Raw genomic sequence first — 72089 nt, 5'->3', positions numbered from 1 at the left:
ATCTGTAAATCAGAATGAGTATCTAGTAGATCTTTGAACTCGGATTATGGAGATCTATTTACTTAATAGAATCATAGATAAATTCAAATGGAAACTAAAATAGACAAGATCCACTCAAGCATTCAGGTTTGCAACGGAAACCATTTTATAAAAAATTAAATACATAATAATAATAATAATAAAGGCGGTTAGCGGTTAACCGCCTTTGTAAGGATGTTACCGATTACAGGTTTTTAAGGCGGTTTTGTGGTTATTCGGTTAGCGGTTAGCGTGCGGTTATTTCACCCCTAAAAACCCCCGTGTATTAAAATGCAATGGACGTCCCACTGTCCCAGCATGATCATTAATATGATTTTTTATATTTTTATTTGAGAGTAACTTCACAAAAGGGTATCGAATTATACGTCGTTTTAAAATAAGGGTACTGAACTAGCATACGTCTCAATCTGGGGTATCCACGTTTCCAAATGTTTCACTCACTTAAGGGTATTCCGTTAGGATTTGCTGTTAAATCTTGACAAAATTTTCAAAATACCTTTGTGTTTTTTTTTAAAAAAAAAATAATAACAAAATTTTTCATAAATTTAGGCATGGGTATTTTTACAAATTTCGTTAAATTCTGACCAACACCTAAATCCTAGCATTTTTTTTTTCCTAAAAAAAAAAAATGGGTATTTTGGGTACTCTATTAAGATTTAACAGCAAATCCTAATGGAATACCTTCAAGTGCGACCTTTATAAATGTGGATGCCTCAGTTTGAGATGTTTGCTAGTTCAATACCCTTATCTCAAAACGATGTATAATTTGATACATTTTTGTAAAGTTATCCCTTTTTTTATAGTCAATTTAATCCTATAGTACCATCTTTTATTTTGGTAACATAATCTAAATCTGTTGCATTATTCTCTACTTTTAGTAATGAAACTAAATTTTTTAAAGTCCACTTATTCGGTAAGAGTATATCATCCCAACAAATTTGTTTTGGTGTACGTATTGTAAAATTTTGTGTGTTACATTGTAATAATAAAGTTTGTCATTTTGGGCTTTCTAATAATGCTTGAAATTCTAATGTTGTTTTCGTAAGTTTATAATAAATTCTATAAACAATAGTTAAAGGTTATGATCATTTCATCATATTATAACCATGTGTTTTAGTATTTAATTCTAAGGCATGTAGAAGAGTAGGGTCAAATAAGGATAATGAAAAATTTAAGTGATAATTAAAATATACAGGCCTTCATATAAAGATGATGCTATTGATTTTCTATTGTTCATGAATTATTGATATTTGTATTTTATCTCTTCCTTTAGCCTATATAAGGCCAATATGATGTATGAGGAGGATAGAGCGAATTCCACAGTGCGGTTTTAGAGTAAACCTGGGAGTGAAACACTTCTAGCCTTTCTACTAGCCTTGTAAAATTCCTGCAATTTCATTTCATTGTAATCTTCAGTTTTCTTGCATCCAGTCCTTGCATCTTGTAACTATTTCCGTTTTGCTTCAATAAACTCAAGTAAGAATGTTTATCAGTTCATCTCGATTTCCACTATATGATTCTCCTTTATTATATATTGAATTATAAGTATATTTATTTGTTTACCCTTCAAGAATTTCTACTCATGTTTCTAAATTATTTTATTATTGATTTAATTTCAGTTTTATTATTTTATTTTCTGCACTACATTCCCGCAAGGCAGATTACCGCCAGATTACCTTACCCCCTCATTCCATTATTATTTTGCATTACATTAATTTTCTTCATTATTTATCTGTCATTCTCTTTATTATCACCTGGGTTGGTTTATGGTATCAAAGCCCAACATCTTAGAGAGAGGGTTTAGTGTTTGCAACAATACTAAAAGTTCTAGGTAGTCAATCCAAACTGCTAGCGTTGGTGAGCTTGAGTCCGTTGGTCAGCCCGTTGTTGCCACGGAGCGTGGTCCTGGTAGTGGTCTAATTAGAGTTTGAACTTGATTATTGAAAACTTAGAGTCTTAAAGCAAACAATGAGTTCAATCTTTATAAACTTTTCCTCTAGATCTCACATGCCTTAGTCTTCTGATAATAGTGGCAATGTCATAAATAATGAAGAAATTAATATTATGAATCAAGAATGAAATCTTCAAGAATGGAATATATCTTTGGTCCCTACAGGAAATATTTATAAACAATCAACTTTTTCAAATTTATCTTTTCTTTCCGATTATACCATCAAAACAGTTGAAATAACATTTTATTTAAATAAATAATATAAAATTATTAAATTATTTTTGAAATATAATATTAAAAAGTATAAGCAAAAATATTCTTTTATACATATAGGACTTGTCCAAGTATAAAAGAATATTTAATTTTAATATATTGCATCTATCCCTCAAAGATGGAAAATCTGATTTAGGAAATTTTTTATTAGGTTGAGTATTATGTATTGGAATTTTGTACTCTATATTTAATTTTGAAGAAAAGAAAAAGAAAAAGAAATATGATTTTGGGAAATTTGTGTTTTTTTAGTGGAAGGTGCATTGAAGAGTGATGGATCGTAGAGCACCATATCCATATCGATCAGAGATGCTCTGTCTGTGAACTCCCCACCTTAAAATGATATATAGCTCCATCTTATTAAAACAACCCCAATTTTCTCTATGCTTTACCATATTTACTTAGGCTTCGGATGTAAAATGCTTTCCTTTATAATTTTTTTTTAATATTATTTCAAAAATAAAAAATAATATTTTTTAAAATATTTTTCAGCGTTTAATTCGTACATAAAATTAGTGATAGCGAAAATTGGTCAACGACTTACTGTGAACCTCCGTTGGTAGTCCAGCAAATTCTGTCGGCTTTCAGCGATGGACTAATGAACCCCAATGATTTGAGAAGGAGAAATTTAAACTCAAAATAACTTTAAAAAAGAAAACATTTTCTAGTCAACTAAAAATGTTTTCGGTCTCCATTTATGCACACACGTACTAGCAACGTGTATGGGTAGGGCATCGCCCTCTATTAGCAGAATGGGCATTAGGGCAAACTCACCTCCCTCCTCTATGGGTGGGTGGACTCATAGAGGGTGTGGATTGTGACCCACCCACACCACATCTAGCGGTGAGAGATTAGGTAGTTCCCCACCCACTAACAAAGGAGGGGGATGAGGTGGCAACCACATCCATCAACGAAGCACATGAGTTGCGACTCATGAGTAATGTTTTTTGCATAATTATTATATAATTTTTGCACAACTCTAACTATATTTTTTTTTAATGATAAACCATTGGATTTGTTTTCCTACATGTGAGACTGTAAATATTTAATGGTTGATCTTAAAAAAAAAATTGTTAGAGTTGTACAAAAATTATGTAAAAATTGTGCAAGAAACATTACTCCGCGACCCACCCACACCCTCTATGAGCTAGTGGGGTCCACTCACACACCTTTTTTTTCATTTTCATTTTCATTATTCTATTTCATTTTATTTAATTTTTTGGCTATGCGTCAATTTGATATGGCACTTTTATATATGTTGAGCTAGTTTATAGAGTCTGATGTGGTCTTATGTTACGTGTCACAATTTTTGTTAAAAATTATAACAAGAAGTGTATAGATGAACAATTTGATAACATAGCATACTTAGAAGTGATTTAATTAATTGTAAACCATAGGAGGGAACAATTTGATAACAATATTTATTTGATTTTTCTTCATTTTCCCATTCTCTTTTTTTTTTTTTTTTTTTGGGTTCTTGAATCCTATTATTGGTTTTCTAGATTTTAATTTCCTTTTTAAGCCTTAGTTCTCAATTTGGCCAATTTGCGACAGGAGTTGACAAAGATTTTAAATATAAGATATTAAATTATTTTCTCAAATAAATAATAAAAATGATATAAAACTATTATTGTAACGACCCAAGAAAAAACGGTAGTCACATTTGCGCTATCTCCTCAAAATGATTAGTCAATTTGAAATTTATCTATAATTCTTTATAAAATTGACTTAATATATAAGTAATGTGAGACTTAACACTTATAACTATTTTTATAAACTACCAACCTTATGTGAGCTACTCATTTTTCAAAATGGAGCCGAGGTCAACGGGGTGTGACAAACTCTCATTCATAAACTTTTGACGTCTTTATCAGGATCATGTTATACAGCGTTCCAGTATTACATGACTTGACATTACTAGGTAACTCTAATACCATTTGTAACGACTTAGAAAAAAGTGTTACAAGATGGCCGCAAGCCATCCCTTGTTAGGGGCCGCTGCCACCCCACATAGGGTGTGGGTTGTGAAACTATATATATATAGTTATAGTTATATTTGAAAAAAAAAAAAAAAAAAAGTCTGAAATTTAAAATTTTCTTCTATTCTTTTAATTGGGATAAAATAAAAAATGAAGTCTAAAAAGACAAAAATCCGAAAAAAGGAGGAGGAATTATAGAATATTTGTCCTAATTGAAAAAGGGGTGGTGGTCATTCATGAGGTGAGGACAAAAATGAGGGAGTTGTTTTTAATTGTTTAAATTGTGAGTCCAGGCTCCAGCCCAAAGACCGGGGGATATTTTCAGCAAACTTTGGTCAAACTTTGGAAACAGCGGTTGGAATTTGGAAGTACTTTCATCTCCATCTTTAATAAAATAAATGTTTATAATTATCCGACAAACCGCAATTATATCACACGACTGACACTGCTCCGTCATTTACCTAAGACTCTAACACTAATACTTGTTCAACATAATTATTTTTTATTTATTTATTTTTATTTTGATATGTCCATATAAGATGAAAAAGGGAATTCAAATTAGTGACATTCACTTCATGAGGCGTGGTTTAGAACCGATTAAACTCTCCCTTAAAAATATTTATTTGAAAAAACAAATTACTTGACACACACTTTGAATAAAGCAAGCATTACTCATAACGTAATTTCTTTTGTCATTTTCTTATAATATAACCTGACATAATCTTTTTTTTTCTTCTTTCTTTATATATATATCTAAACGTTTAGGAATGTGATTATTGGGAATATTAGATTTTTATGTTTGATTTATGGATAAAGAACTCCTACAATTTTTAAAGAGTTTGTAGATTCTAAAATTATATAATTGAGGCATTTTTTTTTTTTTTTTTTTTGCATCCAATGACTTAGAAAATGTTATCTATTAAAAGTTAACATGTTATCAATAAAAATTGATTATATTTTAGGGAAAAATTAGATTTAGTCCTTAAATTTTTATCTTATTTGAATTTAGTCTTTGAGTTTCTAATTTCAAGAATATGGTCATTTTTTATTAAAAAAAGAAAGAAAAAATATGGTCCTTAGGTTTTGCACAAATTTTAAATAGGACCATCTCTCACTTTTTTCTTCAAAATTAATAGTTTGTCATATTTCATGTGTCTCAATTGACATATCATCGTCCATATCAGCACCTAATATCAATGTCATATCATTAAGAACTAAGTCATCCATAGAAGGAAAAAAAAAAAAAAAAAAAATCAAACTCTAAAAACAAAAATCATCTCCTTCATCATCTTAATCTTCTAAATTTATAACATTAAATGGAAAACCATTAACTTTGATGCTGACATGGACGTTGACATTGTATTGGGTGCTAACATGAAACCTATAGTGTTAGATGAAACACTTGTGATAAATGAAAAATCGTTAACTTTAATGGTAAAGTAATAGAGTAATCAATTTAAAACTTAGGAAAAACCTAAAAACCTTATTTTTTAAATTGAAAACTTAAGAACTAAATCCAAATTAAATGAAAACTTAGGGGCTAAATATAATTTTTCCCTATATTTTATTAGGTTCTTGTTTTATATGTTGTAGAAAAGCTTTGAGCCAAAACTATCTTTTGGTTTTCTGACAAAGAAATGTCTCTTCAAAAGCTAAAAATAAGATTTCTAAAATTATGAAATTTCTTTTTAGCTGCCTTGAAATATGCCACATTTTTAATAAATGACATTTTTCAGGCCGTCCAATTAAAAAACATGTCTGAATTTTATAATTTTAGAATCTACAATTTTAAAAAAGGATCCTTGTCTTTAGTTTACTCTTAGACATCTTGTAGGAAATATTTGTTATTCTCAAAACATTTTATGTTTCTCACTTCAACTGCATAATAAGGTTATTTGATACAAAATATATATATATATATATATATATATATATATATATATATATATATGTTATTTATTTATTTATTATTTTGCATCTATAACCAAATAAAACTTATTCATTTCCACTTTTTATGTAATAAAATAATTCCTCAATTTTTTTTTTTATATATAAATTTTACAAATGATCACAACTAAACTCAAAAAATAGCCATAGTAAAATTATCACAAAGTCTAATTTTTCTTGTATATATAACTATAACAATATCAATAATAATAATAATAAAAACAGATAGTAGCATCAAAAAGTCAAAAATATTTGGCACTTTATTAATAAAAATATATTGGACATGGGCATTATTATCATTTAAAAAAAAAATCCCAATAAAAATGAAATGTTAAAGAAAATGTGAATTCTCACCTCAAGGAAATCTACATTCCCAAAAACAAATAATTGAGAGGGAATTCATATTTTCTCTTGAGTATTTAAATTCCTTCATTTAAATAAAACCAAAAAAAAAAAAAAAAAAAAAATTTTAGAAGCTCCCTCATCAAAAACTCCATTAGTGTGTACCTTACCATCTTCAGCTTTTGTGCCACATGAATCATGTGAGCAGTTTCCTTTTGCATTTTTTCTTTTTCTTTTTAATTATCAGCAATTTCTTTTTCCATTCATGCGTGGAAGACCAGACGCGTGTATAGGACTGTTCTATAAACAGACATGATGATCAAACACACTCCCAAAAAGCACAGTCTAAGCCATCGGCCCCCATTTTATTTGTTATTTGCTGTTAAAATTTCATTCTGTCCCTCTTTTTTTTTTTTTTTTCTTTTTTTTAACGAAGTTATAACTTTCATTAATAAAGAAGGGTACATAAGACACTGCCATAGAGGTGAATACTCACACTGAGCCATAAAAGACTCAGACCATTACAGACAATTACTATGAATAAAACCTAGCCAAACAAAATAATGCATCTGCATTGACATAAAACTTTCTTTGAGCAGGGAGTCGGTTATACATTTTAAACTAAAACCAATAACTAGGTTGATTACAACAGAGCAAACTGCCACATAAACAAACAAATAAAACAAAGCAGGAAGCACAACCACAAATCCACCTCGGGAAAAGTTGCTATCTCCTTAGGCACCCAACAGCAAGACGTACACCACCAAGCATCAGGCATCACCCACTATGGCAAAAATAGACGGTGCGTGACCGTCACAAGCAACGAAATAAAGACAAATAAAATCGGCGCGTGGTCATCGAAAAACACTATGGCCGTAGAAGGGGAAACTCGAACTAGAAGACAACGTCGAAAACAGCTGACGGGCACGTGCCTAGAAGAAGACGGCGAGACAACCTAGATTTGACTTCAAAATTAGAGGAAAATAATCACACAGCCAAATCTCACTCCATTGACACAATTGAAAACGGCCACTCCCCTTTAGCACATATGAAGAGATCATTCCTGCTAGTAAACCACAAAAACAACACAACACTCCATAGTCCTAAAAAAGACTAGGAGACTAAACACCCACTACCGGATCTTGTTCGACCGGACAAAAGCTTCATGGTTCTAATGAGTAAGAGACTCTAACTTCCAATTAAAACAACCCAAAGAGAAAACAAAACCTTCCCTAGCCTTTAAGATTAGGAGAAGAACCAAAACCAAGAGGAGGGAGGCGTGAAACCCTCCTCCCCCTGCCAACAAAAACCACAGCGGAGACTAGCGAAAAGAGAGCTCGAGAGACTTCTAGAGCAAGAGAGAGCCTAATTAACAATATCTTAAATTGTCTGCTCCATTCTGTCTTAAAATAAAAATCTTAATAAACAACCTAAAATAATAACAAAATAAAATAAATTTCAACACACATTTACTTTTTCTTAAAAGTTTACAAAATGTTTTATCTTTAATCGCCCTAAATCCATGAGCTCCAGACGGAATTAGAAGCTAGGGGCTTGTGGGCTGTGGGTCATGCCCCCCCCCCCCCCCCAGCAAAAAAAGTTGTAAAATGCTTCTTCTTCTTTTCTTTCTTCTTCTTTTTTTTATTATTATTTTTATTTTTTACTTTTAAATTTATTAAAAAAAACATATTTTATGTCTTATTTTTCAACTTTAGCCCCTTAAAAAAGATTTGCTACAACATGACCTCCTAAAATCAGCTTCCTAGTTTCATGCCCAAGGAGGAGGGAGAGGAGGGCCCCCGTATTGTCTTTGCCTTATTTTTTTTTTTATTAATATATAAATAGCTAATTTAATATGTTTGGACCAAAATAATTAAGCTTGGCCTCACCTAAAAAAAGTGCAAAGCCCTTGGCCCTATTATAACAAAATTTATGTCTTACCTAAACCCGAAATAGCTCAAATTTATCATGAGCAACGATCCAAATATATTATTAAAAAAAGTAGGCATGATCAATAGCCTCCAAGAACAACACAAAATAGTTTTTAACACAGCAATGACAACAATGTATGCTCATTCTTCTCGTTTTAACTGCAACTAGAGAACGAGCCTTTTCAGTTATTAATACTATCAAAACTAGGCTTCACAATAAAATTCAAGATGAGTTTCTGACTGATTTTTTTTTTTATATTGTACATTAAATGAGAAATTGCAGCAAAATTTAGTAAAATTCAATCATAGATAATTTTCGAGATCTAAAAGAACATCGAGTTCCATTTTAATAAGCGTTTGAGTTGAAAATTGAAGTATATTAAAAAATAATTATTTTGTTTCTTTTCTGTTGACATTGAATAAATATTAATTTAATCTCTAATATTAACATATTTCTCATTCATGCTTTAACCCTTTTTAATAAAAATTTATGAACTACAATTGAAATTAGTTCCATTAGTTTGTAATACTAATTAGCTTCAAGAAGAAAGAGTTAAACCTCAAATAAATAATAACAATAACAATAATAATAAAAATAAAAAAGAAGAATTTATTTTTCCTTGTTTCCTTTTTTTTTTTCTTTGACCAACACTTTCAAGATAAGGACAAAAACTAGCTACAAATTAGTTTCTATAACCAATTTTTACAAATTAGTTTAATAAAGTCACATGTGTTCCATAGCATGTAAAAATCACATATTTTTATAATAGCGTATGCTTCTCACATGTTTTTTTTAATAGTATTAATTAAAAAAAAAAACATATACTTCTCACATATTTTAAAAACACGTGTCAATTTATTAGGCAGATCTATAAAAATTAACTATAAACCAGTTTGTGGCTAATTTTTATCCATTAGATAACGAAGATTCCAAGCATAGTGTTTTCTTCTTATTATTATTATTTATTATTTTTTATAAATACATGAAAAGAACTACAGACAACAGAAAATAAAATTACAACAAATTAAAGCTGGACAACCGAATAAGAAATACCTGAAAAAGCAAGTACACGGAGGCAGTACATGATGACGCGGGCCTATTAATTTTTTGCACAAATACTAATAATCTAGGCCACCAATAAAGGTGGTTAAAGGTGCATAAAGAGTTTAGAGGATCCAAACACAATTACAACAAAAAAAACATGAAGAAGATTTAAAAAAAAAAACACAACACTACAGCACCGATCAGTTAGAAGTTGTCGGTACCGGCGCGTGAAGAGTGCTCGGTAGAGGAGTAAAAGCTCCATAGAGAGCCATAGAAGGGAGAGTAGAGTAGGGTAGGGTAGCTAGGTAGCTAATACTCAATAATTAGAAGCAAGAGAAGATGGTACAATGGGGTACAATGGCTTAATTTATTGTACCCTTTTTTTTATTCATTTATATATATATATATATATATATATATATATATCTATTTATAGAAATAGATATATATATATATATATATATATAAATGAATAAAAAAAAGGGTACAATAACTGGCGGTTGGCTGACCCAACCGTGCGCCTATCACAATTTCTTCTTTATTACCCAACACAGGACACACCCACATGCTTTGGCGTGTCCTGTGTTTCTCCGCAACCGCCGATGGTGCCCATCGAATCAAACCTTTTACCTTAACATAAAAGACGAATATATTCTTCACTCCCATTTGAACTAAAGTTTTAAGTGAATAGGGGGGGTAAAATTAAAATTTTTGAGGGTTTATTTTTTAAAAAAATAAAAAATATAAAGAATAGTTCCGCCCCGGACTCCTAACGTTCATTAATATGAAAAACGAGCATAGTAGTAATTAACATGTTGTTTAGGACACTATAACTTTTATTATAATTTTCTTATATACTGACGTAATAGATTATGATTAGTGAAATAATTAAGAGTGTATGATCGACAACAAATCATTTTTTTTTGTTTAATGATTTCGCCAATTTATTATAAACCCTTACATTATGAGCATTTTATTACACGTGAAATCTTATTGCTTTAAATCATCAAAAATCCTGGTTTGAATTAGAAGTGTTAACAAATTCACTGAGAAAAAACCCAATACCAGATTTGCATGCATTTAATTTTTTTCACCCTTACATAATAATAATAATAATAATAATAATAATAATATTTTACCTAAAAGTGAAAAATAAAAAAAAGGAGGCCTTGTTCATGAACCATTAAAATTTAAGATCCTCTACATTAAGAAAGGATCGATCCTCTAGATTTCTTTAAATCATAATCAATGTTTTCAAATAAAAGGGTACAGTGTATTTACTGCCATTAGAAGATCCTCAATTTGTTTTTAAAATTTTATTTAATTAATTTAATCTAGTAATTGAATGTTAAGAATAAAATCTAAATCATTTAGTTATTTTAATAACAATTAAGATTTTAAGAATCCTAAAAGACCTTTATCTAGATCAAGCCTCGAGTTATCCAAAATTTGATCGAGCACCATTTTGTCACACCTAATCGATCGGATTTAGCTTAAGTACTATATTTAAATATTTTTTAACGGTTCAAATTTAATTTTATTATTTATCTTTCTCATAAATATTAGAATTAAATTTAGACCATTTTTTAAAACTAAAAAATAAAAAATAAAAAATTATTACAACACCTTAGCAAAATCCTCCTTATCCGACCGATCACCTCCCCGTTACACGACTCCAAACCGAGATAGGCAGATACACAGAAGCTAAAACGGTCCCGACCACACAAGATCATCACCCCCGCCCACCCCCTCAATCTGCGTTTTCACTAGTTTAAAACATGTGTTAAAAGAATGACAATCACAAAGGGTGGAAGCACATCCCTTAAGTGGGACCCACTTTCCGACCGTGATGATGATTTTTACATCTCTCCGACCGTAATTTCCTCAAATTCCGAGGGGTAAAGAGTTAAAAAGCAACCAAAAGTGTTGATGGCATCTTCCTATAATTCTATAATTCCATGATATTATTATTACGTATAACAATTTACCTCCTAAAATATTAATTACCAAATAATTATATGTTAATTTCACTTTTAACCCTCGGGAGCCCAAGACTCTCGCTTTTATTTCGTTAATGATTTTGTTTATTTAATTATATACTTTTCCTTATTTTTTGCTCTTTCTTTACCTTCTCTTACACCACATCAGTTTCTTCGATTTGGTGATCTGCTTGTCGGACATGGTGGTCTCGATCTTTCCCTTTGATGGCCACTGAAAATCCGAGAGAGAGAGAGAGAGAGAGAGTGAGATAGCGAGAGAGAGAGAGAGTGATCTGGTTGAATTTCTGAGATGGGTTTTCGGTGTGAGAAAGATGGAAGAGTGATATGCAAAGAGTTTTTGAGTGTGTTTGTCTGTGTTATATGAGGTATCCTTTGTTGGGGTTGTGGGTGTGGCTTTGATTTGTTCGGATTTGATATGGGTGGGTGTTTTCCTTGTTTTGGATCATCCAACAAGGAGGGGAGTGGTGTGAAGGAAGTGGCCAAGAAGGATTCAGTTAAAGAAGGCTCAGCTGGTCAGTCGCACCATGTGATCAGAGTTAGTTCGGGTAAATTTCTGTCTTTGAATTTTTTTTTGGGGAGTAATTGTGTCTACTTTATTTTTCTTTTCTTTTTTTTTGGTTTGTTCGATTACTGGTATGCTTTGACTGTGTTGAATTTTTTGTTTTTTGGGTTTTGTTTGAATGTTTTGATGATGGGTTGTTTCTAGAATTCTTTGTCACTTTGATCTGATGCATCTGTGGTTGTTAAGTCTGGTTTTGCTGGCTTGGTAAATTTTGTGTTCTTATGGTTTCACTATTACAGTTAAATGATGAATTGCTCGTCATAGGGTTTGCCTTTTGTATTTATTGTTTGAATTTTATATTTATGGAGTAGTATCAAGAACACGTTTGGAGATCTTGTCTCAGTTCTGAGAGTTCCAATAATTTCGCTTTCTCTTTTAACAGTTTCTGCTGATTCATAATTGTCAAATGTAAGACAGACACTGAAGCTAGTAAGTGCTTCTCGACTTGAAGTTTTTAAATTTCCTGCAAAAAATTAAAATTTGAAAAGCTTTGACTGAAATGCTTTGTGATTCTGCAAAGAATGTATCAATGCAATATTAAATGGAATGCTAAGCTTCAATTTGACAAATTTATTGGGAATTCCACGGTTACAACCGCTTTTCTTTGACACTGTACAAGCATGGATTACTCAGCCTGAATAGAATATCCAACAATAGTGTGTAATGCTATGTGATTTGGCATTCATGAATCATGAGTGATATTAATAGTTTCCTGAAGTATTTGCAATTAAACTGCAATGTAGAAACATATAGGTCCCTCCAGATATTGTTTTCATGAATTCATGCCCTTTGGTTTTTTAAATTATGTTGCACAATTTTACCAACATGTCATCTGTGTATCTTTAATTTCCTTTTCTAGCTTAAATTTGGTTTTCTTCTCAATTCTTCCTACGCGCTGTATGGTATCTAATTCACTTATTCTTTAGAGAAATCAAAATCCCGGAGTGGTTCAGATCCTAAAAAGGAACCCGTCGTTCCAAAAGATGGACAAACAGCACATATTGCTGCACAAACATTTACATTTAAAGAACTTGCAGCAGCAACAAAAAACTTCAGGCCAGAATGTTTACTGGGTGAAGGAGGGTTTGGACGTGTTTATAAAGGTCGGTTGGAGAGCACAGGACAGGTAATTTTTTATCAATTAAAAAATTGATGCCATCTACCACATCTATAAGCATGTTCAATGCATGGCCTATAATAACATATCCAATATGTTAGATGCTGGATCTTATTTGACGTAGAAACTTCTACTACATTGTTCTATATTTTGTCCTTCTAGGTGCCATCTGCGGTATAATACTGTCAAAGAGCGTTAATCACTTACTCATGCCTCCAGTAAAACAAATTCATTCCTTAACAGCTAATTTGCTCAATCATGTCTCATAACGTCTTTGATAATCTCCTGTTTGATGTTAATTTACTTTTGCAGGTAGTTGCTGTGAAACAGCTTGATAGGAATGGTCTTCAAGGAAATCGAGAATTTTTAGTGGAGGTTCTCATGCTTAGCCTCTTACACCACCCAAACCTTGTCAATTTGATCGGTTATTGCGCCGACGGAGACCAACGCCTCCTTGTTTATGAGTTTATGCCATTGGGATCATTGGAGGATCATTTGCATGGTTAGATTCCATTCTTTTTGTGACCATAATATAACTTGCAGAACCTTTTGAACATAATGCAATTATAGTGTCTCGTTTTATACACCTACTTGTTTTAGCTTATACTTGGTTGTGGCATGTTATTTTTCCCAAACCAATCATATAGCCTTGCTATTATCTTTGGAGTTTCTTGTCATAGGAAGACTGTTGGGTAGAGTAGAACAAATATTAATTAGCGGTTTTGTTGAAACTCAGTATGTACAAGAGAAGTGAAAACCTCAGTATTTTTGTTATTTTGAAGTATTTGCTCCATATATGTTGCGTTTGTGCCTGTATTTTGTATGTATACATGGATGACTTGAAAGTGCAAAGAGGTAGTAGCTTTTCAAATGAATTATTCCTCGAGGCAAGTCAACAATTATTCATGAGCTGCTGGGATAAAGAACAGCTCATGAGCTTTATTTTTATCAGAGAATTAATTGTTATGTCAGTTGTAGGATGACTCGATTACTTATAAAAAAAAAAAAAAAAAAAAGTTGTAGGATGGACAGTACTCTAGTATTAACAGAACTGGTGGTCTTTTAGTGGATTGCTTGTCATTTATGCTTCAATAGGAGATAGGAATGTTGATAAAGGTTGGTTTAACTGAATTATATGTTTGACTGTTATTTATATATTTTTTGTGTCCGCTAAGCTAGATGTTGGATCACCAAATGGTTCATGATTAAAGTTATTGAAGTTATCTACCTTAACCATTTTAAAATGTTTGACTTATTATTTTTAGTTGAGAATCCCTCATTAACAGGTTCGTGAGTCAATTCAGTTTTGGTTGAACTGTTAGTGATAATTCTCTCCTCTCCTCTCCCTCCCCTCCCTCCCCCCCCCCCCCCCCCCCCCCAATTTTGCATGTATTTTGTGGTGGGATTATACCACAGAATCACCTAAAAAAAAAAATGGAATCGCAAGGTAATGATAATCGTGGTAGTCGGTATAACAGATGGCTATGATTCCAAACCTAAACCTCTACTCTAGTTTTTCGGTAGCATTAGACTGAACTACTTTTAAAATTCTGCGGTCACCATGTCACCTGCACTAAAATGATCTCTCTTCCCTTAATGATGTTTTCTCCTTTTGTTTCTCATCCCAACTCTACATAAGAGAGGGAAGGGGACTGCAGATGATTTTCCCCAGACAGTGTCTTGTGCCATTGGGAATGTTTTCTTCAGTCGTTTTGGGCTGTTTTGGGTTATGCCTAGATGAGTAATCGACTTGTATGCTTGTCGGTGGACTGCCAGTAGCACTCAGAGTGCTGCTGTGTGAAAGATAGTGCCTTCGTGCCATTTGTGATATCTATGGAGGAAAACAAATGATAGAAGTTTTGAAGACCGCGAGAGGACTTTGGAGGAGATTAAGTCTTTATTTTTTAACACCTTGTATTTTTGAACAACTGCTTTTGTTTCTCATTTGGTGATTAGTTATCATAATTTTCTTGTTCTTTTTGCTTCTACTAGCTAGGTGGCTTCTCTTGTATACTTTTTGTGTACCCAAGAACACCTTACTCTTTTAATGATATCTCGATTATTTATCAAAAAGATGTCAACTTTTTGGGGATGTATTGTGATGCATATATCTATTGTTCTTGGGAACAGTAGATTGAGACAGAACAGCCAAAAAAGAAGGGAATTCCTGCCCACACCAGGAAGGGAGATTTCAAAGATGGGAGAGGGCTACCTCCCCTTCTGTAGACTGCAGGCCCGTCAGCCTGCAATGGATCAAAAACATAAATTAATTAAAAAATATGAGTGTTGAGCACCGTTGTCTTATTGGAGAGAACACTAAGAGAGTCTCTTTCAGATATTCTTTGATTGAATAACAAAAGTGCCAATTGCTTTGAGTGCTCAAGTTTTTTTTCTGAAGAATATTCTAAAGGCCATGAAAGGAAATAAGATTGAATTTGGAATGATAAGAGTTGTTGAGGCATTGGAATTTAATATTCTGATTGAAAATTTATAGTAGTTGAAATTTCCATACAACTACAGACCTAATAGTGGCAATAGTAGTTGATTTTGACTTATACTGGCCTTGGGCTGGTATAATTTGGTAATCATTGTAGAAGCACTGATAGAAAGATTGTTAGTCGAATTTGTTAGCATAATCAGGAGATTTACTCTTACCTCTACTGTAGTTGTAGCAGCAGCAGTAGTTGAATCCGACATAGCAATGGTAGTACTGGGTTACTATTAACAGCAGCTGCAGTAGTTGATTTCGGTGCAGTGGTGATAGTAATCAAATTTGGCTACTACAAGTAGTGTGGTAGTGGTTAGCTCTGACTGACTAGTAGTAATTGTAGTTGAATCTCCAAAGCAAGAAGCTTACATGGTAACTTCCGTATGTTGTAGACTATTATTTTCCATCAAATATAGTAATTTGTCTGATTTCAACTTTGAGGTAGTAGAATTTGCACTGGATTTGTCTAAATATTTTGGTAAGTTCCACCCCCCCTACTCTTCCCCCCTCCCCCATGCTCTTAGCAGAATAAATATGGGGCACAGTTTTGTTAGTAGCATTAATTGGAGGGTTGAAAGCATGCAGGGAGTTTTTTCCACTATGTGTTAGGTTAACTTGGTAATTGATGTCAAAGCAATCAACTAGAAGTATAAGCAAGAAGCAGTGCAGAAGGTTTTTCTAAAAGAACCTTAAGTTATGGTTCATGTTGATGTGATTGACCAGAACTGGTGTGGCATTCAGATAGAAATAATAATATTGGGTTCAAGATTGTTGTTGATATCATTTATCAGAGGTGCAAAAGCAGCTTAATGTCAAGTTGAAGGGGATGCCACACAAAAACTTTGGTTAGATATTCTGAGCCTGTAAGTTGATAGCTCTTGTATGAGATCATTGTACTAGTAGATGCTTGGTTTCGGCTGCATCTAGTTTTCATCATTTTTAGATTTTATAGACCAGCTGAATTCAGTCTTGTGGTTGTTTATGGAACAATTCCTTATACATAGCATATGTTTTCTTCTTTATATTATTTGGATTCAGCTGCATATTTTTCATAAAGAACATAATTCTCCTGTTTGTAACAACTGCTTCAACTTGGCTGCTGTTACTAAGGACCTTCTTTTACTCAATTGATGGTGTTATGGCCTCTTTGCACGTATTGTTTCAGAAGAAGCTGAACAAAACTTGCACTTCTGTTGCATATTTGCTGTCCTCTCAAGGAAAGCTCTTCTTCTAGTTTCCATTTTGGAAAGTATGGAATATTTATCTATTCATTTATTCCTCTGTAAACTAACTTTCTTAGTTCTCCTAGAAAAGGTAGTATCTTCCAGCTGTTTTGGGTATTACTCAATATCTGATTTGTAACCTGGTCTTTGGAACTTCTTTTCCAAGTACTTGTGCTTTAAAAACCTGAGTTTTGATTCTTCTGTTTAATTTTAATACGAAGCTACATGACTTCCTTTGTGCATTCTTTGACTAGTTTGTCGTGGGGCTAGGTTCCCAAACACTCATCATATTCAGCTACTGTAGTATAAAAGACAGTATCTCATATTTATATCAGTCATCCATCCCGGTTTGCCTGGAGATTGCTAACCTAACCATCACATCATCAAAATGAAAGAGGAGATACTTTGACTTGGATTTCAGGGCTATATTGCCAGTGATTTGTTATGGTATGGGATCTTGGATAGTGAGTAATCGTCCAGAAATATTGTAGCCAAAACAAGATAATAAACTGATGAGTGAAATTCTAGGGAAAGGGAACGGTAGTATTAGAAATGAAAGCATTTGTGAGAAGTTCTAAGGTGCTACCATGTAAGGAAGGTATCAGGGGTTCACAGTGAAAAGAGATTGGATTTACATTGGTGTCAGAAGGACAAGAGCTAGGCTAAAAAATCCCAGAAAAGGACATGCTTGCCAAGGATTCAATTATAAATGGTTGTAGTTGGAGCTTTAAGACAAAAGGCTTCATGTCAACACCTAGTAGTTGTGTATAAGACGCCTCATAAAACAAAAAGGGGATAAAATAGTTGCTTTTACTTTTCTTCTTTTTTAAAAGCTTGGAGTTAATTTTTGTTCATCTGCAGAAATTTGAGCTTTTTGGTGGGGGTTCTGGGTTTTAAATGTTTTTAAAAAAGGCTTGAGCACACCCTCTATGGCATATACATACACGCACACATATGTATTTGTCTGCAAGTATACAAGAAATAAAGCCTTATATTATATAAAGCCTTTTTCAATAATATATTTAGTACTTTGGAACTCTCCACCTGATAATCTGATAACTGCTGGTCTTTGTCATGTATAAGATTATGATTCCTTTATAGATGCTAGAGCAATTCTGGAGCAAAGGAGAGGCTTTGTGAAGGTCAATAACTTGCTATTAAGCTCACCTGAATATTTACAAATTCTAACACAACATCACATATGAAACAATTCATTGATGAATTGGGTCACTCTTATTTGGTGATTTGCAGGATCAACTAATGGGAAAGTGTATTTCCTGGTGAGGGTATAAATGATCAAATTGAAAGGAGACAATTACAAATCCACTCCAGTGTCTTTGCTTCAAAACTTAAGACGTGAAATTAAATCTAAACAATTCCTAGGTGAGAGAGAGAAAGGGGGTGGGGGAATTAGCATGTACTTGACATATTCTGAATACCTGGAGACTTGAGTTGTAATGCCTTTGTTCCACTAATAACAGTCAAATATTTGAGATTCAGTTATTGGTGTAGCTTGTGTCACCAATGTTGAATGTTATTCTATTGTTTTGTCTCTTTAAGTCCCATTAATTTATTTAATCGTTGGACCACTTTTTATGGATACTTGAACATGCCGAAATGTTGAGAGCTCCATTAGATTCGGCATCTAAATTTCACTTCCACTTTCTTTGAATACTGATATGGCGGGCTTAAATTCAAAATTCATATCTGAAATTTCTGCATCCATCCTGATTACTCTTTTTTCCAATTTGTTTTCAGATCTTCCACAGGACAAGAAGCCACTTGACTGGAATACGAGGATGAAGATCGCAGCAGGTGCAGCCAAGGGGTTGGAATATTTGCATGATAAAGCTAATCCTCCTGTGATATACAGAGACTTAAAATCATCCAACATCCTTCTTGATGAGGTCTTTCATCCTAAGCTATCAGATTTTGGGCTTGCAAAACTGGGTCCTGTTGGTGATAAGACTCATGTGTCCACACGTGTCATGGGAACATATGGTTATTGTGCTCCCGAATATGCCATGACAGGACAACTCACTCTGAAATCTGATGTCTATAGTTTTGGAGTTGTCTTTCTTGAACTTATAACAGGGCGCAAGGCAATTGATAATACCCGAGCTCCTGGAGAGCATAATCTTGTTGCATGGGTAAGAATTTCTTCCTGTCAACATGGAGAGTTCTTTTGATTGCATTGATGATAATTTTTCGGATTGACATTAAGCAAGTTGTCTCTTTCTTTATTTTTCTTAAGAAATTAATTAAAATTATTTGGTATGTGGTATTTGTAGGCACGACCGCTATTCAAGGATCGTAGGAAATTTCCCAAAATGGCCGATCCACTACTGCAGGGCCGTTATCCAATGCGAGGACTTTACCAAGCACTTGCAGTTGCAGCTATGTGTTTGCAGGAACAAGCTGCTACTAGGCCTTTAATTGGTGATGTTGTGACGGCTCTCACATATTTAGCCTCCCAAACCTATGACCCAAATGCTGCTGCTTCTCAAAATAACAGAGTTGGTCCATCCACTCCTAGGAACAGGGACGAACGAAGAAGTTTGGGAGATGGGCTGGATAGCCCAGATCAGCCTGGACGTGGTGGGTGGAATGGTTCCCCTTCTACTTATAAAAATTCACCTGATTTCAGAAAGAGAGATGCAAGGGAATCAAGTGGTAGTGCAGCATTAGCCAGGATTGAAACGGGTGGTGGTTCTGGGAGAAAATTGGGTGTGGATGAGTTAGAGCAGCATGAATCTCAGAGGGATAGCCCTGTAAGTACTGGGAGAGCGAGGGAAACCCCAAGGAATCGTGATTTAGAACGAGAGCGTGCCGTGGCAGAGGCAAAAGTATGGGGTGAGAATTGGAGAGAGAAGAAGCGGGCAAATGCGATGGGTAGTTTCGATGCTACAAATGAGTAAAGGCAGTAAAATGTCCAATGTTGGACATTTTACACGAGTCTTCTAGGGAAGAAATGTTGTATAAAGAAAGAGGAGAGAATGTGCAAGATGAAGCATCCTTTTTACTGTCTTGGGTGTCCAGCCAGGAAATTGGGGGGGGGGGGGGGGGGGGGTTGTATCCAACCTTGACTGTTGTTTGTTTTATATCATTCTTCTTGTTGAGTACAGAAACTGAATGCATCAATTATGTGGTGATGGGAATCACAGTTAAAATGGATCAGGGGAGGGGTAACTATGTGATTTGGGGCATTTACAGGTAATCCCTCTTTAGAATGTTGTCTGCAACATGTTCATCTATGTATTTAGGAATTTCAGAAGTTTATGTTACAGAGAGCTGTGAAGATATCTAATTTTTGCCCCCCAAATATAGTCTGTACTGTGGATAAACTCGGTGGGTTTGGTGTGGGTGTCTACATCTTGTACTTTCATACAGTCTCGTATATGAATTCCTGAGTTATGTTTTCGGTTTATACAGAAAGGTTTGATCATATCATTTTCTTCCCAATGTAATGTCTCTCTCTCTCTCTCTCTCTCTCTCTCTCTCTCATATCATATCATATTATGTCAGTCATAGATCCGTAATATGCACAATGTCTCCATTTCCCCTCAAATAGCTAGGTAAATCATATACAAGCCCTCCCACCATTCCGAATCCACTTCTTTCAGTCACCTGCTTCGTTGATTTCCAAGTATTTTAGAGAAGAAAACTAGTTGCTGCTATGTTATATATATATATATATATATATATATAGGAATGTCCTGGAAGACACTTGGAGCCCATGATAATAACAAATGTTTCGAGTCTTGAAATGACCTTGTTATAGCATCCGGGTGAAAAAATGCAGCAAAACCCATTGGCAGTCACGCAACTTCGAGGGACGAGGCCAAGCAAGTACAAAGTCGCTGAAAACGATTGGAAGAAGACTGACCTCCGTTCATAATTCTATTTGAATTTTGGCAAGTGATCGTAATAATTTAAATCCAACTCACAAAAACAAGATGCCAACCCCAAAGGTTCCAACTTCCAGTCAGCCCCATCTCCACGCTAGGAAGGGCACAAGGGGAACCAGTAAGGCAGCAACCGCTTCTAGTAGAAACCATCAACATTTCCTTCTCGTGGTAATGCTACAGACCATCCTATTAAATTTTAATTTAATAATAATTTTAAAAGTCACGTTAAACATAATATTACTCGTCCTCCTAAACATGCTCATCATCAATGAGTTCATTATTTTCGGTATTATCACCGGGTCATTAACTAACAAAGCAGATAAAGCAATTTTGACCATAAAATCAATCAAAGCATATATGTGGCGGCCTTTGTTTAGGCTCCAATACCAACAGAAACTACTAAAATACCAACATTGTACACACCGTAAAGAGGAAAATAAGACTAGGCCTTGGGTGCCTCTGCCTTGATCCAGTTAATACAATATATTCTAACTACAATCAAGAGTAATTTAGGAGATGCCTCCTATATTCATTTTATACAAATTCCCAAAAAACTATTTCTTAATCTAATACACTACCAAATCCATTGATGACGTAATGGATTCTGTCGAACACAGATCTCAAAAATAAGGGGATATAACAAACTCTAGCTTGCAAACTAGAGCCACTCCTTGCCATAATACTCTACTCTACTACACCAAAATGAAAACGCAAAAAACAAAAAGTTAATCATAATTTTAAATTTCAGTATCATTTCCTCCGCTTTCCCTGCACCAAGACAATACTTAGCTTCAGTAAATCTGTAGCCAGTACCCATCACATGAAAAGAAAGCCAAATCATCATTACATACTAAGCAATAAAGTGGGGACAGCAACATACCGAACTCACATAGTCGTCCATGGTTAATTGCTTCCGCTTCTTTATAGAAATGGGGCTCTCCGTCTGCCTAGCCAGAGCACGCTTTGATGGTGTCATGCTCTGAAATATGCATTGTCAAATTAGTACAAGATGTAGCAATTTGGATGGATCAAGACTGGCTTGATCACACAAATTGCAAATTCAAATGAACAAATGCACGAGTGAGGTGGGTGAAGCCGATGTGTGACACAGACAGATACGAAGAATGCATGGTGGTGATTTCAAAAGTTTTTAAGTATCAAACTGAACCTTGGCAAGCTTCTTCTCTTTACGGGCTTGTCTCTCCCTCTCGTCATACTCTTGATTTTCCTTCTCCACCAACCGAATTAGGGTATCACACCTCCTCGCAAGTTCTTGAGTTGTGCGAGACTTTACAAACCAATCAAAACGAAACAAGGGTGAAGTACGAAATGCTGCCTTCAACTCATCCCAGTTCCCATACCCGAGTTTGTGAACCATGCATATCTGCAAATTGTGTAGCAAGCAAGAATTACATTGGGTATTTGGATATCCCACATACACGCCAAACTTCCCATTAGTGAAAGAAACACACCATGAATCGATCACATTCTTCATTGTACAACTTCCCTTTGTTCTGACCATACTGAATCTTAAGTTCCAGCCATGGATTCTTGTACCGGTCCAACTTCTTCCCAATAGCTTTCATGATCTCATCTTTGCGAGAAATTCTAGCTTCCCCTCTTTCGATATTCTTAATGATCCTATCATAATCTGGAAGAATCATATTTTGACTCACTTATTAGATATAATTCTACAACATTTCTTATAAAATCATTTTATTTTTTTTTTGATAAGCAACATTTCTTATAAAATCATATGAAAGCTATAGCTGACAGTTAATAGTTTACACTATCAATCACTTTTTCTAAGAACCTAACCAAATTGCAAAAACAACCGTTAAACCCAATGAAAACCAACTCCAGAAGCTGAACCAACCAAATGGTTCTGCACTCAAACCAGACACTAATGCAGTTGATATTTCCTTGATAACTGAAGTTTAAATCCAGCTAAACCAATCAACACAAGTTCTTCCAACCGTTCACATATCATTTGCAAAAATAAACATGAGATGTACTGGGGGCCTGGAGCCACCAAAAAATATAATGTGAACCCAGGTCCAAAACGCTGATACATTAGTTTTAAAAAAAGAAAAAGATATGCAGGAATCTATTTTCACTGAAGTAACAATGGTGTAGCATTGGATATTACTCACCATTTAACTCTTTGTATCTTTCTTTAAAAACTTTTGCATATCTTTCAACTTCCTCCTCCGATTTCCCTTCCATCTCAGAAGCAATACTTTTGATGTCATTTCGGCCATACTTCTCACAAGCCCTAATGAAAGTATTGAAATCTCTTCTACTCCATGAAGAAAACCCCTGAAATTCACCAATAGTCAAGTTTAGAGAGAGTAATCCAAAATATACTTTTTCCATAACATATGAACTTACCTCTTCTAATAGCCGTTCTTTCTCTTCCAGCTCTTCAGCAGTTAATGGATCTCCCACCTCTAAATGTTCAATACTCAGTTAGAGAAGGATTTAATAAAAGAAAGTCAGGAAAGTGATGCAATTCACGTGGAAGAAAGATACTCAATTACCTTCAGGTTCATCCACATCTATTGTGTCTTTCAACTGATTCTTTTGATGTGTTTGCTGAAAGTATAGACAAATTATAAATGAATTATATAAGTAATAAACTTTCAACCAAATTTGTAAGGACTAGGTTTTGACAAAAGCAGAAGGCATATTTGCAGGAGCGCAACAATACCCACCATCAGATAACGCACTTCCTTTTCATACAGCTCACTTAGCCTTTGTGTGTTAAAGAACTGGAAATCATGTCTGTCAGCAGAAGAAAATAATAAACAAACAGATATTCGTTGCAGGTGAGAACCCAACCCCAGTTTCCGATGCAACAAGTTTCAAGAGGGGCTTACAATTGAGGCATCCGAGGAATTCGAGGCTCTCTCGGTTTTGCCGGACCACCTTGGCGCATTGTTTGCTTAAAGTATTCAGATTCAGAGTAACTAGAGGGGACAAAAAGAAAATCTTGCTTCATATAATGATGGAAAAACATAAATGCATCATTTAGATTATAAAATCAAGATATGCTATTACTTCCGCTTCCGCTCTCTCTTGGGCGGTTCAATCCAGTTATCGCTAACAAGTTTCTTGAAGTCAACCTTGTTCTCGTCCTTCACCACAAAAAAAACCATGAGAGCTCAGTAAGTTGCTAGCCTTAAAGGCAAAGTACAAATGAACAGCCTATACAGGTTGGAGAACAAAACATTAAAGAATTGCCCTTACCTTCTCGTCATCAAAATCATACAATTCAGCAGCTGCAGAAAACCACATCAATATCAGCATTTACATTTTAAAATCGTTTAACTAGTGCAGAAACAAAACATAATACAATTTATTTATGGGCAAGAACCCTAGATAAAAATATACATACTGTCATCCATTTTAAATTTGATAGCGTCTTCTGTAAATTTCTTCATCTTGGCATCAAGCTCAGCAGTCGCCTCTTCTCCTTTTGCAATAATTCTGTCAATGTCCTCATCTGTAATTGTACTATCCTTGGAACTGAAAACCATTTCAGCACCAAACCTCACCATCTGAAGTAGCTCATCTTTATTAACAGCTGCATGAGAAAAATAAAAAGTACCAATATATATTATTGGTGCAGACTTTTATCTTTGTTTAAAAAAGAAGAAAAAAAAAACAAAAAAAAAACACACACACACACACAACAAAAAACACAAGACAAGACACTTTTATGAGAAAAATCTTCTAATATTGAAACTGCTTACTCTTTTGCTCTGCTAATCGTCCTTGCTGAATCACCAAAGCATCAAGTGCAAGCTTTTTATAAGCCCTCTCAATCACTTTTTCCTCAATAGTATACTGTTCCATGAATCATTTACAATGAGAAAAATGGTGTATAAAAGTTATAGCTCAGCTTCAAATATGTCAATAAAAAAAATTGAAATCGAGACCTCCGTGCAGAACCGGAAAACTTGAACTTCTTTCTTTTGACCAATCCTGTGAGCACGGTCCTGTGCTTGCAAATCAACTTGTGGATTCCTATGAAACCCCAAGCATCACCAAAACAGCCAAAGAAGTTACAGAAAAGAAACACATACTTGCCATCACCATAATAGCAACTCCAACAAAGAATATAAAAAAGATGCTCACCAGTCACTGTCATAAAGAATGACAACATCTGCCGTAGCAAGATTAATTCCAAGGCCTCCAGCTCTAGTTGATAGTAAGAAAACAAATTTCTCACTCCCTGGCTTATTAAAAGCATCAATGGAAGCATCACGATCTTCTCCACCAGTATTCCCATCAATCCGACAATATTTGTATCCACGAAACATTAAATAATCTTCAAGAATGTCCAGCAGCCTTGTCATCTGAATTATAAAAACCAATACCAATCACAGAATCAGAGACAAAAAATTACAAATACATGGCATCACATATAACATTGCATGCATAAGCATCAATTACCAATCAGGAATCTGCTGCAACAAAAAACAACCAAATCAATAACTAACAGAAATTTCAAAACTGACCTGTGAAAATATCAGGACCCTAGAATCACGTTCTTTTAGTTTTGGAAGCAACTTATCCAACAGAACCATTTTACCTGAAAATCAAAATTGTTTGTGGATTAGGTTTGATCATGTCAATTGGGAACCACCCTATAAACTCAATATCGTGTAGAATTTAGAGCATACCAGCATTTGTAGTAAGATGCTCTCCTGTAGTATAAGGAGGACCAGGTTCAGCACCTTGAAAAAGGTATGGATGATTACAGCATTTACGCAGCTGCATTGCTATATTCAAAAGACGCTTACGTTCTCCACCAGCATTAACAACTTCAAGATCTTTCTGCAGTAAAGCCCTGTAAAAGTGTTTCTGCATCTGTGACATGCCCACTTTAAGAATTGTTTCCTTCTTTGGAGGTAACCCTTTTTCAACATCTGACTTCAACCTTCGGAGGAGAAAAGGACGGAGGACCTTTTAAACGCCAAGAAAAGGCTATTTTGTCAGCTTAAAAGATAAAGTATGTTTCAAAGAGAGAGAGAGAGAGGAGAGCATAAGATAGAATACATTATTGCTCCCATTGAGAGGCTCTTCGACCTACCTTATGAAGCTGCTGGACAACTTCCTGCTGATCATTTTCACCAGAAATTTGGAACCACTCGTCAAAAGTTTCTGCAGAACTAAATATCTCCGGCAGAAGAAAATTGAGAAGGGACCAAAGTTCATGGAGATTGTTCTGCACAATGAGAAAACAACATTACATTTAAATTAAAGAAATTAGTGACCCATTAGATAACAACATATAATGTCCCAGAAAGAAACAGAACAATAACTCCCAACATTAACATATATTGAAAGCAACTAAAATTCAGGATATTAAATATATACGGCCCTTCCGGGACCCAGTTCAGGCATATATGTAGGACAAAGCTCAACACAAAGATACAAAATGACAATGATTAACCATCTAGATCTAAAGATGACTGCAAAAGATAATCCTGCCACCAGACAGGGCTGTAAATTATGTACTTGATGTAATGTTAACCTTTAGCATAATTTCAGGTAGAATATATTGTATTTATAAAGTGATCAATGAACAATTGTCTGAAGTCTGCATCACTACCAACAACAAGCCTGTTTATTTTCAAAGACAACCAACAAGTTAAGTGCACATGGGTCCACATGGGTCCACATTTTCTAAAATGGCACATACGCAAGTAACCACACCAATGAAAGTTAATTCATACCTGAAGTGGTGTGCCAGTGATAAGAAGGCGATAATTGGTATTATAGAGCCTCATTGTTTTTGAAAGGAGGGAATTCTCATTCTTAATCCGATGGGCTTCATCAATGATAATATAGCGCCAGCTAAAGCGACGTAAGCTGGTCTTCTCTTTAATTGCCATTTCAAAACTTGTGACACAGACATCAAACTTGCCAGCAACCAGTAAATTCTCTCGTATATGCCTCTGCACAAATAAGAAAATGACAAATTATTGAGGAAAAAGATAATCTGCTAACTAAAGTGTACTCATTCAAGAGAGCAGAAATGACTCACCCTTTCATCAGGATTTCCAAGAAACTTTACAGCACGCAGAATTGGGCAGAAACGTCGGATTTCATTCATCCAGTTTCCAAGAGTAGATTTTGGAGCAACTACCATATGAGGGCCAGTAATTCCTCTGAACTCTTGCAAATAGCCCAATAAAGAGATGGTTTGCAATGTTTTACCAAGCCCCTGGATGGAAAAACCAACAACTTATCACTGTGTTATATCAAAACCAAGCCATCCCAGGTCATTTGTACATGGGAAGGTAATCATACAATTATCATTTTGACACAACACATCATCAAAGACCAAGACTCAAAAGTACATTATCCAATGATGCAGTCGAGTACATATGCGTCAATTCTAAAATGCATACCATTTCATCTGCAAGGATTCCATTTATACCATTCTCATATAGTCGTATAAGCCAGTTTAACCCAGCAAGTTGGTAATCCCTCATCTTCCCCTGAATACCTGAAGAAAAACAAAAATAGATAAATAAAAATCAGCACTCCAAATTTGAACTGCATGGAACTGAAAAAATATCATCATGAACAGGAGACATCCTTTTGACTGACAAATAAATCCAAAAAAAAAATCCAGCAAAAAAAAATCTCAAACTAGGACATGGCTGATAAAAGCCAATGAGAATGGGAGAAAATTTGTGGAGAAATACATATTATTTTTAGCAAAAAATAAATCAATTGTCACCTTGTGCTGGGGGATGAAGGTCCCTTGAGCAAAAAATTAAACCAAATAAATAAATAAACATAAGACTAGTCAATCACACTTCCAGCCACTAAGAGCTACATATAATCCAAATGTAGTACTCATTGAAATGAAAGAATTGGACAAGAACAAAAGAAAACAATGTACCAAAATCAGAAATTTTGGCGAAGCAATGGATTAGGAAAAAGGAAAATACAAACATTTTACATCAAAAGCAGTTGAATCACGCACCTGTAACAATATTTCCCAAAATATGAAATAAAGAGTGCATAATCACAACAATTGAAGACAATCCTAACAAGGATCATTGAAGCATATAGATAAATAGAAACCAACAGACAGAGAGCACATACAAGAGGGTTGAGTAACAAGCCGTGTTGTTCCTGTCCCAGACAAACCATCCTCTTCCTCCTTAAGACATTCTTCATCTTCTTCCTCTTCAGTTATTTTTGACGCATGGCGACCCCTACAATATAAAATCAAAAAGGCCATCATTAAAGGAAATTTAAAACTTTAATGTATAACAAAGCAGACTCTTAACCAAATTAAATGTCTCCACCTAGATGTTTTGTACCTAGATAACATACAAAGGCATTACACAAATATATGAGCCTATTATATCATGCATGCCACTCATAACTCCTTAATCAAATCATTGCTCCAAATGCAAAAGCATTACTTTCATCTTGAGTGACAAGCAAGATCCTTTAGTTTCCATGTTGATGGCAACATTTCTCCTAGATTTGAAAGGGCTACTCCCAAATGTATAAGGTCACATTTTTCTGTAAAATGAAAGAAAGCAATAGCATAGAGACAATAATGTGTTGGGCTTTAAAACATTTTATCTAAATATAATTTGAAATACAAATGACACTTACGTGAAAGACAATTATCCCACCAAAAACTAGCTGTCATTTTATTCTAGTCAAACTTCCATAAAACTGGTTCCACTTACCAAAATTTGAGGCTTATATCCTCAACTGGCCATGCTTGTAGAAAGTTCTTACATGTACAAAATCAAAATTCAACCTAATCAGCTAAAAGGGCTGTTTCGGCAGCAAGAAGAGCTAAAACAATGCCAAACATGAGAACACTTGTATGGCGAGCAGAACTAATTCTTGGACAGGAGAGATTGTACCACAAACTAAGAATCAACCAAATGAGAGAGTAGTAAAAGAGTCCCTGGGGACATTGGAACAAAGCAACATTTATGATGTTTTCTAAAGAGAGCATATTCCCTGGGAACATTGGATCAAATCAATATTTATGATGTTTTCTAAAGAGAGAATGAGCTATACCTTCCCTTTGTCTTCTTTAAAGATGCAGATTGATCACCTTTGGCAAAGTGTGCAAACAACTCTGTTTGCTGCAGGAGATACTTCAAGCGCCCCTGCCCCCTATTGTTCTGCAATTAAAATAAAAGTCAACAAACCCCCCCATCATATTCAATGGAGAATAAATAACACAAAGCAATACAAGTCCTCCATATGATGCACACACCATATCAGCTTCAATTGCAGCATTTTGGACGTCCAGTATTTCCTGAATCTTTTGTCTCTTCAATTTCTGCATTTCTTTGAGTCTGGCCCTTTCACGCTTGCTTATTTCGGCATTGGACACATTATTTCCATCCTGCAAGTAGTGCCAAAAGTAAATGGGGGAAGATAAAGTTTTACACATGAAATGTTTTACGACACTGAAAATGCCCAATTGAGAACAAAGAACCAAGCAAGTTCGAAATTGCTACGTATCAACCATATTGAGCTACTCAAGAGTTATAGAAACTGATCATCAAACAATTCAATAGCCAAGAGATCAACGAATCGTTGAAGCCTTCGATTTTTCATCATTTGGGAGTTGGGACCCAATGCGACAACACCTAAGCTCGTGTAAGCATTATACTTCAATTTTGCTTAGTCCGCGCATTCAATACGCCAAAAGTTAAATTAACCCTAATTTACTTTGATTTTCCACGTCTTTTCTGGGGAACCAAACAGGAGGCACACTTAACCAAGCCCTAGACCAACCAAACCCTAGCGCAGCAAATTCCGCAAAGAAACCCTAGCGAACAGAGACAACCACACCAGCAGATCCAACAAAAGGAAAGGAAAGCCACGACATGCACACGCTTCCTCGAGGACTTGATCGTAAATTTACCTCGTCCTCCTCATCGGCTTCAGCGGCGTCCTGGGAGACGGGCGAGTTGTCGTCGTCTTCGTCGGAAGCGGCCGAGCGAGCCACGGCCTCGAGCTCCTCCTCGTCCTCCTCGTCTTCGATCTGCTCGTTGACCTGCTCCTCCTCCTCCGACGAATTGGAGCTGTTGGATAGGGCCTCATCGGACGACGCCTGTCGCTTCGATGGCTTCGCCATGGTTCGGTTTCTCTCGGATCGAGGGTTTTGTGTGCGCGTGAGTGTATTTGTGCGAGTGTGTGAGAGAGAGAAACCGGCTTTTAATTTGGAAGCCCACTCCAAACTAAAATGAGACCGAAATGGGAGGTTAGGGGTATTTATACCCGTTTGATTGGACAGTGTGATGTGCGGTTCGAAGGCGTTGTTTGGGAGGGGGGGTGGGGTTTGGGAAAGAATTTGGGGATTTTCCCGCCAACATTGGGGAAATGTGGTTTCCCGCCCACATGGCTCGGGAGTTATGAGCACGGGCCCGGACCCTAGGGTGCGCACCTCTTGAGCATGCTTGGTGGGCTTTGGTTCGAGGTAAACCTTTGGTTCGAGTATGTTTTTACGGTTTTACTTTCTTTTCTTATATATATATATATATAAATTAGGCCTATATACACATAGCAATTATAATCATTCTATAACCGCTACCCGCATAACCGCTTTTAAAGGCGATTATAAATAACTGCTAACCGTCTATCTTTATATATAAATAATATAAATATTTATATTATATATTTAATATAAAAGATAACTTCGATACACAAAGTGATATATTTAATTTTATTTAAAAAAAAATATTCCATCCCCTCTCAAATTTTTATTCTCTTTAATATCAAACAAATATTATACTTGGGATCACAATTTATTAAGCTTTATCAATATCTTAAAATCTGCAAAAAGTTCAAATCACTACCTTTGAGCCTTTGAATCTAAGATTTTGGTGCCTTACTCGATTTTTTTCTAATGTCCTATAGTTCATCTTAAAGGTAACAAATTAATGAGGTTTGATGGAAATCTCATCGGCCAAATAGGTATTTGAATTAGTAAGCTTGTTATGCACCTTATATCATTTTTTTTTCAAGTTCATTTATGTATATGGATATAAAATTCTTTACACTTTTCTTGGTATATATTGTTTAAGTACCTTTTTCAATGGATACAATATGTTCGATTACTTATTTGACAAGTTCTTATTATTATTTTTTTAAATAATAATAATAATAATAATAAAAATAAGCCCAAAAACTAGCACAAAAGTCCGCATGTAAAAGCGGTTATCAACCGCCTAAGCGAAGCGGTTGCGATTGTTGAAACTGCCTTAGACAACTGCGGTTTGCTATAACCGCTAACCGCAATCGCTTGTACAGCCAATATAAATGCAAAATTAGTTCATAAAATATTTACCGATTTGCAAATAGCTACTTAGGATATAAAAATTGCTTAAAACACCTAGGGACAAGTACAAATAACAAATAACTCTTTATTATCAACTCATTTGAAATTTTGCTGAAAACTGTCAACACCAATAATAAAATGACACATGTCACATCTGGATCGGGGGTCTTTTATGTTTTTTATATTCATATTATATTTTTTTTCCTTTTTTTTTTATTAGAAAAATACACATACTCCTCTTAAATTATCAAACAATTTGTAATGTCTCCTCCACAAATTTTCAATTGAAACAATGTCTCTCTTCCCTAAACTATCAAAAACTTGCTATATGTCATTTATGTACCAAAAATAACAAAAATACTCTTATAAAAAATAAAAATAAAAACATTTTAAAAAATTTAGTGACCCACAGCAACAATCGTGGGTCTTTACCATATTTTTTGGTAGTTTGTGGGGGATATTGCTTCGATTGAAAGTTTGGGAGACATTGCAAATTGTTTGATAGTTAGAGGGGATATGTGTATTTTCTCATTTTTTATATTTTATATTTTTTTATTATACGAGACATTTTTCATTTTATTACTAGTGCTAACATAATGGATTGACACATTTTTTCAAAGTTTTAAATAGAAGTTAGGAGCAGAAAGTTATTTGTTATTTTTGCTTATCACCGGCAATTGAAGCCATTTTTTATACCCTAAAAAACTATTTGCAAATTGGTAAATTTTTAGGAATTGATTTTGCATTTATCCAAAAAAAATTTTTTTAACCATGTTTGGGTTTCTATCTAAATTAGTCCACGTACATGCAATTTTTCACTTCTTGTACATCAAGTAATAATATAGTCACATCAAATCCTAGGGATGCTTCAAACTAAAAAATATATATTCCGTAGTGGAATTTCAAACTTTTGACTTATGTTATGTGACATGTTTAGGGCCGTAAATAAACAAGTCCGTCCAACAACCCACTCGATACACGTTCAGAAAACTTGACCTGAACTCGAGCTCAATACTATACAAACACACTTTATTAATAAGTGATACATACTCGATTCGCTCGATAGGGACTCACGAGCCTAGCTTATTTAATGCTAGACCTAACTCGCCTGACTCATTTAGGGTTTGCGATCCTAGCTTATTTAAAGCTTGACTTGACTCGCTCACTTGACTTATTAGCTCAATCACACACACACACACACATGGGTTATTTAATATTTATATTTATATTACCTCATTTAATCATTATATAATTATATTTATTGCATAAATATGACTATATAACTTAAGTATTATTATTAGATACTTAGGAATCATTAAACTGCATGATCTAAGATCATGTGAATTGTGAGATCATATGATAACATTTAGCTCGTATGATCTCATTTAAGTATTATAATTGGATACTTATGAGTTAGGATAAATATGATATATAGTTATCATACTTCTTATGTATTATAGATAATCTTATATCATATGATATAATTCAAAAGTTATAAGTATAATATTATAATCACATCATGTCACACAAGTATATAATTTCATACGAATATAATATATAGTTCTTTAATGTATGTATGAATATATATAATAATGACAATGTGATTCATATATTTAATTAAGTATTATCATAAATATCATCACTCGAATTTAGATCATATGATCGTATAATTTAACATCGTGCCATATAATCATATGATATAACGTTTTGTCATTTAATCATTATATCATATGAATATAATCATATATATGATATAAGTATTATTGTTAGATCACATGATCTAAGATCTAATATCATATAAATTGTCGGATCATATGATAGTATGTATACCATATGATCTAAGTATTATCATTTTATATTTATGAGTTAAGATAAATATGATTCATAATTATCATATTTAATTATTTATTATATATCATAGATAATGATTTGATATGATTCATACTCATAAATATAATATTATAGGCATATAATATCACCTAAGTATACAAATTCATACCAATACAATATATAGTTTCTTAATGTATGCATGAATATATGCAGCTATGACAATGTGACTTATATAATCTCAATTAAGTGATAAATATTGGAATCAATTTTGGGTATTTTGACATGATTTAACGAAAAATTATACGGATGGTTCAAATTGAAAAAAAAAAAATGAAAGATAGATACCCTAAATTGATACTTTTTAAAGTTTAAGTACTTAATTACAAAACTGGTGAAAGATTAGGGGTTATAATAAGTGAAGTTTTCTCCATTTTTAATCTATTTGTTCCAAACCTGGTTTTTTGTAAGGGTATTTTGTTTTTTTATCTCTTTTGTTCTAAACCTAATTTTTTTTGTTATATGAATTCAACATTCTGTTTAAGTTGTGTTTTAATCTCTTATTTTAAAATTATGTTATTTGTTTGTTAAAAATCTTTCATGTTAAAACTTAATTTTTGTTAGAGTAATATGTAGTTTGTTTACTTAGCACCCATTCTTAGTTATTTTGGAACTTATAATAGTTATGGAGAATACAAGTTAAGCTGGCATAATTGATAAAACCTCCGGCTTTGGTGATGATGCGACAATTGCTGCCCCTGTACTTAGAGTTGATGGTAGTGAAAATGTAAGAGATCAAACCCCAACAATGGGTCCTCTTGGAGATGAAGATCCTGGGAAGGAGTATGAAATGAATGATAGGTGGAAGACTTCAATTGTTTGGAATGAATTTGTTATTGTTGAAATTGATATATAAAAAATAAAAATAAAAAAATGCAACGTATGTGGTGTAAAAGGTTGTTTGCTGCTTCCAGCTCAAGTTCCACCTCAACACTTAGTAGGCATTTGACTGTGTGTCTTCAATATATGGGCGCCAACAAGAAGCATAAGAGTAAACACGCAACAGATAAGAAAACTAGAAAGAAAAAGAAAAAGCAAATGCAGCAGATAAAAAAAGAAAAGAAAAATTGGAGTCAGTAGATCATCTCCAACACGGCAACTTAATATCAATCAAAAAATCACACTACACAAGGAAAAAATGGGGCAAAATTTACTTTACAAATTACAACAACTCTCAAATTTCCCTCACCGACTCAATCTCACCCTATCATTCAACCACAAGAAAAAAGAAAAAAAAATGCAAAGCTTGAAAATACTGAGTCTGAGAGATTGAGATCTGGCTGTGCATCCACCGTCGACCGTTTGTCCACCGGTCCACGCACCACCACCACCACTTGTCAACACTCATTATTGTGAGTTACATGCTCTTACTTTTCTATAAATTCTAAATCTCCAATATGACTTTGCTTTGAAATTTTAGGTTTTTCTAAAAGAAAAATCCGACCGAGTGTTCATTGTGTTATTGTGTAGTATGTGTTTGATTCTGTGATTTATTTGAGATGGCGTGAGCCATAAGGTAGAAGACAAATAGACAATGAAGATTGAAGAAAGAACTGAGGCGCAAACAGCGGGAGGGAAGGCGTGAGGTTGAAGAGAGAAATAAGAAGATAAGGGTATGACTCAATATTCGAAGTCTGAAGAAGATTAGGAAGAGGACCAAACATGGTTTATCTTTTTTAAAATAAAATAAAATAAAAAATTGAAAAGATGAGGGACGTCAGGGCGTGGGACCGTGGGGTGGGGGAAGGAATTGACTCAATAGTCTCAATTGAAGCTTTAAGTGGATTCTGAAAGGACCATGGATTATGGAGGCTTTGAGTGATTGAGTGGATTTTGAGTTGTCTTTGACTTGTTTTCAAGAAATCCCTCAAGCTCAATATAACATTGATTCACTGAAAGATACTCATTTTTCTTAGACCCTATTAACTGTGCATAATTTATTTGTCAAGTAATTTATATTCTTTTATGTTTGCTATTTTGATTAGATTAAGATTTGTAATAATTACTAACTTACTTTGATTATTGATTTTTTTTTCCTAATTTGATAGGTTTGATTTGGTTAATTATTCATTGTTTTTTTTTTCGATTGTTAATGCTAAAAAAAAACCATTATAAGTAAAAAATTCTAATAAAGATCTGATATTTCTAGGTTTTTTTTTCGATTAATTTATTAATCTATAAATTTTCTTACAGCCTAGAAAAATATGAGCAGATAAAAAACAATCGATTTTCATTATTTAAGAAAAAAGATGCGAGTCATTCAGAGGTTGATAGTGATACACTTTTAAATAGACCGTTAGCAACGGATCTTAATGCTTCAGTGACCGATGAGCGGTTTTTTAAATGTCCGAGAATCCATCATGAAGAAACTGATGCCACCTCTTTGGAATGTGATCCAGGAAAACGTCCGCAAATATGAGAATTTCCTGTAAACTTACAAGATGAAATGCGACTTGTTTATCTTAGTTTGGCTTACGTCAACTTATTTTTAAAGCTACAGAATATCCAGCTTCAGGACTGGATAATTATTGTCGTTGATTTCAAGCTTATTGGTTCCAGACATACCCAAGTTGGTTTGAGTATTCAAAATCAAAGGATGCCATCTTTTGTCATCCATGTTACGTTTTTGCTAAGGAATCGATAGGCTGTCTAGGATCAAATGCATTTACAGTGAGAGGTTTTAAAAATTGGAAAAATGTGAACGATGAAATGAACTGTCCTTTAATGGGGCATGTGAGGACATATCCAAATTCACCACATAAAATTGTTGTGAAATATTGTGAAGATCTGAAGAATTATTCACGGCATATTGACAAGTTAATTGAAAAACATTCATCACAAGAAAATGGAGAATAATCGATTGCGGCTCAAAACCTCAATAGATAGTGTTCGATGGCTAGCATTTAAAGCATGTGCATTTAGAGGTCATGATGAAAGTTCCGACTCAAAAAATAAATGTAATTATATTGAATTGATAAAGTTTTTAACAACTTATAATGATAAAGTTGCCGGAGTTGTCTTGACAAATGCTCAATGGAATACTAAATATATATCACCCCAAATTCAAAAAGTAATTTTGTAACTAAAGTGCAAGATGTGATTCGCACAAAAATTAGGGATGCCAAATTTTGCATTATTGTTGATGAAGCTTTGGATGATAAAGATGGTTTTATTCAAGAGAGGTTATTTCATATTGTCCATGTCAAAGATACTACTGCATTAACTTTAAAAAAGAATGTATGTGATGTCATTTCTTGTAACGACCTCAAAATTGTGAATATTCAAGGTTAGGGATATAATGAATGTAGTAATATGCATGATGAATGGAATGGGCTACAAGCTTGATTGCTTAGATAATGTCTATATGCATATTATGTGCATTACTTTGCTTATAAGCTACAATTAGCTTTGATTGCAGCATCTAGACAAGCAAAATTTGGTCATCAGTTATTTGTCAATTTGAATTTTATTATCAACATTGTTGTTGGTTCTTCAAAACGCAATGATGAATTGCAATATGCTCAAGTTGTTGAGATTGAAAGTATGATTGCTTCTAATTAAATTGAGACTAGAAGGGGGCAAACCAAATTGGTACTTTGCAACGACCTGGAGATACTCGATGGTCTTCTCATTTTTATTCTGTTTGTACCTTAATAAGAATGTTTCGTGCAACTTGCTCAATTCTCGACACTATCTCAAATGATAGAACCAACTATTCTCAACGCGATGATGCTGAAGCGGCTTATACGGTACTAACATTATTTGAATTTGTTTTGATCTTGCATTTGATGAAGCAGATTATGGGGATTTACTAATTCTCTATGCCAAGCTTTGCAACAAAATTCTCAAGATATTTTAAATGCCATAAGTGCAGTTTCAACTACAAAATTACTTATTCAGAAGTTGAGAAATGAAGAACTTGAGCCTTTCTTTGATACTGTTGAATCATTCTGTGAAAAAAAAAATGAAATTAATGTTCTTGATATGAATGCTTGTTACATTAGAGCTCGAGGTAGATCATGTCGCCAAGATGAAGAATCTTCCATGATAATGGAGCATCATTTTAGAATTGATGTATTTACTGCTGCAATAGACTTCTAATTGCAATAATTGAATAATTGATTTAGTGAGCATGCAGTGAAACTTCTTATTCTCAGTGTCGCTTTAAGCCCTCAAGATGCATACAAATTATTTAAGATCGATGATTTATGCAGCTTAGTTGAGAAGTTTTATCCTCAATATTTTACTGAGCAATAAAAAATCATTTTGAGATTTCAATTGGATCATTATAAGCTTTATATGCCAAAGCATTCAGATTTTCAGAATATGTCAATTTTATCTAAGTTATGTAGAGGATTAGCAATTTCAGGAAAATCGAAGATATATAATTTGATTGACAGGTTAATTCGTCTAGTGTTGACTCTCTCTGTTTCTACCGCCACTACTGAACAAACATTTTTTACCATGAAACTTGTAAAAACTAGATTACGTAGTAGAATATAATATGAGTTTCTAGCAGATCATTTGGTAGTTTATATTGAGAAATAAATTGCTAAGGATTTCACGACAGAGATGATAATGGATGAATTTTATTCCTTAAAATATTGTTGTTGAGCACAATTCGAAGGAGATACGAAGTTCTTTTTTGGATTTTTTTTTTGCACATGTCTATAGCAAATCAGAACGCTTTTGTATTCAGAAGAAAAATCATTTTTAAAGATGATTTATAGATATGTAACTTTTGTATACAGTTATAACTTATGATTTAGTATGAAGTTAATTTTAAGACATGTTTTCTTTTATTTTACAAGCGCGCACACATATAGAGGGACTATATATTATTAATATATATATATATAGACCTCTTCGCAAGGGGTTGAGAATGTAAACATTGTTACAGATATGTAGACCTCTTTGCAAGGAGTGTCGTATACGATGGTGACTTGTTATTTTGTGGTCTACAATTGGTTCATTCAAAAGATGAATTTAAATTTTTGTAACGTACCTCCTCTACATAGTAGTGTTGTTATTGTTGATGCCATATAGAAGTATATTGGGGCATTCGGGATAAAGTATTTTCAGTCACGATTGATAATGTGAAAGCAAATAATCATGTCATCATAATTCTTAAAAGTGATCTTGAGTTAAGGACAATCTTGCTTATTGGAGGTCAATTATTTTATGTACAATGTTGTGCTCGTATTACTAACTTGTTGGTGCAAGGAGGGTTTGCTGAAGTTGGGGACATAATTTATTGTATTTGTCAAGGTATCAAGTATTTAGTGGCATCTGAGGGCCGGTTGAGATAATTTAGTAATATTGCAAAACCATTGCATTTGTCTTCCAATAAAATGATTTTTGATGTCCCTACGCGCAGGAAAAACAATTACATGATGTTGGTGACTGCCATAGAGTTAAAATAAGTGTTCCCAATGCATCATCAAATTGATCTAGCTTTTCAATGGGTGGTAAGTACTGAAGACTGGGAGAATATTAAGAATGTGAATAAGCTTTTGACAATTTTCAATGAGGTGACCAACATAGTATATGGATGTGATTCCCAATTTCAAATTTATTTATACTTTGAGGTATGGAATGTAAGAGATATTGAGTATAAAGTGTATGAATGGGAATGAACACATCAAAGCAATGGTGATTAAAATGGATGACAAATTTGACGAGTATTGGGGTGATTACAATCTATTAATGGCCATAATTGTTGTGTTGGATCCGAGATACAAAATGAAGTTGATACATTTTTGTTTTCCTCTAATTTATCCATAGCCTTGAGCTTTGATGCACATTGATAATGTTAAAGGTATCTGGAACACGTTAGAACTAATGATGTTCTTTGGCCCATTAAAACGGACTTAGATGTATATCTTGAAGATGACGTTTACATATGCGAGAATGCTTAAAATGGAGAAGATATTGGTACAACGTTCGAGGCTTTGGCATGGTGGAAATACGATGCTTTGAAGTACTACATCTTGTCTAAGATATTGCATGATATTTTAACTGTTTCCATCACTACAGTTGCTTATGAATCTTCATTCAGTGCTGTGGTAAAGTTATTGATCTTATAGAGCATCATTAATCATTATCAATTGAAACTATAATACCATGATGTTTAAGCTGGTATAAGTGATAAAAGCTTAATCAATTTAAAAGTTTGATTATATTCATAAACTTTAGGGGTAATTACCTTTTCCCCCCATGAACTACCGGCCAATGTCATTTTGTCCCCACGAACTACCACTTCGACCAAAATAGAGCATCAAACTACCATTTTTACACACTTTACCCCCTTCTGTCAGTCTAATTAATGCAAAGACGTAAATGCCCTAACTCAATTTTAAAAATGACTGAAATACCCTCGTTAAAAAAAAAAAGAAAAAAAAAAGAAAGACTGAATGAAAGGGGTGGCTGCCGCCACCCCTGAGGTGGCCGGGTGGCCTGCGAGCCACCCCCAGAGGTGGCTCCGGCCACCTCTGGGGTGGCTTGCGGCCACCCTGGGAGCTGGGTGGCCGCGCGGCCACCCTAGAAATGACCTAGGGTGGCCGGAGCCACCTCTGGGGGTGGCTCGCAGGCCACCTGGCCACCTAAACACCACCCCTTTTCCTTCAGGTTTTTGGTTTTTGGTTTTTGGTTTTTTTTTTTTTTTTTTTTTTTAAATATATTAATTTTAATATTTTTAATTAATTACTGTAGAGGGTATTTTGGTCTTTAAGTCAAAATTAATGGTAAAAAATGGCATATTCCATCCAAAATTAACGGAATTCCTGACGGAAGGGGGCAACATGTATAAAAATGGTAGTTTGATGCTCTCTTTTGGTCGAAGTGGTAGTTCGTGGGGGCAAAATGACATTGACCGGTAGTTCATGGGGGAAAAGGTAATTACCCCTAAACTTTAAGAAAGATAAATTGTCAAAAAAAAATGCTAACTTTTTGCTATGTTCTGGACAATCTTTTCATTGCACACCTCTTTGACTCTAAGAAAAAAAAAAAAAAAAAGGCTGAGCAATTGATTTGAATTTTTGAACATCTTGAAGAAGAGAAAATTGATTGATCGTAGGAAATATTTTAAGAATAATGACAATTTGAAGTCAGCCTTGTTAAACGTAGCAATGGTTAATGATTATCAAAATTTTACTAACAAGAGAAAAAAACATTATATCTATGGCTTGAGAAAAATAAGATGAAGTTCCCACCTTGTAGGGGCTATTTCATGGGCTATCTGCAAGGTCTTGGTGTCAAATACCGTTGCTGCGTTGCACAATATTACTTAGAGATGACTAAATAGGATGTCATGCTTAAACGGAGTGTTTGGCAATTAGCAACCAGCACTCACACACACTTGACATTATTGAAACAGAACATTTTGTCCACATACTAAAGTTTTATGCACTGTTTTGAATCGTCTTCCTCACTCGTTAAGAATAAGATGTTACCCTAAAATTCTCTGAAACTTGAAAATCTAAAACAGTAAAAGCATGGAAGTCTAAATCCTAGTCCTTCTAGTCTTGAAAAAGCTTTCCTAGCTAGTGTAATTTCGATGCCCCTTATGATTGGTTGAGGGTGGGTAATTAGTGTATTCGGGAAAAAGTTTAATGGGGGTAAGGAAAAAAAATATTAAAATTAAAATGCCCCTTCTCGAACCCCCGGCTCCGCCCTTGGTTGTATGGACTATATATGTAATTTGAATGTGGTGATGTATTTTAAATTGATGCATCATATTCCTATGATCCTATCAAATTGTTGGGCTTTTTGTTGGACAATATATTCTTGCACTTGCTAGATGGGTATTTTTAAGTATTGCCTTAGCTAATAAATTCTCTATTAAAATTATGGGATAATGTTTCTGTTGCTACTACTACCATTGCTTGGTTTGTGAAACATATTCTGCCATTTTGAGATTCTATATTGTCTGTTTGTGGTTGACATTACTGTTCTGGTTGATAAACATTGTATTTTCTTTTAATTGGAGAAGTTTCATTTAATTATCTCTACTTTTGAACATACCTGTTGGGATAATGTTGATATTGCTACAATGCTACTGAAGTGTGGGATCTTGATCTTCCATTAGAACATCATTCATCTCTATATCAGTTGCTTGAGAGGTTTAATAATGTTTTGTCTTCTAAATATAATTAAGAGGTCTTCTCTATTAGCTCTTATGATTTTATTTTAAGACATTGTTATTCTCCTAGGCTTTTGATTTGGAGTGAAATAGCAAAGTTATACTTCAACTATTGCATATAGTTGGTCTGTCTCGTGTTTTGATCGATTACTCCCCTTTCCCTAGCTTTGCTTTTCGTCATGTTTTGTCTCAAAAGATCGTGACCAGCTTCTATGCACTTTGATAGTCATAGATTATGGTTATGCTCAATCTTATGAAAAATTTAATTAGTTTGAGACAAAGACCATCTATTACTAACATTTGTTGTTTCGAGCATGTAATCACTTGTTAATTTGATTTGGATAACATTTTGATTTGGCTCAAGCTTTATTCATTCTTCTGACATCTTCTTTATTTATTTTTAAACAATATGGTTTTAGAATAATTCCTAAAAGGAGCATGCTAATTTTTCAGTATGTCTTAACTTTTAAGCGATATGTCTATTTTGTATGCTAGATAAATGTTAAGCGATAAAACTCTCTTAACGTGTTTATAAAGATTAAAGAACTTTGAGTAAACAATATAAGAGAATAAAAATATTTAATAATAATTTTTTTTTTCTTTACGTGAATGCAAGTGGCAACCATTGAGATTACATTGTTTTATGAGAAATGATCCATACACTCATTTCTCACAACAGCCCCACAACAAGCTGACGTGGCTGGTAATATTTTATTACTTTTTTTGTTTTCTTTTTGTAAAAAAATAATAAAATACTACCAGCCACGTCAGCTTGTTGTGGGACTGTTTCTCTTGTTTTATATTGTAGTTTGTGTTGTATTTTAATCATGTGATTTTGATTCCTACACAATACCACCACAACAACTGCACAACACCCCCTCATATGGGAGTGGACCCTACACATTGGGCCCCACCCCATGTGAGGGGGTGTTGTGCAGTTGTTGTGGTGATGTTGTAAATCTATTATTTTCTTTTGAGAAATGATCCATACACTCATTTCTTACAACAGTCCCACAACAAGCTGACGTGGCTGGTAATATTTTATGAGAAATGATCTATACACTCATTTCTCACAACAGCCTCACAACAATCTGACGTGGCTGGTAATATTTTATTATTTTTTTACAAAAAGAAATGAAAATAAAACAAAAAAATAATAAAATATTACCAGCCACGTCAGCTTGTTGTGGGATTGATGTGAGAAATGAGTGTAGGAATCATTTCTCATATTTTATTATTTTTTTGTTTTCTTTTTGTAAAAAAATAATAAAATATTACCAACCACATCAGCTTGTTGTGAAGCTATTGTGAGAAATGAGTGTAGGGATAATTTTTCTTTTCTTTTAATCATATATGTCAAGCTTGTAGAGTACTTGGCTCTACTCAGCATTCAGCATTGTATTTTTAACCAAAAAAGAAAAAGAAAAAAAAATATCCGGCGAAAGAGGAGGAAAAAGTTCCAGAAAGGGAAAGGAACGCCGTGCACGGCAACCCAAATAATCCCAACAAATCCTATCGATCCCGAACAAAAAATACAGAAGAACACGTGGCAGCTCTCAAGTACCGGCACGCCACAAAGTAAAACAAGAACAAGGCTAAATAGACGAAGAATATTCGGGGCAATTTCGGTAACCAGCGTATGAAACCAGAACGACTCTCTCTCTCTCTCTCTTTACCTAATAAAATTTTCTTTCAACCTCTTCCATCAGGCAGGAGTACTCTTTGTACGCCGAATTGGACCGTTGGCTGCAATTTGACCATTTGTACGGACGCATCCCGATCGTCGCCGGAGCTCCGAATCAACCGTGCAAGCGGGTTATCTTAGGTCCGTTTTTCTCATCCGAGTTTCGTGCCATATTTACGGTCAATTCGAAATATAAAAACCTAAATTTGTTGCTAATTTTGTTGATTTTGGTGTCGTTTCATGCTTAGGACCAGATATTTCGTTAGCTTTTGCAGAGTAATTTCTTTTTTTTTTATTATTAATTGATTTATTACTTTTTCCTTTTGTTGTTGACAGAGTAATGGGAAAAAGGAGGTGGTTGCTATTGGCAATCTTTACATGTCTACTTGCGCTTTCTAGTGGGAGAGGTAACAGTGGAATCTGAAAATCAACGTTCTCTCAATTAATTTTGGTTTTCCAGTCCGTAATGATGTCTAGGTTTGGTGTTTTTTCAATTCGACAAGCTTCTTTAGTTCTGTGTCTCATTTGTACATGGTTTTGTGAGAAATTCAATGTACGTTTGGAGTTGCTAATATGTATTTTGAACAAGGTGGGGTTCTTGGGTTTATGGGCATTCCAAGTATGGTTGCTAATGCTGGGTGATGGGAGTAATTCATTTTTGTTGGGAATAGGAAACTTAAAAGTAACAATTACTGATTTTTTTTAATTAGAGAAAGGTCTAATGATCCGATGGCCTCCACTCAATGAGCCATGATATATCTCTAGTAGAGGTATATTGTCAGTATTTGAGATTAGGATAATCGGGATTGCCTTAAAGTTGTCTTCATCTAGCTTGATTAATTCTTTTTTAGAGGCTTGATTACACATTTTATCTTACACAAGTGTTTATTTTTGCACGTTGAGAGTCATACTACCTTAAAATGTATGTGCTGTGTTTTCTTAAGCAAGACTCATGTATATGGCTGTATTATATAACACATTCTAGTGGGGTTTTCCTGTCTTACTTGCAGAACTTGCGGTTAAGGACAAGGTGGATCATGGGTCTGTTTACAATCATACCCTGGCCACCATATTGGTGGAGTATGCTTCTGCTGTAAGTTCTAGGAACATATATTTAAATTCATTAGCAGGGAAATGGATTAAGAAATTCATGCACAAACAATTTTTAGTCCCACCATTTTACCATGTTAAACAGTACAATTTACTTCTTGTCACTTGTCGCTGGCATGCTGTAGCTTTAACATGTAGAAGAGGTCAGCATTTTAGGGAGTGTTTCAAGTCTGTCTAGTTGAACGTGATTTACAAAGAAATGGCATGTAAAGTTCCCGGAGGTCCCATAGAAGTTTTGAGCTCACTTTAAATAGCCAGTTTAGCCTAGTCTACCCTTTTCTTTCCTGGTACTAGAATAGAGAAGTCAATGCCGGCGATGTAGTGTTTCTGATCAAGCCGCAGATACCTAGTTGACGTTGGTCCAAATGGAGAGATCCAACCATTTAGTTAGGTTATTTGTGCTTAAAAAAATTTGTCTAGGTCATGGAACTCATTTTAACTTGAGTCAAAATGGTGTAAGTCAGGTTGCATCTGTTACTTAAATTAAGTCAATCTAATGTTGCTCCATATTGCAATCGTCGGGACTTTTAGTATCATATAACACTATCAAGAGATTCTCTAACATCAAATTGGTAACTCAAACAAGCTTTTGCTCTTGCAGGTGTACATATCAGATTTGACAGAGTTGTTTGCTTGGACGTGTCCAAGATGTGATGGTTTGACTAAGGTACTAAGTTTAATATTGTCAAAGTAATTGCAAGAGTAAGTTTTGAGTTTTCTACGTGCTATAAGACGGTATTTTGCCTCTTTTTCTACTAAAACAGTTGGGCTATTGCCCTTTTTAATGGAAACAGGGATTTGAAATTATAGAGTTGGTTGTTGACATCCAGCACTGCTTACAGGTGCATTCTCATGGCATGCTGGCATTTAAATCATAGCTCATCCTTCCTGGGCTTATAATGTTATTAATTTATTCAGAATTTTTCTTGCCTTTGACATTAGTATGACTATCTGCTGCAGGGCTTTGTTGGAGTGGCAAAAGATATTAATGCTATCGTGATTGCATTTAGAGGAACCCAGGAACACAGGTAGATATTCTGGTGGCTTTATCACTCATAATTTCTGGTCAATGAATCTTTTCAGACCCGACTGTTGAATGAAGAATAATCGGGGCTTGTCTACGAGTTCTGATGGATGGCTGGGCAGCCCTACTGCATGGTGTTTGACATGAGAAACTTAGGCCATGGGATTGATGAAAATAAGGCTCCAGTTGTTTTGATGTAAAATGTTTTCAATATTTTTCGGGTGTTGGGTAACGCTTGGAAAATTTGGTCTTGAAAAACTTTTTTGGTCAATTGTAAAACACGCCATTGTTTTCCATAAAACAGTTTACGTTTTTTTAAGAGAACATTTTTTGTCCACAAATCCTCCCTTCAAACCTCTCCTTCCGGCAAACTCCCACACTACGGTACATCTCAGACACCACACCCTCCCACCGATACCAACCCACACCAGAACCACCATACCAGAAATTTGAATGTTAATAATTTCACATTTTCTGTATAATCCAATAGGGAAAAATGCTTTTAGGACAACATTTCTCGGTGACAGTTAAACTTTGGAAATCAGTTATTTTTCTGAAAACTGTTTTCAAATGAGAACATTTTACATCAGAAAATGCTATATGCTGAAACAAATGGAGCCTAAAATAAAATTAAAAAAACAATATTTTTCCCTTTGATTAAATAAAGTATTCCTACATGTGAATCACACAGGCTTGAGATCACACAAGCTCAAGATTATGCTACTATTTTGCATGTATGTATGAAAATTCTCATATACACGTTAAGATATTTATGAGTATATGCATTGATTGGATTTGTGGAAAATCGATTGGTTTTTAGAAGAGTCAATATAAAGCTCATCTTGTGGCGTTATTCTCGAGAGAGGCTTTATGGAGGGTGGCTGTGGATTCTAAATACAGCAATGCTTGGGGTTGTGTTCTAATAAGGTTCATGGGCTGCATGTAGTGGGCCTTTGGAGAATATTAGGAAAGGCTGGGGGTAGCTGTCAAGCCACACTAGATTTGAGATGGGGGATGGATTCAATGTTAGTTTTTGACATGATGTTTGGGTGTGGGGCTCAAACTATCAAGACATCTTTTTTGGACTTATTAAGCATTACCCGTTTTAAGGACGTTGTTGTGGTGGACCATTTGGAGCTTTCTGGTGCCTTCCATCAATGGAATATTAACTTTCTTAGAGCGGCTCATGATTGGGAGATGGATCACTTGATCTCACTCTTCAATTTGTTGTATTCTGTTAGAGTGAGATGGGGAGGTGATGACAGACTTTGGTTGGATTCCTTCCAAGAGAGTGTTGTTTGATGTTAGGTCTTACTATAAGGTTCTTGTTCCTCACAATATCACTCATTTTTCCCTTGGAGGATTATTTGGCGTAATAAGGCTCATTTGAAAGTGGTTTTTTTTTGGTGATCGGCCGCCTTAGGAAAAATCCTCACTATAGATAACCTAAGGAAACGACATTATTGTGGTTGAATGTTGTATGTGTAAGAAAAATGGGGACTCAATAAGACTGCAAATGCTGTTTGGAATAATATCTTCAACAGTGTAGGGCTGGTTTGGGTTATGCCTAGAATGGTGGTAGATCTCTTTGCCTGTTGGAGAGTGCCAGGGGGTAGGTTTCAGCTTGATGCAATTTGGAAGATGATTTTGCCTTGCCTAATATGTCTATGGAGGGAAGGAAACGGTCCTAGCTTTGAGAACCTTAGTGGAATTAAATGATTCTTTTCTTTCCAAGGGTGGTAGGGTTACCCTTATAAAGAGCACTCTTTCCAATACTCCTACGTATTTCTTATATATTTTCTCCATTCTTGTAGTGTGGCTAATCGTAGAGAGAAGCTCCATCGAGATTTCTTATGGGAAGGATTAGGGGAAGAGTTCAAATATCATCTGGTTAGTTGGTCCAATGTTTGCTTTCCTGTTTCTGAAGATGGTTTGAGCATTCGGAATTTGAGGATCTTCAACAGGGCTCTATTAGGGAAGTGGTTGTGGTGTTATGTGCATGAGAGAGGGGCTTGGTGGAAGTCTATTGTTCGATGCAAAGTATGGTACTGCATGGGCCGGGTGGTACTCCTTAGATCCCCTTTGGTCTCACGGAGTGGGGCTTTGGAAGAACATAAGGAAAGGGTGGAGTTTGTTTTGTAGTCATACAAGATTTATTTTGGGAAATGGGTCCAGATCAGATTTTGGGATGATGTGTGGTGTGGAGAGCTGTCCCTCAATGAAGCTTTCTCGGTTTTGTAAGGCATAGCTCGTGATAAGGATGCGCTTGTTGCAGCTCACTTAGTTTCAGAGAGTGGTTCCTTTCAGTTGGATGTTAGCTTTATTCGAGTGGCCTACGACAGTGAGGTGGACGTCTTGGCTTCCTTCTTCACCTTGTTGTATTCTATTAGAGTTGGAAGTGAAGGGGAAGACCAGCTTTGGTGGTCTCCTTCTCACAAAAGGAACTTTGACGTTAGATCTTTCTATAAGGTCCTTGGTTGCAAAGGGGTAGTTCATTTCCCCTAGAAAAGTATTTGGCGGACCAAGATTCCTTTGAAAGTGGTTTTTTTTGCTTGGTCGACGGCGCTAGGGAAGATCCTTACCTTGAATAATTTTAGAAAGATGCATGTCATTGTGATTGATAAGTGTTGTATGTGTGAAATGAATGAGGAGTTTGCAGATCACATTCTTCTCCGTTGTGAGGTCGCACACGCTTTATGGAATGCTATCTTTAGCCGCTTCAATTTGTCTTGGGTTATGCCTCTTCAGGTGGTAGATTTATTCGCTTGCTGGTGGACGGGTGGTCGCTCTTGGAGTGCTGTTGTGTGAAAGATGGTTCCTTTTTGTCTTTTGTGGTGCTTGTGGAGGGAACGAAATGATAGAAATTTCGAGGACAAAGAAATGACGATTGAGGAGCTCATTACTTTCTTCTTTTTTTCTTTATTTTCTTGGACTGCTGCGTTCCTACCTCTATTAGTGATTAGCTTTAATGATTTTATAGTTTTTTTTTCTTCTCCTTAGACGCTTCTCTTGTATACTCCCTGTGTACTTAATGGCGCTGTGCATTTTTCTAATGATATTACTCTTACTTATAAAATTTTTTTTTTGATAAGTAAGAGAATTTTATTAGAAAAACGCAAAGCGCATCAAGTATACAGGGGTATACAAGAGAGACAATTAAGAAGAAGAAGGAAAATTACTCTTACTTATAAAAATAAAAAATGATTTTTTTCTTTAGGATACTTTTTTTGTGTTGCTACCTCAGATTGTAGTTTTTCGAATTTTCATGCTTTTTTAGACAAAAAGGCCCATAGGCTGCTATACTTACCTTCAAAAGCACATGATTATTCCAGATAATGTGAAGGTAATAACCAATGCAAACACTGGTATTCTAGTGAAGGGAAAATAACACTGAAGGATAAGGACTACAATCAGAACAAATTATATTGTGACCTCGTTGAAGTCAAAGATAATATTTACATAATTCTTTTTCATCTTTTCTACTACAGTGCCACTTTATTCCTTGAAAATTGCTCTATTCCATTTACTCCCCAGACAAGCATATGCTTGTCAAAACCTCAGGCTATGACCTGCTTGAAAGAGTGTCCCTTTCTTAACTTTCAAACTATCTGTTGATTGAGCCCCCTGGATGATCCTCAAGGCTATATCCATTCTAAACCATTGGTAAATGTCCAAAAATTTAATTAGTCTTGTTGATAGTTGTTTTATTTTCCATCCTAAATTACTTTGTTAAGAGTTTTTGTATGCTTTTAGTTGATGTCCTCTGGTTCACAGAATTTACTGGCAAGTTGATTGATACATGACAATAGAAGTAAAAAATTATTAGATCAAAATCAATTCAGCTTTCACTATGAAACATGGTTGCCCAAAGGCCACTGTAATTGACTGCTGATTAACAGTTGAGCTTCTTGTGTAGCATAATGAATTGGATTGAAGACTTGTACTGGAAACAGCTCGACTTAAATTACCCTGGCATGGATGATGCAATGGTATGTATTGCAGAAGCCTGCTACAAATTTCTTAGGGGAGTTAAAAAGTACTAATTCTCTCTAACTTTTTCATTCTTTCTAGGTGCACCATGGATTTTATTATGCTTACCACAACACAACTATACGCCCTGCAGTTTTAAATGCTGTTAGAAGGGCAAAGAAGTTCTATGGGGACATTCCCATAATGGTAACAGGGCATTCAATGGGAGGGGCGATGGCCTCCTTTTGTGGACTTGATCTAAAGGTAAATTCTAAATAAGACATGTTTTTTACGCAACTGGGATTTTTTTAATCTGATTTATGGTTTTCAAGTTTTTATTTTTTATTTATATATTTCTCTTTTCTTTTATTTTTCTTTTTAAAATACAGTCCATGTCTGTTGTTTTTTCTGTTGACTTGTCTCCATTGCTGTGAGGTTCTTTAAAAATGCTGAATGAGTTTGAACTATGTGCTGTTCTTTATTATCACTTTTATGGGTTGGGTCATACGTTCTGGTTGTCATATGTTCCTCGACAGTAGCATGGACATGGAAACTCTGACACACACTTCGACATATGCGTGTTTTTCCACGTATTTACACATGTTATGTCATCTGGTCCAAATTAGCTATAAGTTTTCTATGCTTTTACTTTTACTACCGAGTTCTGGCAGTTATAATGAAGTTCTCTTGGGATGGTTATTTTATTCTGTATGTGGAACTTTTGGTACTCACATTTTCTCGTTCAGTAACAGTTCGACTTATATGTCAAGTCTATTAGAAGTGGACTACAAATGAAAATACTTTTATTTATTAATCATTCTCACTGATTTAAAATATATGCGTCCAGTAACTTTTCTCTACTGGTTTATTAGATGTTGGTCTTATGGACATTTTCTTCTGGAAGCACATTCTTTGAAATTTTTGGTGTTTTGATGAAGGAATATCTGTTCATTTCCAGGTTAATCATGAAGCCCGGGATGTTCAGGTTATGACATTTGGACAACCTCGTATTGGCAATGCAGCTTTTGCAACTTACTATAGAAAACTTGTGCCACATACAGTTCGAGTCACAAATGAGCATGATATTGTGCCTCATTTGCCTCCATATTATTCTCATTTCCCTCAAAAGACGTACCACCACTTCCCAAGAGAGGTATGCTTTTGCTAATTGAAGTGATGATTACATGTTGCCTTACTATCTCTTTATTGTACGTCATTTGCTTCCAAACCTATTTCTTCATTCTAGGTGTGGCTTTACAACGTTGGATTGGGAAGTCTTGTTTATAACATTGAGAAGGTCTGTGATAGTACCGGGGAAGACCCAACCTGTAGCAGGTAAGCATCTCTTATGGTGTTAATTATTTTGTTTGACAGTCTACCCGTTGTATTTTGGAATTCGGGAACATCAAAATAGCGGTCCTGTGGGAAAGCTGCTACAAATTCTTTGGCTATTTTGTGCAGGTCAGTGACCGGGAACAGCATTTCAGACCATTTAGTGTATTATGGTGTTGAATTAATGTGTAAAGCACCAGGAACGTGCAGAATTGTGATGAATTCCCTAGTGACAGAGTATGGCACAGTCGATCTCGAAGGAAACTTTATCTTATCCAGGGATCCTGCAACTCCAGTTATCAAATTGAATACAGAGTCAGATATTGGGGAGAGACCAGTTCACAATTGATTTGGTCATCCTGCACTATACTTGGGAGAGGTCAGTTGTGGATTAACACACCTTATAGAATGTGTCTTCACTTGTTTGTTTAAAACTATTCTCGAAATGTACTGCAGTCGAATATTGTTGAAAAATGCTGGGGTTGGAAAGGAAATTGTGTATATACGAATTGTGTACATCTTCCCTATTAATATGATCACTATTGTTTTCATTATAGATGCAATTGTAACTTCTCAATTTCATGATTTTTGACGGACATGCTGCAAAATGGAGGGGGGATCATAAGAATGAGCTAGGGACAACTGTTGGGTCGCAGCAATTTTTTTTTTTTTTTGGGGATATTCAACAGCATCAAGTAGAAAGTATAGTGTGAACCTCTTCTAACTGCCTTCTTGGAATTCAGGGTCAGAATGCTGGGGTAGCTTGATTGAATCGAAACTTAAATATTAAGCCCATTTGAAGGTGGTTCTGTACTGGACTGGATGCAATTAAAGCACCGATGCCTGAAGTTTGTTTCTTTACAGACCGAGAAATTGGAAGATGAAGAAATTTCTTGATGGGGGTGGTCTAACTTTCTTATCCCAAAAATTGCAATTATTGAAGGTGAGAAATTTTGTGGTGCAATAAAGGCTGAAGAGTTTGGGTACATTATCGGGTTGGATTTCTTTGGCTACAGCCTGTGACAAAGGAGATCGAGAGGCAGGGGAAGAGATAAGGGGAGAAAGAAACCTGAGAGTACCTATGCTTTTGGGGTGTTGTTATCTAACTTATCTCCTAGATGTGGTATCTTTTTTTTTAGGCATTACTCAAATGCTGAAATATGCATTCGGAGTTGGTTGTTAAATATTGTCAAAAGAAAGTAGGCAAGCCACTCTGTTGTCTCACATTTCTGCACTTTGTGATTTGTGAATATACGGTTTGATCTCTACCACCATCTACTCATATAAACAAAATTTGCATTTCATTTTCAGCACAGCTGCAGCCTCACCTTTCTGCGCACCACTGCCTTTTCCTTTGTGCCTTTGCCACCTCTTCACTACCGTCGAGCTCTTATCATGTCACCTCCATCATCGTTGTCCCCTTGCGTAGGGTGGTTCAATTGCCCTCAAATAACTTATAAGGTTGGCCAGTCACTTTAGAACAGTTGTTTGTGGTGGTCTACTACTCTCAAAGTAGCTAATGAGGACAGCTAACCACCCCAAAATAATAGGGGCGACTTAAGACCCCTAGATGGGCTTGGGAGATGCTACCACATTTAGAAATTGTTTTGGGGTGGGTTGGACCACTCCAAGCCTATTTTGGGGGTGACCGATCATCCCCAATATGATTGATGGGTTGGCCGAACCATCTCCAAGAGACTTGGGCAATGACCATGGTTTGCGAGTGATATAACTTCCTTAATTGCGTATTATGAGATGGTCTTGCCACTCTATTAATTGTTTTGGGGGTGATTCACCTTAAAGAAACTTTTGGAGGTTGCTAGGTGTGAGGAGACGACGAGTGTAGAGATAATATAGGGGGAGGCAACAGGAGAGAAGGTTGACGATGGTGAGGAGGTCGCAAAGGAGCATAAGGTTGAGTTTGTGGGCGAAGAGGTGAGGCAACTGTATTGAAAATGGGATGATGATTATTTTTTTTATTTTTTTTTTCTTCTTCACATAGATAGGTAGCGTGACAAAGATTGGACCATTCATTCTAAAATAACGTTCAAATTAAGTGAATTGCAAGGATCCGCATTCCGTCCCATTAAGTATCAAATTTTTACTTCAAGGGTTGATTTGGAAATTGAAGATGAATATAGTTCAATGTTGAGGAAGTCAATATACATGGTTGACTTTTACACCAGTGACTTCCCAATAATAATATTGACGTTGTATATATATATATATAAAATAAAATAATACAGTTGTGTTAAAAAAAAAAAAAAAGGTTGCATTAACTCTCCTTTGAAAGACTCTAAATCTCATGGAAAACTCAACCGTAAGGTCCAAAAACACATTTTGCCAATAAAAAAGAAATACAGTGATTTATCTTTTCTTTTAGTAGACTTTCGAATTCTTATGTAAAATAATAATAATAAACAACCATTAATACCTAGGTACACAACAATTTTGTTAAAAAAATTCAAAAAAAAAAAACATTGCATTATCTCTTCTTTTGGAGACTCTACAACTCTCTAATAGAAAAATTAATAGTCGAAGCAGAGAATACTTTTTATTTTATTTTATTTTATTTTTTAAAAAAATCTATTTCCAGCAAATTACCAAAATTACTCCCTAAAATGTTTTGCAATTTCCTTAGGTAGCCCGAAAGTAGGAGGCATAGGACCACCACTACAAGCTCGCTCGCTTGACCACCAGGCACCAACCAACTCTAACCTCCGGCCTCCCTCCTCCTCTTCCTTTGGCATCTCTCGCACCCAATTAAAGACATAGTGACCCACAACACCAGTAAGTTATTGAATACCGTAATGAACTGAGATAAACTCTACTATTTTTTTTCAAAAATCTCTGGCTCTAAAGAGTAAAGACCCTTCACTTTGGTTTCCCTTGCTCTAAGAGATATTCTTTTTTGATAGGTCATTTGAGCATCTCAGGTAGGAGTAGCCAAAATAATTACTGAAAAAATACAAATTTTTATTCTAACTGCTCATTTTTTTTATATACACTTCAACATATTCTCCATTCTAATATTTATTTATTTTCTTTTAAATAGTATTTTGTGTGGGAGAAAGCGTGGAAGAAAGAGAGAGAGAGAGATTGAAAGTTCTGCAGAAGATGCTATTATCAATCATCAAATTTGGCTATAATGGCTGTAGTCGTTTCAAACAACACATTGTGTTGTCACAGATGAAGATGAAAAGGTGTGGCTAAACTAATATTAGGCATAGGTCCAGTTTATTATTTTGTTTGTATAATTAGTTACTAATTATTAAGAAAAATTGTCTTATGCAAGTTAAAAGTGTTACGTGATCTTATTATAAAGTGAAGCGCCTTTGATAAATCAGGTTTAATTATTCTTTTACGTAACTTTTTTTTTAACAATATTTTTAATTATAAATGTATGCTAAAAATATGCATTGGTTATGAAAAACATTTAAAATAGAAGAATAGAAAATATTATTTGAATCTAAAAAAATCTGCAGACAAATTTATTACTAGTAATAAAATGTTAAATATTAAAACGAAAAAAATTAATTATTAAATAAAAATATAATATATAAATTAAATAAAAAATAAAAAAAATGACATTATCTAAAATTGTCGCCTTAGGCCTCACAATATATCGAGTGGGCATTGGTCATATATTTGTTTTAATTTTTCTTCTATGTCTTCTCAAAGCTGGCTCGAATGGGATCAGGAACATTTAGGAAGGCAATGTAAGATTAGAGATATAATCCTAATTAAGTGCTCTTTATGTTGAACTATAGGAGACGATACCCTCTTTTATGAACCTCGATCATGTGATTTAAATACAACTTTTTATAAGGGGATGAAGTATATTTTTCCTTTTTTAATTTCATTTATAATTGTTTGTGTTAAACCTATTTAAGTGATTATTTAACATGGTTTTGGACTTTTGAGTTCGAACATTGTCTCTCCGTAATTCATTTCTCATTTCATAGAGCTCGTTTAGCAACACTTTTTAGGACAACTTTTTTTTGTTTTTTTAGCAAAAAACCAAAAGTATTAACAAACAATTCAACACTCAAAACTACTTTCATCTTTACGTCGCATCACAACCAAAAAGCAAAATACACAATCTAAAATGTTTTACGAATCGAACCCATGTCGAGATTGGTCGGAGATATCCGCAAATGCAATGTCGGCATTTGTGAGAGTCGTAGCGAAGAACACATGGGGCGACAAAAGAACAAATTGACCATTAAGCACAAACATACATATCATGAATTAGTCTTCCATAACAATTGCATTTTCAGCAGCAACAAAAGTACATAAACCTCTGAAACTATTAAAACTTGATAAACAAAGCTTCATTCATGTACTCCTCTTCTTCCTTCACTCTGTGCTTTTGTTCTCATCCTTGGTAGGTGTATCATCCTTCTTTTCCTGCATATATAAACATTAACGCCTTTTTAAGTCCTCCTTAATTTCAATATTTTTGCCAACAAAAATCAACTACAACAACAACAAATTAAGGGCATGTTTGGAATTGCGTTAATGAACTTAAAAAGTACTTTTAATACATAAAAAGTTGTGCAAAGTAAAAATAAATATGAATATAAAACTCTACTTCCCAACATAATCACAAAAAGGCTCTGTGGCTTGTCATACCTCCTCAGCATTTTGATTCTTCTCTTCTGAAGTAGGGCTCGAAACTTTTGCATCAATGGCTGTCTTCAATTCTGCCTCCTTAACCACATTCTCTTTCTCCTCATTTACGGCCTCTCCTATATATATATATGTACAACGAAATCAATTCAATGAAATTAAAAATAAAAAATAAAAAAAATTGTCAACCCCATTAATTAAAAATTAAGTGCTTTTGAAAGTGAAGTTGTAGTTAAAAATTACAAACCATTTTCCTTGGCTGCTTTTGTTTCTTCAACCAATTCTTTCTCCTCCATAGCATTATCAGCATTCACGTTTTCATTCAACACATGTTCCTTCCCTGCTGTATGGTTGGGAGATGAGTAATAGACAGACTCTCCAGACTTTCCCTCAGATGCAATCCCATCAATTCCTTCCTCATTTTTCCTTGTAGTCAAGTAATCGCTTGGGGACTCATGGGATATCAACCTGTCTGTTGCTACCTCCTCTTGCTTTTTAACATCACCACCTTCTTTCCCTTTATCTATTTGTTTGTCACCGTCTCCTTCCTTCGCCGCCGCATTTTCATCTCTGTCCTGTCTGTCATCATGAGCCGCCGCCGTAACTGCACCGCCAAGGTCCTTCTTGTTGTCTTCATGATTCTCGGCCACCGGTTGCTGCGGCACCGACGAGTTTTCGGTGTTATCTTTGGTGTTTGTTTCGCGGACGGTTTCTATGTCTTTGCTGTTCTTGGTGTTGGTGTCGGATTTCTTCTGGCTGGGGATGGTGTTTCCGGTGACAACCTCGTGTTTTGATTCCCCACAACCCATCTTTTATTTTTGTGTATGAACTATGAAAGAGGTTGTGAGGGGGATCGGGTGACAACAAAGGTATATGTATGTTATGATCTCCCTTTGTTGTTGAAATAGGTTGTGTTTGTAGTATTTTGGTTTGCATGGGTGTAATTTGGTGTCAATGCTTTGGGAAGGAGCCGATATTTCCGTCGAGTTTTGAGGGGGAAGATGGGTCTGTTGGCAGCTCAATATCGATAAGGCCAGGGGAGGTGCATTTTTAGGCAAAGTTAGGAAGGATTTGTGCTGGCGATGGGAATTCATTGATGAATATTGAAGCTAGCTTTTGGTTCAACTGTTTTTCTTGTTTTGTCTAAAAATGTAAATGAACAGAATGGTTACACATTGCTGAATGGGATAGGCCTGAAATATGGAGAGATTCATTAATTTTATCACGGGAATTTTGTTTTGTTGTATCTAAAAATGTATTATTTGGCGTTACGGCATTTAAAAACTTTAAATGACGTAAGAATATGTTTACCATGTAACGACATGCATGTAACTATTAGATTACTGAAGTCTAATTTAGACCATGAGTTTTTCGTTTTACTTAAAATAGAGAGAATTTTGATTCTAAATTGAGGCACATGCAACTCGTGCGTATTAGTCATAAGATTTCAATTAAATTTAGATTCAATCATATTATATTAATTATTTGTCTACTATATATAAGGTTTTTCATGACACTTTAAAATATTATTAGGTATAGCTAATAATTTTATGCATATATATATATATATATATATATATATATATATATATATATATATATATATATAATTTTATTTTATTTTAAAAAAAAAAACTATTTGTATAAGTGACATTGGCTACGTTTGTTAAAAAATGTTTTGGTATGATATAAAGGTGGAAATTATTTTTTTTTTTAAAAAAATATTTAGATTATTTATTAATATTTTTTGTTTTGAGCACTCTCATGATCACTTCTCTTAGATTTTCTTTAAATTTAGAGAACTAAGCTATTTTTTGCTTCCATATTATTCGAGTAATGCTATATACACTCCTACTTCCTCACACTCATTTTCACACTCCTTTAAATGATTTTTAAAACCACCATTAAATTTGAGATGAATCATTATAGACCAAATCTAATAGTGATTTTAAAAGCCATCTAAGGGAGTGTGAAAATGGTTGTGGAGGAGTGAGATTATGTATAGCATTACTCTATTCAAATACACTCCACAATTGTTTCTATTATCATTTTCCTAAACAATTTAATTATTTTTTGCAAATCAATGCGAGGGAAAAAAGAGATGAAAGATTTTTTTTTATTTTTTTTTGTTGGGTTAAATAGGGTTTTGGTACCTGTGGTTTAAAGTTTTTATTTTTTACCCCCTATGGTTCAATTTGTATCACAGTTGGTACCTGAATTTTGGAAAAAGATCGAATTGGTACTTCCATTAGTTTTTCCGTAAAAAAACTAATGATCTGCCACATCAGCGCCATGCCATTACTACATATTTTTTTCAAAAAAAAAAAAATTTGAAAAATCGTTAGGGGTGGCTCCAGTCTAGGGGTGATCGAACCACCTGTGATACGAATTGAACCACATGGGGTAAAAAATAAAAATTTTAAATCACAGATACCAAAATCTTATTTAACCCAAAAAAAAAAAAACTGGTACAAGTTATTTTTTTATTTTTCATAAATTTTAGAAATGGAATGAGATTTAGAGATTATGTTCATAGTGCTTTAATGGCATATAATACTATAAATATTAGCTTGCATGCATCTCATTGGGCATACCTCTAAAACTTCCTACAATGTCAAACATTACATTTTTATTTCATAATTATCCTACAACTATTATTGATTTTATTTTTTTAAAAAATCATTATCCTATTGAAACAGTCTCATCATAGGTCTTTCTTGAATCCTTCTGCTCTGATCTAACACTATTTGTTTAATAAAAGAACTACAACTTAAACCCGGTTCTCTCTCTCTCTTTTCATCTTTTCTCTTTCTAAACCCGGTTCTCCTATTTTAATTTCTCTTTCTATTTTTTTCCCCAAATCAATCGTGCATCAGTTTTCTCTCTCTCTCTCTCTCTCTCTCATTTCCTCCTCCCTCTATCGAAATAATTCCTCTCTTAAAATTCTTGTTCCTCATCTCTATTCTTTCTCAATATCCATACAAATCAAAACCCATTTTTGTTTTCCCCCATTCCCCCCCCCCCCCCCAATATAGAGTCCACTTCTCTATAAAATTCCCTGCTCTTCTTCTGTAAAAAAAAAAAAAAAAAAACAGGTACCCATTTATTCTGCTTCTTCTGGTATGAGTTGTCCCACAAAAGACAGCGTTCGCCGGTGGTAAGTCTAACGGTGGAGAACAGAAAATGGGGGAAAACCAAAATGGGTTTTGATTTGTATGAATTGAAGGAAGAATAGAAATAAGGAATCAGATTTCCTAGATAGAGAAAGATGAGGAATTTTCCTGATAGACGGAGTGGGAATGAGAGAGAGAGAGAGCTAATGACAGCATAACCATTTCGTTGGCACCAGTAACATTTTTTTTAATTAATTATTTTGATTATTTTCAATAAATAAACTCTACATCAATCTAGTATTTAATTTTTTTTTAAAAAAATTAATGCCTGTGACATTACTGGAAGAAGAATGAGAGAAATAACCGATTTTAAGCTGTATTAAAAATAAGTGTCACGTCAACATAAAAAAATATCGAGATAACTATAATAAATGTTGTAGCATTTGTCCTACGATATTTGCAATGTTTTGGTAATTTACTTGGAACTTGGAAAATCAATTGCCCTGGAATTCCTCGAAAGTTGAAATTAATGTGTCCGTCCAACTCGAGCCTATTTTCTTTTTCTTAATAAATGAGAGAGAGAGTTATAAAATTAATAATAATAATAATAAATAAGAGAGATTTTAAAAATAAATAAATAAATAAATGGGAGAAGAAAAGGTCAATGGAAATCGGATATGGGAGATATGGATGATGATTCTTTGCGTCTGATCAGTAGAAGCGTGTGGGTGTCAAAACTGATTTTTGTTGGGGAGGCCGTTGCCAAAATTCTACCAAAAACGCCCATGTGCCCATGTGTCTAATGAGCATGTTCACATAAATTATATATATATATATATATATATTGTCTTTTATTTTTGATAATTTTTTTTATTAAATTAATATATATTTTTAGAGTATTTTTTAATGTAATTAATAAAATATTTGCTATTTATCTTTAGAGTATATGATTTTCAATATATTTTTAAAATGTATCTAACAATCACGTGTTCCAATAATAAGTCAGTTTAATAAATAAGTTTAAAGAATTTTTTTAATCTAACTTGAAGGAAAATTTTATTTTTATATGTATCAAACAATTTAAGAAATATAAATTTTTGATGAACTATTAAAAATTTGTTTCTCACAATCTTCACAAATTTAATAAATTTTTAATGGATTTTGTTTATATCTTTTAACTAGAATAAGTGAAATCACACTTGCATATTAATCTTTTTAGATTTATTTAATTTGATCCATAATTATCTAATATGTATGGGATGAAACTAATTAATCTGACGGATCCTTCAATACGTTATTATAAATAATAAATAGTAAAAATAAAACAAGTGAAACGTTGACAACTAATTTTTTTCTTTCTACTAAAAAAAAGTCAAAAACATTAATAAATAGCACTCATAAAAACTACGAAATTCCTTTTATATTTATTTCAAATCACACACACACCAAAAAAAAAAAATCACTCCTTGAAACGATTTATCAAACATCATTTTGTTTGTAGAGACTGTTTTTATATTTTTAAGAGTATTTTATATTTGAATTATTTAGTAATATTTTATTTTTAAAAAATAAAAAATAAAAGCATAAAACAAAAATTTCAGGAAACAGAATCATTAATTTTTGGTCATGTCCTTTTACTGAAGTTTACGGATTAAGATTCTTTCAAATTATTTGTTTGAATTTAAAAAAATTCATGCAGGTGATTATAAGGGATTACGATCCTCTTAAATTATTTGTCCAAATTTTCTCAAATCGGGCAAGTGATCATAAGAAATCACTTATGGGCAGGAGCGAGCGGAACTACTACCAAGCTTGGGGGCCCGGCCCCTCCAAGCCCCGAGGTTTTCTTAAAAAAAAAAATTAAAATTAAAATTAAAATTTTACTCATAATTTTTATTTTTTTTAGTTTTGTCCCCCAAATTTATTTATTTTTTTTTTCAATTTGGCCCTCCCAAATTGCAAAATCCGGCTCCGTCCATGCTTTTGGGACTCACATAACCAAATAAAAATTAGATTTTTAAACTGTTTATCTGGTCAGGTGGGTCCTATAAGTGGTATCCTACAATTACTTATCTAAATTCTCTTAAATTCAAATAAATAATTTGAAACGATCATGTTTCGATCTCACAAGTGATGTTTCACAATTATGTACTCGAATTATTTTAAATTTGAAAAAATAATTCGGGAGATTTTAATATGAGGCTTTTTACATGGCTCATTTCCCCTCCCCCAAAAAAGTTGAGAAATGGTGGAATAATTGCGTAGCGTAGGTGTTGGTTAAAATGCCCACAACGATTGCTTGAATTGGTTGCTCTGATCCCCAATTCGCTAACTTTACGGCGACTGTCACTTTCTCCACAAGTCACCGACTCACCGCAGTCCCCATGCCGCCCCCACCTTATCCTCTCACTCTCCGGCCAAGTGGGCACGCTGACACCATTATTTATTTTTATTGTTATAATATTCATTCATTCATTAGGAGTACGTGATAAAGAAATTAAAAAAAAATAAAATAAAAATTGAATATTAAAATACCATCTGTTTAAAAAATAAATAAATTAAAATACCACCAAGTGAGGGAAGTCACTTTATTTATTATATATCTCCAACAATATCTTATTTAGATAATATTGAAAATGTCTCGTAAAGGGCGGGGTCTCTCAGTGGCTATACAATGATGCCCCTCCTTTCTCTTTAAGGATTGAGACAAGCGTCAAAAGCCACAAAGAACCTTCCCAAAGTAGGAAACTACCCCCCCTTCGTTGTCTTCGGCCGCCGTCCCTTTGTTCCTTCCTGGCCTTTCTCTCGCCAATACTCATGGAAGGCTCAGCGAATGAACGCATTGATTTTGGGAAGATGGGTTACGGGTACGTTGCCTCTCGTGTCCCATTTTAACTTGATTGATTCATTGGTTTTTTTTTTTCCTGAGAATTTACGAAGGGTATTGGGGTTTTGACAATTTTCCTTGATGGGTTTTTGTTAGGTGCAAGCATTACAGAAGGAGATGCAAGATTCGAGCTCCCTGCTGTAACGAGATCTATCCATGTCGCCATTGTCACAACGAGGCCACGGTATAGCATTTTCTTCTTGTTTAATCTTAATACGTAGGGTTTTGTGCCTTCTCTTAATCTGGGTGTTTGTTGATGTTTATGTACTTGATGTACCAGAGCATGATGAGCAACCCCTGCGATCGGCATGAACTCGTTCGATACGACGTTAAACAAGTACGACACCCTGCTTCATCTGTTTCTTTCTTTCTTTCTTTCTTTCTTTCATTCTATATGATTTTATGAATTATATACGTTGTTGTGAATTGCTTGTAATGTTATTTCAGGTTGTTTGTTCAGTATGTGACACAGAGCAGCCGGTATGTGTGTTTCTTTGTAATTTTCTGTGAAGCTTTCTGGTTTTTATTTGTTTGCAATATCTTAATTGGTTTCATTCATATTTCTCTTCCTGTTCTAGCTTGCTCAAGTTTGTACAAACTGCGGCGTCAATATGGGGGAATATTTCTGCAAAGTTTGCAAATTCTATGATGACAATGTAATCACTTTATCTTAGATTGAAAATATTATCTGTTTAAATGTTTTTGATTTGCAAATTTTATCTTCCATATGATCTAGGATGAGATTTGGCACTCTGGTTTGTGATATTTGTTTGTTATCACTCACGTTCATTTTATTGATGCAAACTGTTCTTTTAACCAATCTCAGGTTGAGAAAAATCAGTTTCATTGCGTTGATTGTGGGATCTGCAGGTTAGTAAGCAAAAGAATGATTAATGTCTTTTGTTTCTTTACCTGATCCGTTATCATTGAATTGATGATATAAATGATGTTCTGCTCTGAATTCTATTGTTTCTACCAGAGTTGGTGGTCGTGAGAACTTCTTTCATTGCAAAAAGTGTGGTATGCATTTCCTCCCCTGTAGCTAGAAACTTGTCATTTTAATTGGGTTTGTTTATTTAGCAGTCATTAGTTGTACAAAGTAGCGCATGACTTTTTCTTCTTTTGTTGTTTATTAGTTTTCCAACACCTGTTTTGTTAAACTGGAAGTCACCATTTTTGTGTTATGTTCATTTTTGTTTGTGTGGATGATTTTATCAGTTTTACTTTAATTTCCATTGAATGTTGATAATACTTGTTTTGTTTCCTAGGTTGATAGTAGTATTGCTGAGTGTATTTTGGTATATCTTCTCAAATCTGTTTTTCTCCGGTTTCCAATTCTTTGCATGATTGTAACCTAGATTAATATAATAAAATATAGAGGGTAGTGGTTTTTTTTTTTTTTTTTGGTTTTAATTATAGGTGAGAAGGATATTGCTGATTAATGAAATGGGCATCCATAATCATGTTCTTCAATTTCGCAGAAGCTATTAGGCATCTTATCATCTACCTGGTCTTGCTTGAAAGAAACATATATAGTTTTTTTTTGATAAGTGAGAGTACTATCATTAAAAAACGCAAAGCGCAATGAAGTACACATGGAGTATACAAGATAGGCGGCTAAGAAAAAGAAGAAAACAATATAAGGAAATCATTAAAACTAAGCACTAAAGGGGCGAGGAACGCAGCCGTCCAAGAGTACAAAGAATAAAAGAAAAAGTAAATGAGCTCCTCAATGGTTCTTTCTTTATCCTTGAGCTGTCTATCGTTATGTTCCCTTCACATGCACCACAAAAGGCAACAAGGAACCATCTTCCACACAACTGCACTCCGAGAGCGACCACCCGTCCACCAATAAGCAAATAAATCTATCACTCGAAGAGGCATAACCCAAGACAAATTGAAGCGACTAAAGATGGCATTCCATAGAGCGCGTGCGACCTCGCAATGGAGAAGAAGGTGATCCACAGAGTCTCCATTCATTTTGCACATACAACATCTATCAATCACAATGACACGCCTCTTTTTGAAATTGTCCAAGGTAAGGATCTTCCCTAGTGCTATCACCCAAGCGAAGAAAACCACTTTCAAGGGAACCTTGGTTTGGCAAATGCTTTTCCAGGGGAAGTGAAATGCCTCTTTACAAGCAAGTGCCTTATAGAATGATCTAACATCAAATTTTCCTTTGTGAGAAGGAGACCACCAAAGCTGGTCTTCCCCTTCACAATCCACTCTGGTGGAGTACAATAAGGTGAAAAAGGAAGTCAAGATGTCCACCTCCAAGTCGTGGGCTGCTCGAAAGAAGCTAACATCCCACTAATAGGACCCGTTCTCCAACACTAAATGAACTGCAACGAGCGCATTGTAGTGCTCACTGAGAGATAGACAATTGAGTGGAACTAGAAGAAGTTAGCCGAGCGGTTGGTGCACGTGGACTGTTATGGGTTAGTACACGAGGGCATGTGGAAGGCGTACACGTGTATTGTAATGTAGTTAACAGTTAGTTTCAGTTGTAAGTGTCGAGCTTTATAAGCAGAGTTAGATTCTGGATTCAATCATGGAAATCTTGGATCATTTTGTTTTCTTTTGTTTCTTTCTTTGGAGCTTAGGTTGAGCTCGAATCAACCTACCTTACTTGCAATAATATACACAGTTCTTTCTTCATTCTTTCTTTCTTTCTTCATTACATTTCTGGTCGTTCTTTGGAAAAGTTGCCTAAGAAATATCAAGGGTATTACAAGTGGTATCAGAGCGGTACAATCCATGGCGGAAGGTTCAAGAGTACGGGAGTTGCAGCAGCAAATGGAGAGCGCGAAGGGGATGTGGGAGATTTCTCAAAGCCAACAAGCTCAAATGCAAAGTCAACAAACGCAGATGCAGAATCAGATTAATCAACACGGAGTGGACATCAAGGATTTATCATCAAAGATGGATCAACTGTTGGAGGTGATGATGGCACGAAACTCGGTTCCTGGAATGGAAACTCCGACTTTTGTGCAACAGGGTCCTCTGGAGGGTCGGCATAACCGGGAGACGGGAGAATCTTCATTTGGTTTTCCAAAAACTCGTTTGGGTAATGGTCCGGATGTTCAGGTCAGAAGTCTTGAACTGGATTTTCCTTATTTTGATGGCGAAAATGTTTCAGGTTGGTTGTTTAAAGTCAAACAATTTTTTGATTTTAGCAATACACCTATTGAATATAAGGTTCCCATGGCTTCATTTTATATGGAAGGGGATGCCTTAGTGTGGTTTCAAGATGCGTCTGACTTAGGATTGTTCACGTCTTGGGAAGCCTTTGAATCAGCTATCCAAGTTCGTTTTGGTCCTAATTGTTATGATGACCCAATGGAGGCTCTCACTCGTTTGAGACAGACCTCTTCTATTGCCATCTATAAAACTCAGTTTGAAAGGCTTTCGAATAGATTGAAAGGGCTTTCTGAAGGGTATAAATTGAGTTGTTTCTTAAGTGGGTTAAGGGATGAGATAAGATTTCCTTTAAGGTTGTTGAAACCTGGAACTTTGAATGAAGCCTTTGGGTTGGCTAAGATTCAGGAAGAGTTTGTCTTGAGTAGCAGGAAGAATTATAGGAGTAGTGGGGTTCATACCACCTCTTTCTTTCAACAGAACAATAATAGTTTCCAGAGTAATATTCCTAAACCAGGGCTTATTACTGCTGGAAAGAGTGATTCTACTGAAGTAGGTTTTCATGTGGGAAAAACAAAACCAGCATTACAAGTCCAGCGTATCACCCCAACTCAGATGGAAGAAAGACGTCGGAAGGGTCTTTGTTATTATTGTGATGAAAAATACAATGCTGCTCATAGGTGTCAAAGGGGGAAGGTGTTTCTTATGGAGGGTTGTGAGTTGATTAGTGATGAGCATTGGATGATTCCTGAAAGTGAAGGTATAGATAATTCTGAGGAAGATTACAAGTTACAAAATGAAGTAGTAGAAGAGACACACCCAGAGATATCATTACATGCTATCACGGGTTCCCCAAATCCTGAAACAATGAGATTGATAGGATCGGTCAAATCATTTGGCATCACTATTCTGGTGGATTCTGGAAGTTCTCACAATTTTGTGGATCCAGTGGTGGTTGCAAAACTTTAGGTAGTTATTCATAAAGATAGTAGATTGGCTGTTAAGGTGGCTAATGGACAGATAGTTCATACTGAAGGGTTTTCTCCAGCATTACCAGTGAAAGTTCAGGGCACAAATTTTTCAGCTGAATTCTATCTTTTGCCCTTGGGAGGCTGTGATATAGTGCTGGGAATTCATTGGTTGAGATCCCTTGGTCCCATTCTTTGGGATTTTTCCAAGCTAACCATGGAATTCTCTTTATTTACTAAGAGAGTGTTGTTGAAAGGACTTGCTCCTATTGATTCGGTGTGGGAGGATGGTCATATTTTTTCTAGAATTCCTAAAGCTAAACAGAAGGGTTTAGTTTTACAAATGGTTGCATCCGTAGCTCATGACTCACTTCAGCCACAGCAGAACCCTTTGGTGGCAGAATTATTGCAGGAATTTGCAGCAGTTTTTGAGGAGCCTAAAGGCTTACCTCTGGTGCGTTCTCATGACCACCAAATTGTCCTGAAGGAAGGATCTCAATCTATATGCGTTAGGCCATACCGCTATCCCCATTATCAAAAAGGGGAGATTGAGAAAATAGTGAAAGACCTCTTGGATTCAGGTGTAATTCGGCCTAGTCAATCACCATTCTCTTCTCCAGTGCTATTGGTTCGCAAGGCCGATGGGAGTTGGCGAATGTGCATGGATTACAGGGCTGTGAATCAAGCTACGGTTAAGGATAAGTTTCCTATTCCAGTAGTTGATGAACTACTTGATGAATTATATGGAGCCAAAATTTTTTTCTAAGCTGGATCTTCGGTCCGGTTACCATCAGATTAGAGTGAAACCTGATGATGTGCATAAGACAGCTATTAGAACCCATGAGGGTCATTACGAGTTCTTGGTAATGCCCTTTGGGCTAACCAATGCACCTTCCACTTTTCAGGGCCTTATGAATCATGTTTTTTTTTGATAAGTAATGATGATCAGGAACATGTTTTCAAGGCTCATTTAAGAAAGTTTGTATTGGTTTTTTTTGATGACATCCTAGTCTACAGCAAGGATGATCAGGAACATTTGGTGCAGTTGAGGGTAGTTTTGGAGATTCTATTACATCAGAAACTGTTTGCGAAAGCAGTCAAGTGTAAATTTGCTTGTAAAGAGGTGGAATATCTCGGCTATGTGATCTTGGCTGAAGGGGTTAAGGCTGATCCGGCTAAGATAGAGAGTATGATAAACTGGCCAGTTCCTAAGTCTTTGAAATCTTTAAGGGGTTTCCTTGGACTCACGGGTTATTACAGAAAGTTTATCAAGGGCTATGGTCAAATAGCAGCCCCTCTTACATCCTTATTAAAGAAGGATTCCTTCCTTTGGTCGCCAGAGGCCACAGAAGCATTTAACAATTTGAAACATGCAGTTTCCTCACCTCCTGTGTTGGTATTACCAGATTTCACTAAGCCTTTCATTATTGAATGTGATGCTTCCGGGGTGGGCATTGGGGTTGTGCTTATGCAAGCTTCTAATCCTATAGCCTTTTTCAGCAAGACTCTTAAAGGCAAAGCTCTTCATCTTTCTACTTAGGGCAATCTTTCAAGATAAAAACTGATCATCAAAGTTTGAAATTTCTGTTGGAACAGAAAGTGGGTACACCTACTCAGCAAAAATGGATCACAAAGTTGTTGGGGTATGATTTCACTATCGAGTATAAGGCAGGAAGAGAAAATATTGTGGCTGATGCTTTGTCAAGAAAGATAGAAGATGAAGAAGTATCTCAGCAGGATGGCCAACTCATGTTATTAACCTTTCCTAATCCTCTTTGGGTGGAGGATATTAAAGCTAGTTATGCACATGATCCTGCTATTACTCAGATTATTCAGGACTTGAAGGCTGACAATGCTAGTCATCCCTCCTTTACATTCCGGAATGACCTGCTTTTGTATAAGGGCAAGATATATGTTGGTCCTGTCGAAACTTTGAGGAACAGAATTTTGCACTTGGTACATGATCGTCCAGCTGCAGGGCATTCAGGGTACCAAAAGTCTCTCCATAGGGCCAAGTTGGACTTCTATTGGCCTGGTATGCGTTCTGATCTCAAGCATTATTTGAAATTATGTGATACTTGCCAAAGAAATAAAGCTGAGACTGTTTTACCGGCGGGCTTACTGCAACCTCTACCCGTACCTACAAGAGTTTGGGCTGATGTGTCTATGGACTTTATTGAGGGTCTTCCTTTGTCCAATGGATTTAGTGTGATTATGGTAGTTGTGGACCGGCTCAGTAAGTATGCTCACTTCATGGCTCTCTCTCACCCATTTACAGCTATTAAAGTAGCTCATATTTTCATGACCAATGTCTTCAAGTTGCATGGTCTTCCTTGTTCTATCGTGAGTGACCGGGATCCCATTTTTACAAGCTCTTTTTGGCAAGAATTATTTCGGTTGGAAGGAACTCAGTTGGCTATGAGTACTGCATATCATCCTCAAACGGATGGTCAAATAGAAATTGTGAATAAGTGTGTGGAGCATTATCTGCGGTGCTATGCAGGTGAAAAGCCGAAGACTTGGTCTTCTTGGTTGGCTATGGCAGAGTATTGGTATAATACCAATTTCCATGCATCTACGAAGCTTACACCTTTTCAGGTTTTATATGGTGTCCTTCCACCAAAGTTGATCGAATATATTCCGGGTACAACTCGTAATCAAGCAGTGGAGGACCATCTTCACAGCAGAGAGCAGATTTTGGCTATCCTTCGTCATAACCTCTTTGCTGCACAAGAAAGACAGAAGGCTCAGTATGATAAGAGGCATAGTGAAAGATCTTTTGTCCCAGGAGATTGGGTGTATCTCAGACTGCAGTCCTATAAGCAGAAGACTTTAGCACTACGGAAGTGTTTGAAATTGAGTCCTCGATTTTATGGACCCTTTCAAGTTGTGAGTAAAGTAGGTGAGGTTGCTTATAAGTTGGCCTTGCCTGCTGATTCCAACATACATTCTGTTTTTCATGTTTTCTGTCTTAAGAAACAGCTGGGTAACCACTCAGTTCCTTTACCTTCTTTGCCACCAGTGGATGCTCAAGGGGAGATTCAGCCGGAACCAGCAGCTGTTTTACAGCGTAGATTCCGAAAGGTTAATAATCAGTCACTATCAGAGGTTCTAATTCACTGGAAAGGCACCACTGTGGAGGATGCAACTTGGGAGCCTTATTGGGACTTATGTTCTAGATTTCCCCACCTTGCGGACAAGGTTCTTTAAATGGGAGGGGATTGTAGTGCTCACTGAGAGATAGACAGTTGAGTGGAACTAGAAGAAGTTAGCCGAGCGGTTGGTGCACGTGGATTGTTATGGGTTAGTACACGAGGGCATGTAGAAGGCGTACACGTGTATTGTAATGTAGTTAACAATTAGTTTCAGTTGTAACAGTTAGTTTCAGTTGTAAGTGTCGAGCTTTATAAGCAGAGTTAGATTTTGGATTCAATCATGGAAATCTTGGATCATTTTGTTTTCTTTTGTTTCTTTCTTTGGAGCTTAGGTTGAGCTCGAATCAACCTACCTTACTTGCAATAATATACACAGTTCTTTCTTCATTCTTTCTTTCTTTCTTCATTACATTTCTGGTCGTTCTTTGGAAAAGTTGCCTAAGAAATATCAAGGGTATTACAAGCATCCTTGTTATGAGCACTGTCATACACAATCAGGAAAGCTTCCTTGAGGGGCATCTCTCCACACCACACATCATCCCAAAATCTGATCCTGGACTCATTTTCCAAAATAAGTCTGGTATGGCTCCAAAACAAACTCCACCCCTTCCTAATGTTCTTCCAAAGCCCTACTCCGTGAGACCCAGGGGGGGTCTGAGGAATACCAACCAGCCCAAGAAGAATCATACTTTGCATCCACAACAGATTTCCACCAAGCCTCTCTCTCATGCACATATATAGTTGCCCTGATTGATTGCCTTGCAATAGAAAAGGCCTTCCAATTATATGCTGTCGGAGTTCTTTGGCAAATGGTTCTTCTGGAATATTATACAGAGAACTACAAATTTTTAAAAAACCTCAAAAAAAAAAAAAGAAAAGAAAAAAAGAAAAGAAAAAGAAAGAAAGAAAGGGGTAAATATGTCAACAGAATGAATGTCCATAACATAAATGGGTTCTTTTGGAGGTCCATATACATCCCAGAAGCATATATAGGATATGCTCTTGCATTTGTACTAAACATAAGCGTAAAAATTGTGCGCATTTATTTTTCTGTGCTCTCATGTAAGGGCTTTTTGCAAATGGAAGTTTCTATTTTTCAGTTGCCACATCTTTTGTGGTCTCATAACTCGGTGCTTGCGTGTTGGATGGGCCATGCCAGCCATAAAATCTTCTGCAGTGTATTTTCCTATGTTTTCTTTTGTCAGGTTCTAAAATGCAGTGCTTGTTCAGTTTTTCCCAAATGATTGCGGTTGACTACATGAGTCCTTTTTGCCAGCAAATTTAATTATGCTACATGAATTTATTCCATGCATAAATATGTTTATTTTTTCCCTTCTTTTTTCTTTTGAACTATATAGAATATTTTCTTCACTGTTAATGTTTGCAAGAACACAGGGTCTTGCTATTCAGTTGGTCTGCGTGATAACCATTTGTGTGTCGAGAACTCCATGCGGCACCACTGTCCAATATGCTATGAGGTGTGCTTCGTGTGTGCTTTATTTGTGTATTTAAGTAGAATTTTTTGTGATTTTCTAAATATTACGGTATTTTTGTAGTATCTTTTTGACTCACTTAAAGACACAATTGTAATGAAATGCGGACACACAATGCATTGTGAATGTTACGAAGAGATGGTAAAGCGTGGCAAGTAAGCAACCTGACTTCTTATTGCCTTAGTTGTATTTTTTTTTTCCAAGGCAAAACATTCTCTTTGGTTCCTTAATTTTGTTACGTCACACAGATATTGCTGTCCCATATGCTCAAAGTCAATAATAGACATGTCTCGAACCTGGAAGAGAATAGATGAGGAGGTAGACTTATTCAACTTAAGCTATCTTATATATGGTTGTATTTGATCTGCATATTTTTAGAAAGATTTAGTGATGTGCTGGTTGTGCTTACTTATAGTAATTTTTTTTTTTTATAGGTAAAAATTGGTAGTAGGTGTCATTTTGCGTTAGCATTAATTACTCTTGAGGAAAAGCTGATTTTGTGTTTATTTTGTCAGATAGCAGCAACCGTCATGCCTGAGGATTACCGGTTCAAGAAGGTGCTTACTTTTCATCCTTGCTCACATCTAATAGTTTGTGCTACCTATCCTTGTTGCCCATTGTTTTATGGATGTAAAAGGTGCTCAAGCGGAGACCTAAGCACTTCACTAGATAGATTATAATTTGTTTATCTAATGGATTATATGTTTCTATGATTTAGTATTGTTATTACTTTTGCATTCATCAAGCATATACGTTTGCGCACACAAACATGATTTGCTTTCTGAAAAATTATGGAAAGAAATGTAAAAGGTGGAAGAAAGGTTTAATAACTGAGAAAGCCCCCCCTTGGTATCAGGATATGCCTATTCTAGAGTTAAAAACTTGGAAAACTTACTATGGAGAGGGCCCACCTTGTATTTTTCAAATATTTGGATTTTGATCCACCAGAATATCCCTCTATATTATATCCTTATAGAACTCTTACCACTTGTGAGGAAACTTTTCTGGAAGACACTAAGAAGCAAGGGTTTTTTGCAGGTCTGGATACTGTGTAATGATTGCAATGATACTACTGAAGTTTACTTCCACATAATTGGGCAGAAATGCAGCCATTGCAAGTCATATAATACCCGCTCAATTGCTCCTCCAGTTCTTCCTCAATGATTAGACTATTGTTACGGGAATTTTTCCGGCCAGGTAGGCGCATCGAAAGCTTGCACGCTACCCCGCATATTTTACGGAAGGGATATTCAATTGTTTGTTCAATCATATTGAACTATTGTCCTTATTGCATCATTATATTATGAAATTCATGTGTGCCTCAGAAACTCTTCTCAGGTTATTCTTCATTGAGTTTATGGACTTAAAACCAGCAAATTTAGCCTTTTGGTTGACTTAAACATTATATTTACAGTAATTTAATGGAACATCGTTTCCCAATTACAGACCATCAACAACCGTGTCAACTAGTGATGTGATATCTGAAAGGAGCTGACTGGTTTTGATATTAAGTGTAATATGATAACCTTTGTTGATGTGAATGTGATCAACTATGGAAACCTTTTACATGGCTTACAAGCAGTAGTCGCAGACCCAAATTGTGTATGAGATACACTGATAATTTTTTGATATCTCACTCTTTGATCTTATTTCCCTGGATTACTTAAAGATAAATGATATCTACAACATTTTTATGTCACAACTATCTAACAATGCTGGTGAGCTATTTTCAACTAACGTTTTGATTGATTTATTTATTTATTTTTTAACGAAGACTAATCTAATTGTTGGTGAGGACTATCATGTCAACATTGTATGATAAAAATGTTGTTTCTAGCATTACTCTTATTTTAACGCATATATTCAAATATATGGGTCACATTTTCTACCCCAAAAAATCGTATTTTGGGTTGGTTTGGCGCCAAAATGTTTACGTGCTCTCCTGCATTGTTTGTTTATTTATTGTCACCAAGTGGTAAACGTAATACAATTGCAGCCTGCTTCTCGTTGAGGGATTCGACTTTTGTGCTATAGTTTTCACTACAGCATAGGTGCTGTAAAAATTTTGTGTGCCTCATATTTAACCAAACCTTTTTTAAACTAAAATTGTGTTCTTTTTTTTTTTTTTTCCTGTTATTTAGACGCTGTTTGGGTAGAGAAATTAGCTGCTGTTAAAATATTGAGTGCCCATATTTAACCGAAACGTTTTTAACTCAATCTATGTCATTCGAGTTTCACAGCACAGCAAGTCATTTTTGTTATGCACGAAGTTCTGAGGCAAACCAAACAAACACAAATCATAGAGAGAGAGAGAGAACAATTTGTTGGGTATTGAAAGATGTTTTAAAAGTGAAAGGGAGTCGTGGGTCTGACAGGTGAGATGATAATAAGCTTGGTTGGTGGA

General features: G+C 35.0%; 4 protein-coding genes across 7 annotated transcripts; 3 read left to right on the top strand and 1 right to left on the bottom strand.

Moving 5' to 3' along the window:
• The first annotated feature begins 11606 nt into the window (after positions 1-11606).
• LOC133880076 (serine/threonine-protein kinase PBL27) lies at positions 11607-20339 on the top strand. The gene is made up of 5 exons (XM_062318959.1): positions 11607-12049; positions 12993-13192; positions 13496-13685; positions 18653-19044; positions 19186-20339. Exons 1-5 carry the CDS (start codon positions 11920-11922, stop codon positions 19810-19812), a joined length of 1539 nt encoding a protein of 512 aa, XP_062174943.1. The 5' UTR covers positions 11607-11919; the 3' UTR covers positions 19813-20339.
• Positions 20340-21181: 842 nt separating this feature from the next.
• On the bottom strand, positions 21182-30069 carry LOC133880067 (ISWI chromatin-remodeling complex ATPase CHR11). Its single transcript, XM_062318946.1, has 25 exons — positions 29735-30069; positions 29078-29209; positions 28876-28982; positions 27931-28043; positions 27225-27322; positions 26858-27037; positions 26547-26768; positions 25901-26035; positions 25491-25773; positions 25326-25399; positions 24943-25163; positions 24744-24831; positions 24558-24651; positions 24200-24388; positions 24052-24083; positions 23863-23939; positions 23682-23771; positions 23517-23586; positions 23343-23397; positions 23194-23252; positions 22956-23121; positions 22275-22453; positions 21971-22186; positions 21683-21781; positions 21182-21570 (listed from the first exon to the last, which is right to left on the bottom strand). The coding sequence occupies exons 1-25, from the start codon at positions 29945-29947 to the stop codon at positions 21553-21555; spliced, it is 3210 nt and encodes a 1069-aa protein (XP_062174930.1). The 5' UTR covers positions 29948-30069; the 3' UTR covers positions 21182-21552.
• A 12628-nt stretch (positions 30070-42697) lies between these two features.
• On the top strand, positions 42698-51606 carry LOC133880042 (probable feruloyl esterase A). 4 transcript variants are annotated; one of them, XM_062318919.1, is made up of 12 exons: positions 42698-42814; positions 42887-43002; positions 43198-43268; positions 43872-43954; positions 44573-44638; positions 44766-44813; positions 44932-44999; positions 48912-48984; positions 49067-49228; positions 49923-50117; positions 50211-50299; positions 50426-50852. In XM_062318919.1, exons 3-12 carry the CDS (start codon positions 43202-43204, stop codon positions 50643-50645), a joined length of 1071 nt encoding a protein of 356 aa, XP_062174903.1. In that variant the 5' UTR covers positions 42698-42814; positions 42887-43002; positions 43198-43201; the 3' UTR covers positions 50646-50852. The 4 variants fall into 4 exon arrangements, with proteins under 4 accessions (XP_062174903.1, XP_062174912.1, XP_062174919.1 ...); XM_062318928.1 differs by lacking the exon at positions 42698-42814 and adding an exon at positions 51040-51606 and having other exon boundaries at positions 42822-43002; positions 50426-50675; XM_062318935.1 differs by lacking the exon at positions 42698-42814 and adding an exon at positions 50854-50992 and having other exon boundaries at positions 42822-43002; positions 50426-50675.
• A 9083-nt stretch (positions 51607-60689) lies between these two features.
• On the top strand, positions 60690-71038 carry LOC133880034 (E3 ubiquitin-protein ligase MIEL1). Its single transcript, XM_062318900.1, has 12 exons — positions 60690-60908; positions 61025-61112; positions 61209-61265; positions 61376-61408; positions 61507-61584; positions 61755-61798; positions 61908-61948; positions 69588-69670; positions 69749-69840; positions 69934-70003; positions 70201-70242; positions 70724-71038. The coding sequence occupies exons 1-12, from the start codon at positions 60859-60861 to the stop codon at positions 70847-70849; spliced, it is 804 nt and encodes a 267-aa protein (XP_062174884.1). The 5' UTR covers positions 60690-60858; the 3' UTR covers positions 70850-71038.
• The last annotated feature ends 1051 nt before the right edge of the window (positions 71039-72089 follow it).

This window comes from Alnus glutinosa, chromosome 1 (assembly GCF_958979055.1).
Source record: "Alnus glutinosa chromosome 1, dhAlnGlut1.1, whole genome shotgun sequence".
NCBI classification, from domain to species: Eukaryota; Viridiplantae; Streptophyta; class Magnoliopsida; order Fagales; family Betulaceae; genus Alnus; species Alnus glutinosa.
Note: the sequence above shows the minus strand (reverse complement) of the source record. Positions and strands in the feature narration are given on the sequence as shown.

Bases quoted from the DNA above. Each gene is read 5' to 3' on its own strand.
- LOC133880076 (XM_062318959.1), top strand. From the start codon at position 11,920: ATGGGTGGGTGTTTTCCTTGTTTTGGATCATCCAACAAGGAGGGGAGT. The intron at 12,050-12,992 runs GTAAATTTCTGT...CTTATTCTTTAG, and splicing joins TGTGATCAGAGTTAGTTCGG to AGAAATCAAAATCCCGGAGT. The intron at 13,193-13,495 runs GTAATTTTTTAT...TTACTTTTGCAG, and splicing joins GGTTGGAGAGCACAGGACAG to GTAGTTGCTGTGAAACAGCT.
- LOC133880067 (XM_062318946.1), bottom strand. From the start codon at position 29,947: ATGGCGAAGCCATCGAAGCGACAGGCGTCGTCCGATGAGGCCCTATCC. The intron at 25,400-25,490 runs GTATGCTCTAAA...TTTGATTTTCAG, and splicing joins GCATCTTACTACAAATGCTG to GTAAAATGGTTCTGTTGGAT. The intron at 23,772-23,862 runs GTAATAGCATAT...TGTCCCCTCTAG, and splicing joins AAGAGAGAGCGGAAGCGGAA to TTACTCTGAATCTGAATACT.
- LOC133880042 (XM_062318928.1), top strand. From the start codon at position 43,202: ATGGGAAAAAGGAGGTGGTTGCTATTGGCAATCTTTACATGTCTACTT. The intron at 43,269-43,871 runs GTAACAGTGGAA...TCTTACTTGCAG, and splicing joins TGCGCTTTCTAGTGGGAGAG to AACTTGCGGTTAAGGACAAG. The intron at 49,229-49,922 runs GTAAATTCTAAA...GTTCATTTCCAG, and splicing joins TTTGTGGACTTGATCTAAAG to GTTAATCATGAAGCCCGGGA.
- LOC133880034 (XM_062318900.1), top strand. From the start codon at position 60,859: ATGGAAGGCTCAGCGAATGAACGCATTGATTTTGGGAAGATGGGTTAC. The intron at 61,266-61,375 runs GTACGACACCCT...ATGTTATTTCAG, and splicing joins TTCGATACGACGTTAAACAA to GTTGTTTGTTCAGTATGTGA. The intron at 61,949-69,587 runs GTATGCATTTCC...GCAAGAACACAG, and splicing joins CTTTCATTGCAAAAAGTGTG to GGTCTTGCTATTCAGTTGGT.